The following is a 72,089-nucleotide window of genomic DNA, read 5'->3' as shown; positions in this document are numbered from 1 at the left end:
GGAAATAGGCAGATCAGGGTTTAGCTTTAAATAAAGTTCAAGGTTTACATATGAGGGATCTTAAATGGGAATGGGTCACCAAGGTCTTACCTCCCATCTATGCTGGAGTCAGGACACCTAGTTTCACCTTTATGCTATGGGGCCAGAATAACACATCCTCATGTCCACCATGTCCTTCATCACCAAAACCTCTGGACACAGAAATCTACTTAATGTTATGTTTGCTATTCCCAACTCCCTCACCATTGATCCAACCACAGACTGTCATCAGACATACAACAGACACACAATCTAGTTTGATGAGCAGGCAGCAGCATTCTTTGGTTTTGGCTTTCTAATGCATGTATGATAGGCCGTGCTTTTCATTTTGTTCACGGCATCTTTTGCAATCAATATCATTTAAATCTGATGCAGTGTTCCTTGTCAATATTTTACTTAATGGCTTTAATTTTTTTCTCTCATTTATTCTCATATTATTGTAAGGCTTTTGTTTTACCTTGAAGTTCTTACTCCAAATGCAGAGATTTGTGTAAAATAGGGATATTTTAATACTTTTATAATTCGTTAGCGAATTGAGCAAACATCATGTATCACATATCAGTTCTTTTTTCTGGTGATGTAAGAGGCCTTTGTCATCATATTTTTTATCCTCACTCACACATTTTTTTTGAAATGTTATTTTTTCTGGGGATATATATTTTTAAACCTTTGACCATATTATATTTTGTTATTCTAATAACTTTATAATACATTTGAATGTATCAAAGAACAAGTCCCCTCTCTTTGTCATTTTCAATATTATACTGAATTTATTTGCATATTTATTGTCCCTAATACATTTTAGGATGCATTTGTCACTATGCATTGAAAACTCTTGTGTGTTATTGATTGAGAACACTTTAATTTATGAGAATATTCATGGGAGAATTCACATCTTTCACTATTGAACATTCCTATCTTCAAGAAAGAAACAAAGGACTTTCTGTATGTTCTTCAATAAATTTTTAGAGACCTCTTCTTCTTCTTCTTCTTCTGTCCCTGCCAGACACAGACATTGTGTTATACCAATGTGGTTTATAGTTTTATGGCTATTGTAAATAAACCCTTATTTTTAAACCACTGAGCCACCCAGGTGCCCCAATAAATCCTTATTTTTATAAAATTTCCTCAGTAGTTAATTCTTATGAACAAGAGAAGCTATTAATTTCTGATATTAATCTATGTAGTCACTTTGGTGAAACCTATTTTAAGAGTTTGCGGTCTGTTCTTGTAGATTTTTAAGGTAAAGAATCAATTAAAACCTAAGTACACTCTATGAAAAATTTCTTTTCAAAAGTAACACTCTGCTTTACTTGTCTCATTTCATTTACTAAGACTTTTCTGTAGAATGTCGAGTAGTGTTGTGATAGTAGAAATGTTTATCTTTTACTGATTTTCATAGAAATGTTTTTAATAGGTCACCAATAAATATGTTTGCTCCAAATTTCTAGACTGTGTCTTTCATTCAGGAACGCATTTCCTTTCTAAATATTAAGAATTTTATCTTGAATTGCCATTGCGTTTTCTGGTACTTTCCTCATTTCCTGATCAGGTTTTTCCTTCCATTAATCTTTTGTATAGCCACACCATTAATAGTTTTCTTAAGTTGAATAATTGTTTCATTCCTAAGACAAAGTCCACTGTTTCAAAGTGCACTATTCTTTAAAACACCGTTACATCTGACCTGCTAAAAAGTTATTTATAATGTGTGCATGTGTCATCCTAAGTAATCAGATGACTAGCTTTCCATCTGTTTATATGTTCGAGAATAGGGCTTTTGAACCTCAGCCCTGTTAACATCCTGGGCTGGATAGTTCTTTGTCGTCTTGTGTGTTTTAGGATGTAAGCATCCCTGGCATCAACCCACTAGATGCCAGTGGCTCTGGCTCCCCAGATGTGAGAACCAAAACTGTCTCCAGGCATTGCCAAATGCTCCCTGCTGGAGGGCCAGAATTCCCTCTTTTCCACTCTACTAGAATTTGTGAAAGGTAGAAATACTCTACTTCTTTTTTCTTCATTTTTCTTCAAATTTGGCTGTGGGAGTTTTCCTCATCATTGACATTTCCTCTCTGTTGGCTTTGCTTTATTGAACTAGTTCGGTGATTGATGTTTTTCTATAAAGTTGTCCGTTTTGTATCTGTTGCCAAATATATTGTTGTACTTATGCATACCGTGCTTTTATATTCGAAGTTTTGTTTCTCCATGCTTTTGTTTTCCATTTCATTTCTCATGTAGTTAATGACACTTTTTCTAAAATTTTCTTGACTGCTCTTGAAAAAAGTTTGCATATTTTCTCTTTAAGTAATCAAGTTTGGTATCATTGTTAACTCATTCATTTGTGCTCTTAATCTTTCTTAACCGCTTCTCACATTTATTTACCTATTTTCTGAGCATCTTACATTGAAAAAAGAAACGTTTACATCCTTGTTTTCTAATAAACGTATATTCTTCAGAGTACACATGCACTCTGATATCTTGCCCTGGAGATTCTCATATTTGGTTACCTCATTTTTATTCAGTTTAAAGAATGGTTTTTCTCATTTTTATTTTTCTGGCCTAGAGAAGATGCTTAGTAAACGGATGTTGTTATTGCTTTGAAGCCCTTGTCATTATGCATTTATAATACATTATTATTTGTAGGTTAATTAATAGACGAGGTTATTCAATATGATGACTGAAAGAGATTAGTTTGTGCTTAAATAAAGAAGAGGTGGAAGAAGAAAGTCAGTAGAGTTTGAGTGGGAGAGACTTGATGATTGATTTGGAAACATGTAAATGTACAGGACAAGTCCCAGAGTTCTGATTTAGAGAATTGGTTAACTTTTATGAAAATTATAAGCTTTACTCAGAATATGTAGGAGTAAGAACACTTATAGGGGAAAATGATCAATTTGGTTTTGAAATACTGAATTTGATTTACTCAATGGAAACACATATGGCAACGTTTGGAAGGAAGTTCTAATCTTTAAAAAACTAGAAACCACAACTGCCTTCAGGTATCTATTTGAATTTTTTGATTAGGTAAGTGAAAGATGAAACTGTGAAAATGGGTGAGCTAACTATTTAAATGACTTGAGAATGGGCAAAGGGCAGATGCCTGAAGGATTCCAAAGTTAAGGTTCTTTGTGTGCAGGGTGGGAAGCCAGAGAGAGAAATTGCTGAGTGGTGGGAGACGAGAAATGGAGACTAGTGCCAATACGTGAGGAGAGAAAATTTCCAGGAAGAAAGTCTCCTCAGCATAGTATGTGAATGTGTCACAAAAATGAGTCAACCAAATCTGGCAATTCTATTTTGCTGTTATTTTCCAGAGTGGGTATAGACTCGGCACCTGATTCTCTGGCCCTCTGCACACGTAGACAATCAGTGATAAAATTCCTTGCCCCAGGAGCCTAAGGAGCTTCATGTTTACATAATTCATAGGGAATTACCCTGAAACTTAAGACTCTACTCCAGAGATGCCACGTTGACCAAAATGTGTCTCTGGAAGGCACAAATCTGAAAAATGTTTGTCAGGGACATTTTGTCAGACTGGTGTAGAGGCTCCTCCTATGTTTCTTCAGCACTACTGAATGAAGGCGTTGGAGTCATATATGCAGGTTCCGACTGCAGCTTTTCTGATCATTTGGGAAAATTACTTAATCCCTTTGGCCATCAGTTTCCTCATGAAAATATTAGGGATAACAACTTTTTGTATTTCATTGGATGATTGTGATGATTTGATGAGGTTTCGCATATGAAGATGGTTGCATCTGGCACATGGTATGCGTTCAAGAAATGATGGCGGTTATGTATGGTTCTTTGTGTTTCAGGAGCAGCCTATACCATACATCAAAAGGCAGTGCTTACTACACTACTTTAAAATAATGGCAATGTTTGCATTTCTATCTCTTTCTTCCTTCCTTTCCTCCTTTCCTCTCCTCACTGTCTCTCAATTTCTCCCCCCTCCCTTCATGCCTGCCTTCCTTCCTCTTTCCTTTCTTTCCCTCTTTCTCTCCCTCTCTCTTTTTCTCTTTCTGCGCCTTTGTGTTATATATGGTTTCTCTCAACGATTAGGTAGTGCTGTATAAAGTTAACCTTGGGCAATTCATTTTTGGGTCTGTTTTCTCATATGCAAAATATACTACTATCTACCTCTTAGAGTTGGTGTTTGGATGAAATTACAGAATGCATATAAAATGTCAATAGCACAGAGAACTTTCAACAAATGGGTGTTATAATGATTTTTCTTAGGGTGGTACTTTGGACCACCTTGCCTCCACATTTATAAACATATGTGTGTTGGGGATGTTTTTGGCATTCTTCCGAGTACCCAGGAAAAACTAATAATATCCACATCAAATGTGACTTGACTTTTCAGAGCTTTATTTCAGGATTAATAATTTATTTTTTAAAAATCGGTGAAAATCATTGTTATTATATTGTACATTGGAAACTAATACAACACTGTAGGTTGTTTATACTTCAGTAAAAAAGTACTGGAAACCAATTCTCTCATATTGTTTAAGTATTCTGCTAGGAACTTTTACATGCAGGGATGACTGAATTGTGATGTTTATGGTCACCAAAGAGAATTGCAGACCTAAGAACATCTGATGTGGCATAACTTGGGGAATCCTCTCTTTTCAGTGCATGATGAGAGGCATGGAGAGAAGCATCCAGTAGTGGAAAGCTCAGAAAAAAAACAAAATTCTTAGAGAATCAGCAGTAGTAAGTCATTGAATGTGAGAGTGCCAGGAAGATATTCTAAGTGATAGCTATGAATCTCTTACATGTTATGTTTGATTATTCAAATATTCCTGTCTTCTCAGTCCCTCAATATGTTGGCCCTCAATAATACCCATGTTCAACCTGTGACCTTCTTCCTGACGGGCATCCCAGGGCTGAGAACAGCCCAGGTTTGGATCTCCATCCCTTTTTGTCTCCTGTATGTCATCGCCCTCTCTGGGAACAGCATGATCTTATTTGTGGTCCTCCGTGAGCAAAACCTCCATGAACCCATGTATTATTTCCTCTCTATGCTTTCAGCCACAGACCTGAGCTTATCCCTGTGCACCCTTTCCACTACCCTTGGTGTCTTCTGGTTTGAAGCTCGAGAAATCACCTTAAATGCCTGCATTGCCCAGATGTTCTTTCTCCATGGATTTACTTTCATGGAGTCTGGGGTTCTGCTGGCCATGGCCTTTGATCGTTTTGTAGCCATCTGCAATCCACTGAGATACACCACTGTTCTCACCAATGCCAGGATTGCCCAGATTGGGATGAGCATACTGGTAAGAAACATTGCTGTCATGTTACCAGTGGTGCTCTTTGTTAAGAAGCTGTCCTTCTGCAGTGCTGTAGTCCTTTCACATTCTTACTGCTACCATGTTGATCTCATTCAACTCTCATGCACAGACAATAGAATCAACAGCATCCTCGGTCTATTTGCACTTTTCTCCACAACAGGGTTTGACTGCCCTTGCATCTTGCTCTCCTATGTACTGATCATCCGATCTGTTCTCAGCATTGCCTCCTCAGAGGGGCGACAAAAAGCCTTCAACACCTGCATATCCCACATCAGTGCTGTTGCTATCTTCTACATACCCCTCATCAGCTTGTCCCTTGTCCATCGCTATGGCCACTCAGCACCTCCATTTGTCCACACCATCATGGCGAATGTCTTCCTTCTCGTTCCTCCTGTGCTCAACCCTATCATCTACAGTGTGAAGACTAAACAGATTCGAAAGGCTATTACCAAGGTCTTAATTCAGAAGCAGCAACAAATCTAATCACTAGTTATCTCAGAATAGAGAGAAAGCCATTTGTAAATGAGTGCTTCCATAGAATTGGGTAATTTTCCCCATTCTGTACCTAGATATTCTTCTAACAACCTTAAGCTAAGTAACTTAGAGATTGCATGATATTTGCTTAGGTTCCTTCTCAGTAAGTCCATATTAATATCATCTAAATTATGCTTTGTTTTCAAGGTAAAGTGAGATAATGTATGTAAACAACTATTTGTATGTGCAAGTAGTATGAACCTGAATAAAGCATTCACTCAGACTGCATACAATTCAAAAATTCAAGATTTAATGTAGGAATGTTTGTTAATAAGCAGTTCTTTTCTGAATGATACCCTAAAGCACTTTAATTAAGTTTTTCTTCTTATAATTCTTGGTTAACTCTAAAAATAGTCATTCTATAGAGTGTATCTTACTAGCATATCAATGTAGTTCAACACTGGATTGTATATAGGTAGTTATTTTGCCCTTTCTTACGTGTAGGATCGTATATGATGTGCATACAAAATGCCATATCAAATGCTCAGGATCAGTCCTGCTGCTGTTAGCTGAATGTAAAATGTGGGTAATATTACTAACAAACCAGAAATGAAGATTACACAATTTTTCCTAAAATTAATCTTGATAAATGGGAATTTATACTTTTGGCTCATGTTTTATCTCTATCTCTTCCATTTTGACTCCATCTGTGAGCCCACTGGATCAGCGGTAGTTTAACAAACCTGTTGATATTTACATGTAGTTTCCTTCTATCTTATTATTGTTTCCACTCTGAGGTGGGTACAATTTTGTGGATATTAGCTGAGATACAAGGATTTTCACCCTCTGTGTCCACTTTAGTAAGTATTTTACATACATCTTCTACAGACTTCCTTATCTCTCTTCTTTTGAGTTTGCTAGTTCCATTCACTGAGCAACTAGCCAAGCCTTTAGTACAGAAGTCTATGTGTAACCACATATACCTTAGACAACCTCTCTTTCTGCACAAAGTCAACAACAACTGTCCATTATGAGAACTGTCCTTCAGCACTTTTTTTTCTCTTTATGGTCATTCATGTATGAGACTGTTGTGCCACTGTATTCTACATCTGGTACTAGCGGTTAGTATCAACTTGCCCACCAATCCATCCATAAACAAAGCCTGAATATTTTCCTTCTCTTCCAGTAACTTATCAGAACCTTCAGCGAGGCCATGAATGTGAATTAATGGAGATGCATCTATAAGACATTGAGAAATGTCATGGGATTCTGGGACAACTTTTCACAAGCTTAATTTGGCTTTACATGGACTTTGTACTTTATCTTTCCTGCCATAATGGTTTCAACTTCACAGATACACTAACATGAAAATTTTCCCAGCTCATAAGTGTGATATAACCAATTATGTACTTAGGCCTCTGCAGACTAGCCATGGGTAAAAAATCATTGTGTTCACTGTGAGATAAAATTTGTCCATAATGCCATTAATCATTGCCCCAATAATCTCATACTTTAATCAAAAAAGAACATGATGGAATATTTGGTTGCCTATTATCAGTGTGAGACGTTATCTCATATCCAATAGTCTTCAAGGAATTTGGGTATTCTCCTTTCCTCACTGAAAAAGTACATTTATAAGTGGACAAATTTACTTTTGTAAGTACATTTTAAGCCTATGATGTTCCTAAGGTTTTTATTAGTAAAGCTTGCAAAACCCGATCTGCCCTCTGGGAGTGCCAAGAATGGTGCCATGTCTCTGAGCTCTGGGTTCCAGACAAGCTAATGAGTGCTGGGCACTGCTGGAACTGGGATATAGAGATAGTGCCTTTTATACGACTGTAATATATTTCCATGTGAGGCCCAGGTGGGGTAGCTCCAGCCGGCCCTTTTGAGATAAAGGTTGGATGGCCAGTTCACTATATGGATAGCCCTGTGCTGCCCTGATTTGTATACACATACTCAAGGCTAAGGAGAAGAGGTAGGAGATGTTCCCTCAGATGGAAGCCTGCTACATAATGTCTGGGCCTCTGGTTATGTCCCTGTTGCCCCAGTGAAGAACAGAGAACATGCTCAGTGGCTATAGTGGAAGAAGCTGTGCACTGCTGGAACCGAATCCTGAAGACACACACAGTGCCAAGCAATGGAAAAATAGCGTGTTCTGTGGGAGTCTGGCCAACAAAGCACACAGAAACCAGGAAGAGAAAGCTCCTCCCTCCAGTGTTCCTCCACTGCCTTCCACTGACACATCTTAATGTTGTGTCAGCTGACAAAAGACAAGTATGTAAAGAGTCCCAACACCATCATCATAGAAGAGGCAAAAAGGAATTTGGAGCTGAGAGATGGTAAATCAATAATGAGCCAGTCACCTTTATGGGTGACTATGGACCATTCCTGCAGACTCAACTCTGAAGCCTTATCAAACAATCTCATGATAGTCCATCCAGGAAAATAAGGAGGGAACCATTAATCCATTGGATCTCATTTACCATTGGTCAGTATTTATCCTATGAGTTGTTCATTCCCCCATACTTCCTCACATGTATGAATACCAAGTGGATACCTGAGAATGTGTCATACCTCAGTGTCAGCCCTGGGGCAAGAAGCAGGAGGAGCACAGTACAGGCCTAAGGCAAGAGGTTACCATGTTCTCCCTTTGTGGAGCCAGCCAATGAGTGATGCGTCTGTTTGTTGCAACCATGACTGGACAATAAGCCCAAAAGATTTGGAGTGGTACACTTCAAATGAAGCTGATTCATGACATAACTCCAACCCTGATGTTCTCACCAGGAGAGGCTGTAGGTTGACAGAAGGCGAGTTGCCTCCAAGTAAGGTTTGGGCCATGTCTCCTGTCAAACTGAAAAGTTATCTTTGTTCTTTTCTGGTGCAAACTTTAGTTCCCCATTTAATTCCATAAATCAATTAGGGTAGCTTAATTATCAACTCTTTTTCTTCACTTTTTTTTTTAACCTCGCAGAAGAGAAATGGTTCAGAAAAGGTTTCCGTGGGCCATGTGTTTTAGAAAAGATAGAGGTAGCTCCAGGACAATGGGGAAAGTTCAATAAGCATATAAAGCACATAGACCTCAGAGAGGGCTGCTGAGAGCAACTCATTTTATAAGGAATATTTGTCATTGTGAAATTCAGAACTTTTTTTACATTAAAATTATAATATTAACAATAGATTTTAAAAAGGAATAAAATAAGGGAAGAAATTGAGGAGGAAGAGCTGAGGCAGCAATTTGACAGGAGAAAGAAAAACAGGAAGAGGATAATTCATTTTATTTAATCTTTTACCTGAATTTTCTTAGGTGAATTTGCCTTTTACCTATATTTAGCCCTTCTAGGGGAATAGTTGCCACTGCCTTGCTCCCTGTAAATACAAAACAGAACAAAACACCAGTTTTGTGTGTGTGTGTGTGTGTACGTGTGTGTGTGTGTGTGTGTGTGTGTGTGTGTGTGTAGTTCTGGTTCCTTTTCCTCCTGGTGACCTTAAAGCCATTTCTGGATCTAGAGATCAAGGAATGTTCAACTCAGAATGATGTAAATATATCTCAAGTAATGCAGGGAGGATGTAGCATAGACATAATTGAGCCATATAATTCTGTTATGATCCTGAACAGATGCTGGATTAAATACATCCAGGTTAAGAATTTTTATTTCTTTATTTAATGCTCTGAGTATAATATGTATATATACACTAGAATATGGAAAATCACTTTTCACAATCAAATTATAAGCCTCTTTTCTCCAGTCTTCTGCCTGGCCAACGCTGATGACCAGCTCTCACCTCTAGCACATCTCCTTTTATATTAACCTGAAGACCAAGTGATCATTATAGGCTTATGTAAATCGGTTCATTTATTTCTTGTTACTTTGTTTCATGCTGATGATGTTTAACTAGATCTTATTTTCTATTCTGTCTTTGAAAATCATATGTCCTCCTAAATGTACCACCAGAATTATACTTTTTATTTCCAATTTCAAAGTCGAGGACTGAATAAGAATTGGTAATTCTGACATCACACTCTAAGATACCAGAATATTGTGATTCTGGCTTGCTTTCTGTTCTATGAGATGAAATGCCTTCACTGGCCAATGAATGTGAAGGGATGAGATATAAGACCGTGAAGAAAAAAGGAGTCAATGATAAACCTGAAAGCTTGTGACCTACCTAAATCCACTCACATTTAAAAATAGATGTTGTGATGACAAAACAGAACCTATCATCTGTGGGCAGAATTCCACATAAGGTCTGTGATAGTCTTAGACTGAGACTATTAAGGCATACACTTATTGTTGGAACCATAGCTGGGTATAGTCCATCTTACCAGTGTCTGAGACAGGCTCTCCTCAAAGCCTGTACCTAATGTAGGAACAGGATCTCAAGAGTTAATTAAATCTATGACTATGAGTCAGAGCCTGCTTTCTGCATTTCTTAGGTAAGCCTGTTATTGACAGACCGTGATGACTTTAGATAGTTTTTTTTTTGTTGTTGTTGTTGTTTGGTTTGGTTTGGTTTTGTTGCCAGGGGATTAAGTGCCTGTTAATTCTCAGGAGGATATGCCTATGCTAGGAAAGAGTATGAGGGTCTATATAAGAATATGGATTCCCAACATGGTGCTGGAGCAGAGAAGTTACAGAACCTGACGACTTTGAAGCCTTTTCACCCTTGCTCTTGGTTAAAGAACCCAGGAGCCTGGTAGGTGTCTTAGAGACTCAAAGTAAATTTCCCTAAGATTATTTTGTTTCCTAGTGAAAATTCTGCAATTTATAGAGATTAACCTTATGCCTTTGAGAAAGCTAGAGGTAAAAATGCTTCATAGTTTGTACAGCCTAAGGGACCAAACTGCATTTGGGACAGCATTGAGAGCTGAAAATTTAGGGAACATATGCGGGATGGGGTCCATCTTTGTATTTGCATGATGAACACAGTTGAAAAGACAATGTTGCCAATAGTAAGTCATTCCTTTAGTACCTGAGTTAGGCTGGTAGCTTGTCAGGAAGACCTCAGACATGGAATCTTAGAAATTACCATTTTTTTAAAAAAGATTTTATTTATTTATTTGAGAGAGAGATAGTGAGAGAGAGCACAAGCAGGGTGAGTGGCAGAAGGAGAAGCAGAACATTCCTTGAAAAGGAAGCCCAACATAGGGCTTGATCCCAGGAAACTGGGATCATGACCAGAACCAAAGGCAGACAGTTAACAAGCTGAGCCACCTGGCTCCCCTGAAATGACCGTTTTGAGGAAACTTTTGAATAAGAATGGATAAAAAGTATATCATCACTTTTCTCACTGTGAATCCCACTCCCCTGACAAAGACACTGCCAGCTGCACTATTGGGGTTTTTCTGGCCTAGAGCTATTAAAAAGAGAGCTACTTAAGGTGTGAGTAATGCTGGCACCAAGAACATGAGCAGGATCAAGCCCAGATACCAGAGATAAGAACCTGAATTGGTCACCAGTCTGAAAGGCAGACATTGAGCAACCAAGAGCAATGGCAGAGGAAGGCAAGAACAGGGAAAGAAGGGCAAGAACTATGGCCATTCTGAGCTGGACCAATAGCAACTGCATAGAAACAATGTGAGTATTTAAAGCACCTACAAATCGCAACTGTGGTATGTGCTTCTCCTTAAGGAAATACTTGCCACATATGAGAGACGAGACAAAATAGACGCACGGTACTGAAATATGTTCTCCTCATTTAGCCTCATCACTTCTCCGTATGACACACCGTACATGCCACAAACTGTCATAGTCCCTATCTTGAGTCAGGTTGAGGCAAATGTCCTTCAAAATTTTGGCAGCAGAGAGTAGAGCTAGTAACTGTTCTCCCCTTCACTGCTTTCTATTTCCACCCTTCACCCTGTAATTTGTTCCTTCTGGATGCACTCCCTCTTTCTCTACCCTTGACAAGAAATACTTCTTAACTCCCCACAAAAGGATCAACGTTTGTGCCTGGCCATTTCCTTCTCACCATTTATTCTGATATACTAGCTGGCAGTTCACCACCTCCTAGTGTCAGAGGAGTCCTTCTTCAGCTCCCTGAGTTGCTTTGCTCACTCAGATTGCCGCAGGCTACAGTAATGTGATGGTGAATAGTGTTTGGTTCTGGAGATCTCACTGTGGTTTATGGTTGTGTAAGACAGTTTGGAAGGGGGAAAAATTAAAAGAATATAGAAATGTACAGAGCATTGTCCTGTGTTTTTGCAATTCTTTTGGGAATTTTGGGAAAACTTAAAATACTTGTGTATTTGCTTCATGTGTTATTGGCTTTTTTAAAAATGAAAACTAAAACTTTACTCTTAAATCTGGAGTTCTCTTTGACCATTACTCCATTCCCACCACACTCCTTCTACTGTGATTGTTTGTGTCTGTGTGCTTGTGCCTGGATGCATAATTTTCTAGCACATGGGTCAAAAAGCTTTTTCCTATAAATGACCAGAAAGTAAATATTTTAGACTTTTCAGGCCACATACCTGTCTCTGTCATATATGCTTTTTCTTCTCCTCTCTAAAAACACTTTTAAAAAATATTTTTAAAACTCTCACAGATTGTACAAAAACAGGGCATAGGTTGAATCTGACTCAACATATTAGTTTGTCAAACTCTGTGGTAGATCCATTTTATGTTTTCACACACATGTACCATGAACAATAGTATAAGAAGCCTCCTTTAACTACTACTATTATAGTATTTGTGATTTGTTTGAGTATGTGACCAATGACCACATTCAGGATGTTATAGTTTTTCCAGATCCAATGTACTCCAACTTAGTTTACTTGAGGCATAAATCTCAAAAATGGTAGTTTTAATAAAAAAAGATTATCAGAACACCTCGTTGCTTCCAAGCTATCAAGTTGTTCAGAAGTATATCAAGGAATGAAGATATAGTTGAATAGTATGAAAGTCTTGAATGAATATCATACTACATTGTTTGATACCTAAAGATGAGCTATATGTAATTTACCTGGCAACTGAACTTAATTGTGTTCAGTAAATACAACTAAGAGAATTTCTGTTTGTTGTTGATGTTATTTATCTACCAGGAGCATATAAATGAGAGACCTGTTTGTGATGTTTGCTCTCAATACCTCAGAAGTTGAAATCTCCACCTTCCTATTGATTGGGATCCCAGGTCTTGAGCATGTGCACATTTGGGTCTCCATCCCCATCTGTTTCATGTACCTCCTGGCCATCCTGGGCAACTGCACCATCCTCTTTTTCATCAAGACAGAGCCTTCCCTTCATGAGCCAATGTACTATTTCCTCTCCATGCTGGCCCTATCTGACTTGGGCTTGTCTTTCTCTTCTCTTCCCTCCATGCTGAGGATCTTCTTGTTCAATGCTATGGAGATTTCTGCTGATGCGTGTATTGCCCAGGAATTTTTCATCCATGGATTCACAGACATGGAATCTTCGGTGCTTCTGATCATGTCCTTTGATCGCTTTCTAGCCATTCGCAACCCCCTGAGGTACAGCTCCATTCTTACCAGCTCCAGAGTTTTGCATATCGGACTGATATTTGCTATCAAAAGCATTCTACTAGTTCTTCCTCTTCCTTTCACTTTAAAGAGACTCAGGTACTGTAATAAACGCCTGCTCTCACATTCCTATTGCCTCCACCAGGATGTCATGAAACTGGCCTGCTCTGACAATAGGGTTAACTTTTACTATGGTCTGTTTGTTGCACTCTGCATGATGTCAGACAGCGTGTTCATTGCGGTTTCCTATGTCTTCATCCTGAAGACCGTATTGGGTATTGCATCCCATGGGGAGCGACTTAAAGCTCTTAATACTTGCGTGTCCCACTTCTGTGCTGTGCTTATCTTCTATGTGCCCATCATCACTTTGGCTACCATGCATCGCTTTGCCAAGCATAAATCCCCCTTGGCTATGATTCTGATAGCTGATGCATTCTTGTTGGTACCGCCTTTAATGAACCCCATTGTGTATTGTGTAAAAACTCAGCAGATTAGAGTAAAAGTCTTGGAAAAACTGAGTCTAAAGTCTAAATGATGGGGCAGACATGGAAGCCCCATTTTTTCTACATTATCTTAGGAGCAGGGCAATATTTCTTTCAAAGAGGAGATATTTCCTTTTACTTCATAGTTCTAAAGTTACATTAATTAATTAGCCAATCAATCATTTAATCTCTAAAGGGGATCTAATATACTGCAGCATATCCGATTTTGAGGAAGAGGAGGCCTGCATTTCAGAGAGTGGGTAGGAATCCTTTTGTTACTGTTTGGGGATTGATGGCGTCTATATTGAGGTGTGAATGAAGAGCGGAAACAGAGAAGCTTCTAAGGAAGAATTATGATAAGCAGCCCTAAACTGTGACTGGGGTTGCTCTGCAAGCTTCTGGAGCCATTTAGCATCTTCGTATTTGCTTTCTTTATTTGATCCTTTTTTTTTTTTTGTGATTTACATTAAGCCCTTAATATATCTAAGTTGTTTTAAATATGCTCTCTTCCTTGCTACTCAAAGTGAGGTACACTACTCAGCAGCATAAGCATCGCCTGGAACATAACTAGAATTGCAGAATCTCATGCCCTCTTTCAAGCCTATTAAGTGAGAACCTGCATTTTACCATGACCTTAGATGACTGGTATGCACATTAATGTTCAGGAAAGAAAACTTGTGGGGGAGGGGCAATGTGAAAGGGGAACCTGGAGAGTGTGTTTTTGGCTGAAGCCAAATTGGGAGGAAATTGTAGGAGGAAATTACAGATGACCATTGGCATTTGGCAGCATTTCTAGTAACAGCAAGGGGCTGAGTCCTTGGGGCACAATCGATGGAGACCCAGAGGCATCTTTTGTATCATACATATGTCTCTCTCACGACTACAAAATGATTTCCAGAGAAAAGAGTTGTGAATTATTCAACTTTGAAAGTCTCCTCACAATAAAATACCTTGTTCAGAGTATGTACTTGGTAGATGAATATCAGTTTGAACTGAAAGAATAGTCTGAAGTTTTGCTGGGGTGGAGATTCAGGGGTCAACCTAGACTCAACTCACCTCTGCACTCTCTGCACCTCTTACCAGAAGCTGACATTGACAGGAAATGTGAGTGCCCTTCGTGAGAGACAGAGAATTTAGGGCAGCCCATAATACCATTAGGTACCCATAACTGTCAAGACACAGCACAGAATTTGTACCACTGTGGCCAAACAGACATCGAAACAACTTTCTTATCTGAGCCTCCCTGGACCCACCTGTCACTTCCTGACATTGTAAATGGTGCCAGATCCGAGGACTCCAAGGACACCTAACGAGAAAGTGTCAACAGAGAAGATTTAGGAGCTATGAAGATATACCATCTTTATTTAAGGGATCAGAGTCCAGGATTACTGGTAATCAATAGGATATAAAGTAGCTCCAGTTGGGGGGATTTAGAAGTCAATAAAAGAAAGAGTAAAAAGGTCCTATCAAGGATAACATTCCTCTAAACCTTTTATTTTGATAACTTAGTCCTGCCAGGGGGCTGGCCAGAGGAGTACAAAGGCTAAAGACTCAGCCAGGAAACCAGTCTTCTGGCTACGTGGTCTTGAGAAAATTTCTTAACTCCTTCCTTCCTTCCATCCTTCCTTCCTTCCCTCCCTCCTTCCTTCCTTCTTTCAGATTTTTATTTATTTATTTGTCAGAGAGAAAGAGAGAGAGAACAAGCAGTGGGGAGAGACAGAGGCAAAGGGAGAAGCAGGCTCCCTGCTGAGCAAGAAGCCTGATGCAGGACTCGATCCCAGGACCCTGGGATCATGACCTGAGCCGAAGGCAGCCACTTAACTGACTGAGCCATCCTGGTGTCCCCCCAAAATTACTTTCTCTGTGTTGTGTATTATGATAGATTTCATATATACTTTGCAATTAAAAAGTAATCCCTTCTTTCTGCATTGTATGGATTACTATGTTAATCTTTTTAAAAGCCATAAAATCCAAAAATGATCTTCAGACAAATGTGTTTAAACAAGATAGCGCTTAGATGAGTTCATATAAAAATAGAGATTTACAAGTTACCTTAAAAGTAGGAAGATTGGTAGTACGAGGTCTACATTCCCATGGGGAAACAGTAGGAACCCACTGAGAGGTCCCCACCATCACAGTCTGAGGATGGGTTTGCTCCACTTAGTGCTATTATTACCTAGTTCTTCTAGGTATTTAAGCTTATAATCCCTGTTATGAATTCTTACTTGCTTTCTCATTCTCTCTCTTGTTCTCTTTCTTACACACACACACACACACAAACACACACACATATTCTGGCTATAGGTCTGAAGTCTTTGTTTAGCTTTGTTTAGCAATGGAACCAGACCAGAGACCTGAATTTTGCAATGCTTTTCCTAGTTTTCAGTTTCCACCAACTGCCCTGTATCACTGTTACATTTTGTTTGTCATTGTAAACATTCCTGCTAATAATTTCTCTATTCCCCTGTGTAAACATTTTCCTCAAACCTGTCAGGTGATTTGCAGAAAGAACAGCATCCCCTGACTATCCAAGATTGGTACTACCAACTACTGGACACTTGAAGACTGACACGATTAAGTGGTTGTGTCCCTGAACAGGAGAGAGCGTGAAAAAGAAAAGTTCTATGTTGCCCTGCACTAGTAAACAGGTGGAGGGTGGGTTTAGTTTGTCTCCTGCTGACTTACCAAGGTCTATGCAAAAATGCTTTCAACTGATCCCAAGTTGCAGTTTTCCTTCAATAAAATTGAGGTGGTATGAGCTGAAAGAATCTTCTAGCTGTAAAATTCTTTTTTTCACACTGAGTATGCATAGGTTTAAATATGGTTATTTTTAATTTCATCCAGTCCAAACAACTACCATTTATTGAATATCTCTTATGTTCAGACACCTTGATAAAGGGACTTGATTTTGGAGTGCCTGGGTGGCTCAGTCAGTTAAGCATCGGCCTCTGGCTCAGGTCATGATCCAGGGGTCCTGGGATGGAGCTCCCAAGTCAGGCTCCCTGCTCAGTGGGGAGCCTGCTTCTTCCTCTCCTACTGCCCCTCCCCCGTTTGTGCCCACACTCTCTCTCTGTTAAATAAATTAATAATAAAATCTTTTTTTTTTTTTTTAAGGTACATGATTTCATGCAGTCCTTACTATACCTATTTTGTAAACATAAGAACAACTGCGGACAAAGTGCACAGGAAGTCATGAAGTGAGAATTCAAAACTAGGCCTGTGTGACTTCCAACCCTTTACAACACTGCACTCTCAATAAATAAATGAGAAGCTGGAGGTGGGAAGAAAGCATAACTTTGGGAAAAGCAGGGTTTCTCAGAGACCACATTCCTGTTGGCTCAAGACCAGGCTGGCATAAGTTGTATGAATAGTAGGGAAACATTACCAATCACATATTTTTACTTATATATGCTACGTACAAATACAATCCAAAAATAAAACCTATAATTCATATGCTAATTTGGTAAAGTAGACATTAAAGCAAGATCAAAATGTTATTTCTCCATCTAACATTATGTATGTAGAAATAGAAATAGTGAAATATTTTCTTTATAAGAGCAACAAAATACATTTTAAAACTATAGAAATAAATTTAACACAAATAATTTTATTGAAAAATTTTAAAAAGTTAATAAGTGAAACATCTATCATATATTCTTGGATGTGAATGTTTATCATCATAAATGTTGATTCTCTTATATTTAATCTATAAAAATAATGTAATTCTTGTTAGGATCCCAAAACTCTTGTTGTTTTATGAGAGGGAGATCACTTTATACCATATTAATTAAGTCAGACTAAGAGGCTACACTAATAGATCAACGATATATGATTATATACATGACACAGCCAAAATTTTACAGACCTTATCAAAAACCATGATAAGATCTGTAAAATAATGTATACACACATGAAGAGGGCCATCGAATATTTCTGCCTTCTCCTTTCTCTGCTGTGTAACTGTTTTAACTCCTCCAGTTTCCTCAGCTGTTGGGATATAGATGTGGTGGGGAAAATTAACAAAAACTAAACAACAACAGACACACACTTGGGTGGCTGTGACAAGATCTAGATCCTGGCCTCTCTATGCCATGGATCTGTAGTGTAACAGTAGGTAGACCACTGCCATTATCTGGAGCTTGTAAGCTTTCCTTAATATACACATGTACACTTGCAAGGACAGGCAGGGCATCCATGTACACGAGCTTATATGTGCCTGCGTGACTATTTCAGGCAGTGATCTGAGTTCTTGTCATGGAAACCTTTGTACTAGGTATCTTTGAGCCACCAAATGTGGAGGGGCACCCTCCTCATTGAGCACAAGCCACCTTCTTGGGCTGTAACCTCTTGAATATTCTCTCTCTAATCTCCTTCATCTTGACACTGTAGAGAATAGGGTTTATCAGTGGAGGAAGCAGGAAGTGGACATAGGAGAGTAGAGTATGGGCAGGCTGAGGTACTGGCACCCTGAGACGGTCAATGAGGGCCAGGAGGATCATGGGCACGTAGAAGAGGAGCACAGCAGAGAGGTGGGCTGCACAGGTTTGACCAGCCTTCCAGCGATCCTCGCTGGATCCCAAACCTTGCAACACCCTGCCAATTAGGCCATAGGAGAAGAAAATAAGCAGGGGGTCTAATCCCATGGCTGACAGAACCACAAAGAGGCTGTAGACTGCACTCCAAGCTCCTGGGCAGGCCAAATGGACTATATCTGGGTGCAAGCAGTAAGAATGGGTCAGAACCTGTGGGTGGCAGTAGGGCATGTGGGCCAGGAGGAATGGCAGGGGCAGGTGGAGACCCAGGCATCGGAAAGCGATAGCCAGGCCAATCTTGCTAACGACATCATTGGTGAGGAGTGTTGGATAGTGGAGAGGGCGGCAGATGGCTAGTGCTCGATCTAAGGCCATGGCAAGCAAAACAGAGGACTCCATGACAGAAAAGACATGGACAAAGAACATCTGTAGGAGGCAAGCTGATGCAGGGACAGCATGGACACCAGAAAAGGCAAGACCCAGCAGGGTGGGCATCAGGGCTGTGGCCAAGCCAACGTCAGACACACTCAGCAGGAAGAGAAAGAAGTACATTGGGCGGTGCAAGGTGGGATCCAGGGCAATGACCCAGAGGATAGTACCATTGCCCAGGGCAGAGAGAAGGTAGATGGTGATGAGTGGTATCGTCCACCAGGAGGGTATAGCTGACAGACCTGGCATGCCCACCAACAAGAAGGTGGGGGCCATTGAAGTGTTATTAGGGGCTGCCTTGTTGGGGAATGTTGACATAGTTCTGGATCCACTTTGAACTCTGGAATCTGGAAAGTGATTGGAAAGATTTACTTAATATTTTGACACATTTGCATGATACTGTCTAAAACAGTCTGCTTCCTCCTTCCCCAGGCCCCAGCACACACATGCTTTCATGTTCCCTCCCTTCCCTGCATACACATTCATTCTAATATCTATACCATTCTCATCTCTTATCTTGGCAGTTTTTCTAAAGCTGTCCTTAAATCTGTTTCTATCAGTAGATTGATTCCCAACTTTCTTCTAACCCTGCCTTTTCTTGTAGCTTTCCCCTAACTCATGTTCTGTCATCAATGGCAAACACCTGCAAGGGGGTCTGTACTCCTATAAATACCTTTTTGGCTCCCCTCAACTCTAGACATTTTGACTTCTGTGCTGCCTTAACACACTCACATTTCAGTGGACTTTTGTGCTCTCATTAAAGTCATCTTTAATGTTGGGAGCCATGAGGCCTGGTCGAGGGAATTAAGTTAAGTTTTGAACTGTTGAAGGCCTAATCCTGCTGAGGACAGGATAGCCCCACAGATAAGTGTGGTCTGATAGTCTCTTGCCTTTTTCTCTGATCCCGTTTCTCTCTCAAATTAAGAGCCCCTTGCTTATCTGCTGCAAACATCTCTCAATCTTGTGGGCCAGAGCAACTTCAAGGAGGTAAATTATTCTGTACCTAGGACTACGGAGAACTTTAAATGTGTACCGCAATAGACGGTTTCCTCCCTAGGTTGTTATTTGTCCAATGCTTTCACAGCTGAGCCATTGATACATATCCTGCCTCCTGCAAATGTAACGCTTTCTCATTCCTACTTCTCTTCTATATACTTAGTTTCTCCAGATAGCTTCTCATTTTCTATTAACCTGTATCCTGTTTTCCTTCAGTTCCTTACTGTCTAGTTCATCCATATGGCTTCTGTTTTCTATTAACCTATCTACCGTTTTCCTGCAGACCCCAGAATAAGTTACCAAAAAACACATATCTGTGCTACCTCCCATGGCTTTCTGAGGGACATGATTACTCAAGAAGCAAGACCCTGTCCCCCAACCCTGGAGCCAGTCTGTACCCATCATAGCTTAACTAGAATAACATGTGCTGAAAAAAGAGAAATTGTCTGATGAGTTCTTGAGTCCTTTGATGTCCTTTGCATGAATGTAACCCCCTACCCCAAGTAAACTGCCTATACAAGAAGCTCTAAAATCAGAATAAAATGTAGATACCTGACTACTGACCAGAACTCGCTGTGTGGCTTTCTCATTCCTCTCACCGACACCACCCTTCCTTCAGGGACACCTGGACCTGCCGAGGCTGGACACCGGCACTTTAATTACTCCTTTAGTACTAAATCAAGGGGCACTCATATTTCCTAAACTAATGTATTTCTCAATGAGCTCTGGCTGTTATAAATCCAGTTTCTCCTTTTTTTTTTTTTTAATTCTACCTCTCAGAAGTTAACTGCTCAGTTCGCCTTGCTGTGTCTTATCCAAGGTATATCTTGGCATTTTTGAGGGATCTTTATTTGGGTCTCTTCTTTTTCTTCAGTGGTCTTTTCTACACTCATGACTTTAACTGAACTCTGTAGGCTGATGAATCACAAATATATCCCCTTAGATCATTCTATATTCTCCTCACTCTGAAAATCTCTACCCTTATGTCCCATTTATTTCTATTTTATTTTATTTTATTTTATTTTAGAGAGAGAGCAGATCTGGGGAGGGAGAGAGGAAGGGGGAAGGACAGAGGGAGAGGGAGAAGCAGACGCCCTGCTGAGCAGAGAGCCCTAAGTGGGGTTCTATCCCAGGACCCTGGGGATCATGATCTGAGCCAAAGGAAGATGCTTAACCAGCTGAGCCACTCAGGTGCCCCTGTCGCATTTATTTTAAACTCAGATAACCCAAAACAGAGCTTCACAAATGAATCTTAAAACCTCTTCCAGTTTCCACAGGAGACAGTGGTAAGGAAATTGCAACAAAGACAAAAGAAAAAAGGGAACATATCTTGATATTTTAAGTCAGTTGGTGATATTGCCACTCACCAATTTCCCAAAATAAAAGCCCCACAATTAACCTCACTTCACATATAATGTCCAAATATTTTTTCTAATTTCAACAAGAGGGACTGAGCACACAGTTATAGTCTTACCTTCTTCTCAGTCAAATGCCCAAAAAAGTTAGAACTGAAATTCCAGACAAAGGACCACAAAATTATGATGTGGGAAAAAGAAAAAAAAAACATGCTAAGTTATGTTCCTTGGGGAATAATATGAATTAAATTAATATAATGTATAATTATAATAATTATAATTATAATACATAATCATAATTATAATTAATTAAATTAATAATCAAATAAAATTTATAAATCAATTCTAATCACCTTAACATTTTGCTATTAATTTAATATTTAATTTAATTAATATTAATAGTGGTTTGATTGATATTAATTTAATCCAATAATTTAACATTTAATAATTAATTTAATATTAATAATATCTTAATATTAAATATTTAAAATAATTTTAATAAATTGATTGATTAAAATTAACAAATTAATGATATATAAATTGAATTCTATAAATTATATGAATTATGTGAATTATATATTTTATATATTTATATAAATATACATAATTATATAGATATAAATAATTTATAATAATATATTATATATTTAACATATATTATATATTATATATTATATAAATAGCAGTGAACAATCTGAAAATAAAATTAAGAAAATTTTATTCACAGTAACATCAAAAATTTTAAAATAGGAATAAATTTAACAAATATATACTATTATACCCTGAAAACTATGAAACAATGCTGAGAGAATTTAAAGAACCTCCAAAATGGAAAGACATTCTGTATTTATGGATTGGATATAGTCAATATAGTTATAGTCAATGGATCGATATCATCAATATATATGGATAGATACAGTCAATATAGTTAAAATATTTATAAATATGGAATATTTTAGGTATCTCTCAATTATCTCCCAAATTACCTATAGTTTCAACAATACCCCTAACAAAGGGCCAGAGGTTTTTTGTAAAAACTGATAAGCTTATATTAAAATTTATATGGAAATGGTATGGACTTAGAGGAGCCAAAATTATTTGGGAAGAGAAAAAACAAAGTCGGGAAAGTTACACGACCTAACTTCAAAACTTATAGTCAAAAGAGGACATAAGGACAAACATACAGACCTATGGAATAGAATAGAGAGCCTGAAAGTGAGCTCATGTATATATGTCTACTGATCTTCAATGAAGATGTCAAGAATATACAATGGAGAGGAAGATCTCCTTAAAAATTGGTGTTGGCAGAACTGATATCGATATGTAAAATAATTAAATTGTGCTTGTATCATATACCATACATAAAAATCAATTAAAAATGGCTTAAAGATTTAAGCATAACTGTGGAAGAAAATATAAGGGAAAAGCTTTATGACATTGGAATTGGCAGGAATTTCTTTTTATTTTTTAAGATTTGTTTGCTTATTTTAGAGAGAGAGTGCATGAGCAGGGGGAGAGGCGGAGGGAGAAGAAGTGCAAGAGAGAGAAGGGTAGCAGACTCCATGCTGAGTGGGAGGCCCACTGTGGGACTGGGTCTCAGGACTCTAAGATCATAACCTGAGCAGAAACCAAGACTCTTATTTAATAACCGAGCCACCCAGGCACCCCTTGCAGTAATTTCTTCTATATGACACCAAAAGCACAAATAACAAAAGTAAAATTAGACAAATGAAACTACATCAAGCTTAAAACTTCTGCACAGCAAAAGAAACAGTCAACAGAGTGAGAAGTCAGCCTAAATAATAGGAGAAAATGTTTGCAGACTGTATCTGATAAGGGTTTAATATATAAAATACATAAGAAACTCCTACAACTTAATTACAAAAACAAATCAATTTTTAAAAGACAAAAGAACTGAACAAGCATTTTTCTAAAGAATACTTGCAAATGGCAAACAGGTACATAGAAAGATGCTTATCATCACTAATCATCAGGGAAATGCAAATTAAAACCACAATTAGAGATCACTTCACAACTGTTAGGATGGCTGTTAGAAAAAAAAAATGATGAGTTGGTCACAGTACAGTAATTGGAACCCTTAGAACTTGGTATGCCTAGTTATGTAAAACGGTGCAGCCAGTATAGAAAACGGTATGGTCCTTCCTCAAAAAAATTAAAAATAGGATTATCATATGATCCAGCCCTCCTGCTTTTGGTTGTATATTCAAAAGAATTGAAATCAGAATCTTAAAGAATACCTGCTCTCCCATCTGCACTGCAGCATTCTTCACAATAGCTAATCTATGGAAATGACCTAAATGTCCTTCAGTGGATGGATGAATGAATAAAGAAAAAGTGGTGTATACATACAATGGAATGTTGTTCCGCTTTAAAAATGCAGGAAATCCTGCCATATGCTGCAGTGCGGATGGATCTGGAGGACTTTATGCTGAGTGAAATAAGCCTTGTTACAGAAGGACCAATCCTGCATGATTCACTTGTATGAAGTATAGTCAAACTTACAGAAAGAGAGAAGAAAATGGTGGCTTCCAGAATCTGAGGTGGAGGGAGACCAGGAATGAATGTTCAAGGAGTATAAAGTTTCAGTTATGTAAGATGAATAAATTCTAGAGATTTTCTATACAACATTGTGTCTATAGTTAACAACTTAAAATTTTGTCAAGAGATTAGATCTCATGTTAAGTGTTCTAGCAACAACAAAAAGAATCACAACAACAACAAAATCTCATAACAACGGTACCATATAGGGGTTGACTAATAAGGGAAAGAATGGGACACAGTGTCCCAGAATGGGACAACATTTGCCACTTATATTACTGAAAAGTTTAAATTTGGAATATTTAAGGAACTATAAATAAGACAGAGATGGGCAATCAGATGTAAAAATCTAGCAAAATATGAGATATTATTTTACATAAGAATGTATATTGGGGTGCTTGTGTGGCTTGAGTCTGCCTTCAGCTCAAGTCATGATTCCAGTGGCTCTCTGCACAGTGGGGTTCCTCTTCTCCCTCTCCCTTTGTTCCTCCCCCTGCTTGTGCTCTCCTTGTGCACTCTCTCTCTCAAATAAATAAAAAAAAAAAATCTTACAAAAAAATAGGATATATTTAAATACTAAAGAAATGTATAATTCTCTTAGTGGTTACTAAGAGAATACATATTTACAAAACAATGAAACATTTTTTACCTGTCGTGTGGGATAAAATCATAAAATTTGATAAAATTATATGCTAGAAAAGATATTAAAAGACTGCTCTTAACCAAGGCTGTCAACTATAAAATTTTATAGCTCTTTTGGGAGCAATTTGGTACATTTCATCAAAATAAAAAATTTACTTAACCGGTAATTCTAGTTCTTGATCTGTCAGAGAGAAAGACCCATATGCATGAAGAGACAAAGTATTTTTTGTTTGTAAGAGGAAAACGTAAGTAGAATAGAGTTCTTCATAATTCTTATATTAATTCTTATAACTAATTAATCAGAGAAATGGTCATGGTGCATAGTAGTTTTAATGGTTAAGAGTGAAAATATATTGTTGAGTTAAAACATATGCATAGTGATTTATCCATTATGGTATCATCAGTGTTTTAAAAGGCCCCTAATGCTATCCCCCAGATAGCTACATTTGTATATAAGTGCCTAGAAGTCCTGGACAGATTTGCATTACTTGATCTGATTAAAGAAGTAATGGGGGGAGCAAGGGGATTAATACTTAATTGAAGATAGAATTCAAAGATGACTTTGGCCTTAACCCCAACACTTTATTTTTTCTGAGAAAGGTATATTCTCATACCAAATGAGTAACTATAAATTACTTAGTATAACTCCATTGTCTCATCTTAAACTTTTCTTCTGTAACCACTTCTACTCATAAACAGTGTTTTGGGTTTTGCTAAGGTTTCCTGCTGCTAGTTCTTCTGCCTTCCAAACCTTCCTCCACAAAGATGTCACAGTGTTACTTCTAATTTGCAATCTGGTAATGTGGCTGTGTCATCTTTCCTTTAAGCCCTCTGATTTTGCACTGCTTTAAAATAAAGACCACACCTTTTTCTGTCATAGAACCCTCTTCACCATCTGGCCCCAAACAACCTTTACTGCTTAACTCTTTTCTACTTCTACACATGCATTTTAGCCTTCCAGGGCTATTGTGATTCTTCAGATATACCATTAATTTTCACAGGTACAAAAAAATACATTTTGTAAGTGGAATGTCCTCCTCTCTCATATATATCTAGTTCCAACTCAGACATTGTCCCTCTCTTCCCTGAACCCTGCTGACCACCTTTTCTCAAACAGACTCTGGGCTAGATTATTTACCCTCTCTTATCACAGGGTAGCACATTCTCTAATATAGTCCTTAATTATTCTCAATTACTAATATTTCTTTCTATGCCTTCTTCAGTGGAACAAGTAAAGATATGGTTCTTTATTTCATTCATTGCTGTGAATCCAGTTCTTGGTTTATATTAAACTGCACATAAATATGCTTCATAAACCTTTTATACTTCCATGTTACACATTTGCAATTCTTTTTCTCTAAAGTTTCTCCTGGATTTGATCCCTCTTTCAGAAATGCCCACTTAGTTTTATAATTCTATAAACTGTCAACTTTCTCAAAATCTTCCCATCCACCCCTCATGTATGTACACCTCATATTAGTTTCTCCAAAATATTATTCTTTTCTTCAGTGGTGTCCTTTCTTCTCAATGTGCTTCTACTCCCCACCCTCTTGGCGTCTCTACCTCTATCTCTCCCTAGATGGAGCCGCTTCTGAGTGGCTGGGCTTGCAATGCGGAGCACAGAGGTGGCTCCTCAATCCTACCCATTTTACAGAATATTCCTGCTAACAAGAAACAAGCTAGGTAGTGGATAGACTTGATAGAAGGCAAAGCAGAAAGAAGTTTGTCACAGATGCATTTTGGAAAAAAACCTCTGAGGCTTTTATGGGAATATTTAAAGCTCCGCGTGGAACCTTCGTATTTGACAGGTTTACTGCTTCCCAGAATTTTGAAAGTGCTCTCATATACACCTAACGAGCATACAATAAGCACCTGTGCTTTCTGTCATCTACACTATGCAAACACAAAAAGGTGCTCACATTTGGTAGTCATGTGTATTCCCACACATAACACAGACATACACACACACACATGCACACTCACACAAACACACACTTATTCACTTTGATACCAGAAACACTCATGTAAAGAAGGTTTATATTCACTGACAGAAATATTTTCGAGGCCAGTGCATATCAAACTAACAGGTATTCAAACAAAAATGTAACTTACACATATATTCAAGGGGGCAGAAATGTGTACATGCTCATTCCCTGAGATAGAAGCACTTCTGAATACCTCATGACAGAAACGCGTGCCTCAGGGAAAAGGCGTGTGGAAGCAGAAGTGCCTGTAGGTGCGTGTATGTTGTCATCTGTGCACTTATCTCCACAAACTGTGGATGCCAAATGCTCTTCATCAATCTTTTGCCACCACACCCAATCAAAGACAGGTAAATTTAAAGATTCAGTCATTCTGGGGCACCTGGGTGGCTCAGTGGGTTAAAGCCTCTGCTTTCGGCTTGGGTCATGATCCCAGGGTCCTGGGATGGAGCCCTGCATCGGGCTCTCTGCTCAGCAGGAGGCCTGCTTCTCTTCCTCTCTTTCTGCCTACTTGTGATCTCTGTCTGTCAAATAAATAAATAAAATCTTAAAAAAAAAAAAGATTCAGTCATTCTCCAAAACACACATATGCATCAAATGAGTAACCTTTCTCTCCTCACAGACACACATATTCACCAGAAGTTCACTAACGTCCCTTCAATATGCAGCCACATGCCTCCATCATGCATATATATATATATATATATATATATATATATATATGGTGTGTGTGTGTATATATATACATCTATATGTATCAGAAATATATATCATATATTTCATATATATGTGATATATATATAAAATATACATCTCTATATATCAGAAATGCAGAGAATCATAAACATAAATCTTGAGTCCCATCTCACATCACTCAATTAGGCAACTTTATTTTACTTCAAATATCTGATATATTGCTAAAAAGATAAGTAAGCTCCCTTTTTCTCAAATGGAAATCTTGCTCTCTATAGATTTAATTCTATGACTCAAACCTTAAAGTGTGGGCATTGTCACTAAAACATGTGTATAAATACCAAATGCTGTTTTTGGAGAGAGAAGAAAGGTTTTATTCATTACCAGATTCATTCCCTTCCATCTGAAAGACAGAAGGAAATAGGATATTTGGTTATAGGGCAGATTTCATGCTGGTGTCATGGAGAGATATGAGAAGCCACATAGAGATAACAGAGTATTATGGGCAAATTTGCTCACTTTACATATGTGTCCTACATCTAGTCCTGGCAGTTGGGGCCCTCACCATAATTCTCCCTGCTATTTACCAGCATTGAAGACTGTATGTCAGATAGAGTCTGCGGTTGCTGATGAATGCTGCAGTATTCGGATGGCTTCAAGAAGTGGCCAATGTGTGAGATTTAGAGCATCGGCTCTCTAGCAGTTGGCCCCTAGAGGAGAAAATAGAGTAGGAAGAAATGGCTAAGAGAGTGGATTTGTCTCCAAGGCAATAATTGCCCCTCCATATCCTGAGAGGCCCCATGGGGGCCTCTGGACTGTACTGAAGGAGATCTCTTCAGTGCTGAGCACCAAGCAATCCACGGGAAACTGGTGGTATATCCCATGGATAACCACTTAACAAAGTATGAGATCAAATTGGGTACATTATCTAATATTGATATGATAAGAGACCTATGCACATCAGGAGCACAAGGAAAACAAACATAGATGTGGGAGGAAGAAATAAGACAATCTAGGGAAGAGGAATGATTAGACAAGTTGTCCTAAATTTAGAAAATAACCTCCGAAGTTCTTAGTCTCAAATCTTGGTGGATAGTTGGAATTTAAGGCAATGATCAGTTCTCCTGATCCCTATAGCCAGATGATTGCTCTTTCCGTGATCTATTTGGTCAGCAACATCTGTTCCATATGACCTCCTCCTTCTAAAGTATGATATTAAATATTCAGTCCCAATTCCAAATAGATTGCATGCTTGGTCATGTCCTTGACTTTGCACCAACAGTTACCGGTCCCTTCTCTTCAGTTTTCCATCTCAGGAAACAACTTTTCCTTAGTAGAACTCAGATGCTACCAGCTCCCACAGGCCTTCTATTGTATTGCTCCCTCCCAGTGAATCGCTCTCTCTTCTACTACTCTGTGCACCCCTCTCACATAAGCAAGTGCACTATTGGAACTCTTCCCATGCCTTCCTACTGCTCTGTGAGCTAACTGAAGACAAGTACTATCTTTTGCATTTTCATCCCTGTAATAACATCTTTCCATTAGACATGAAATCAGTTTGTTGAATTTCATGAATGTTTTAAAGAGTCGTCTTAGATAAAAATGTGTTTCATTACCCAGATTCTGAGCCCCATAGTTCCCTCCATTCTACAGAGGGCACCATGATTTTCTGATCTCTCCACCTGTTCCATCCCAATCCTTTAGCCCCAGTCTACCTTCCAGTTCTTCAAAAATTGAAGAAACTTTCTGAGAATGATCAAATTCTTTGCCCTATTTCCTTTCTATCCTTTCAGGCTCAGAAACAGAAACTGCCACACCTATTTCTCTCTCCTCTTTCCTTTCTTTCTTATTTCACCTCCACTCACTGTGTACTCCTCATTTGTTTTATCACTCTCACCCTGAGTCTTATTGTCCCTCCCCAAACCTGCTTCTCCCTTTTTGCAGTTCACTCACCACACTTGGTTCTCCCAGTGACCCTCACACACTTTAGTGTTCTAGTAGACTGACTCAGGTGTACTCTTTATGCAACTCTTGTTGTACCCCATCTGGGCGAGTGGGTGGGGTATGGGTTACAAGAAAGGTGAGCACAGGTGTCCAACCTCTTATTGCCTGAACCCCATGGGGACCCTCAATGAGAATGCTGTGGTTAGTTAAGGGCCAGTTGTTCTGCCCAGAGGAAGTACCATGATGACCTTTGAACTGCAGCAGGAATGGAAGAGTCCCACTGTCCCTAACATCCAGTCCTCTCCTCATAGCCTGTGAAGATGTTCCCCTCTACACCATACTAATCCTGAGCATCTCATCCTGATAGGTCCTGGTGTTGTGTCTCACTCTGGCCTGTCTGCTCTTTGACCATTACCACAACCTCTCCCCAGCCTTTTTTTCAGAGAGCAGATAATGAGCCCCAGAGAGTGCCCCAGGTTCAGTCCACAGGGACACCTTCTGGTTTTGTTGCTTGTTTCTGTTTTGACTAATTGCCCTTAGCTCAGTGGGGTACCACATGGTGCTAATGGCTCTAAGGTCACAGGTTCTATCTCTGCAGAGCTCATTTAGTCATTTTGCTTTGTATCCTTAGGCTAAGCCCTAAATCAATTCAAAGACTACCAGGGGTAGAGAATGGTCTCTTATCTTTGTTATAGTTTCATCCCCATCCCTGGCCACATGCATACTGCTATGCATAAAGTCAACTCTCTTTGAAATTCAACAGCTAACTGACTGGGCCCCCTCACTCCTCTGGCCCAGTCATTTTGGCTCACCTTCTTTCTCTCTCTTTCCTTCTCTCTTTCTTTTCTGTACTTTGCACTTTCTCATTCTTCCTGCTGTTTCTTTTTCTTTATAGATGCCCTGTTTTCTGATAGATCAGATATCACCAGGCAACCTGCTCCCCAAGCCAGCTTGTAGCTTTTCCTTCATACCCTGGACATAATCAGCCCCAATCTCCACAAATGCTCATTGTGTGCCATGCTGTCCACTGCTCCTCCCCTCCTGGAGAACTTGCAGGGTGCTTTTGTTCCTGTAATCCCTGCAGCAGACCTGGGTAACCAGATCCCAGCTCATGGGTTTACCCAGCGCATCCCTGTTACTTCTACTCCCTTTCAGGAGATGCTGCCTTAATCTCTCTATCCCCAGAGGACAGCTACACTTCTCCTGGACTCAGGTTACCCTCCTCAGAACTCCTTCCAGCAATTCCAGCAGGTGTGACCTGTTGGACCTAAAGCTGCCCTCAAACTCTGAAGCTGAAGTTTAACCCCATGGTGAATGGAGCTGAGAACACGGACAAAGTTAGTTTTAGCACCTCAAACACCTGCAATTCCATAACCAGGTCCTGTCTCAGGCTCCCTGATTGGTTTGGTGAATGATTTTATATCCTTCTGTTATCCTGGGATCCAGGGCTGCCTCTTCTCTGACCTCTAAATCACAGGAAGAGCCTCATATCTATCTGTACTCTGGTTTCCTGGATCTTCAGGATAGCCATTCATTCATGTGATAAATGAACAGATGGCTTACTAGGCTGGAGGAAGGGACAGAATTAAACCATCCTTGGGTCCCTCCTTTTCTCAGATCAACATGTGTGTCATTCTATTTTATGTTTTAGGAGCCTCTGTATGGTGCTGTGTCTTTCAGATTTAGACCATCTAGGTAAAAATCCTCACTTTGCCACTTTCTAGCTGTAAGGTTGTGGACAAGCTACTTCACACATCTCTGGGCTTCCGTTTCCTTATCAAGAAAAAGAATTGGGATGAAATGTGAGTGAGGTGTCCAGTTAAAGATAGCTGGGATTAAAAAAAAAAAAGATAGCTGGGATATAGTGGGAGATAAGTGGGAGATAGTGGGAGAGAGCTTAAACAAATGATGGAGATTAAGGAGTGCACTTGCTCTGATGAACACTGGGTGTTGTTTGTAAATGTTGAATCACTATATTGTACACTTGAAACTAATATTACACTGTGTGTTAACTAACTGGAATTTAAATAAAAACCTGAAGAAAAGATTCAGCAAATACCATTTTTGCTCACTGTCAATGTTGCCACAGAAATGTAGCAATTAGAACAATAATCCATGCTAAATTTCATGACAAATTCTCAGATTTAATATCCACCAGTACAAGCTCACTACACGGCAACTATTTAACATTTGCTGGGAGGGAAAGAGTAAGCAAATGTGCTATGCTAGTGGTTGTAGGGGCCAACATCAGGCTGCCAAAATGTACCACAATGGCATCCTGGTTATTTTGAAGTGAAACTACCTGGGTAACAGCCAGTGCGGGGACACTCAGACTTTTCTGTCACTCCTGAAAGCAGGAAATAAATTTCCCATATGAAGAATGCCCTCCCTGTACTAAGTAACAGGACATTCCTATCACCAAAGATAGAAACTTTAAAGCTGAGAAAGCCTCAAAAATAAACCTTGTTACTTTTTTACTATTAATACATAAAGTAAATTTCACTTACTGAAAATTTCACTTCCTTAAACTCCAAAATGTCTGTTTTGTTTATCCTGCCAACTTCTCACACATTTATTTTCTCTTTGTCTGAAATGTATAAAAACTGCCTGCCCTGATCATTTGTTTGCATCTCAATTTCATTATTAGGCCTATGTGCTCTTAATAAAACATAGGGTTTTTCTTCTGTCAATCTGTTTCATGTAAATTTAATTCTTAGTCTAGCAAGAAGAACCTTGGACAAAGGAAAATTTGTTCCTCCCCTTCATAATCTAGGTAACCTCATTGCTCCCAAATAAGCTAGTATTCCCAAAAATATATGTGACAATGGAATTCAACATTTCTGCTAGGAAAAGAACATATCTACAGCCCAAGTGAGTGGCCTAATAGAAAAAACAAACCAGACTCAGTCTGTAGGCTCTCTAACTCATTGGCTGTTGACTGGCTGTCGCTTTCCTATCTTAGAAGCTGCTCTTATGTATGTGGTCTACTCCTCTTTCAAAGCCCATAATGGCATGTTGAATCCAACACATTTTCATGGCCAAAACTCTCAGCAAATTGGAAATACAAGGGGAATTTCCATACTTTCATAAAGGACATTTATAACTAACATTATAATTAATGATGAAGGACTTAATATTTTCTCCCCAAGATTGGGGGGAAAGGCAAGAGCATATACTATCATTATTCTTGTACAATATTTTGCTGGAAGTCCTATTCAGTACAATGAAGGTATATAGAATGCATACAGAGATATAGATTGGAAGGGATAAATACATAACTGTGTATTCACAGATAGCGTGACAGTCTAAATTTTAAAAAACCCCAAGAAATCTGTGAGAAGGTCCTAGAAACTTAAAGGCAAGTTTAGCAAGATGGCAGGATATAAGGTCAATATAAATAAATCAGTGATATTTCTACATGCTAGCAATGAGTAATGAAAAGTAGATTTTGTTAAAGTACCATTTATAATAGCACCAAAACGACACACCAGGGTATGCAGCTAATGAAATTTGTGCAGGATTATTATGCTGAAAACTATAAAACATTGCTATAAAAAACAACAACAACCATGAGATGACTTAAATAAATGGTGAAAATGAATTGTAGGACTCAACACTTTTTAAGGTATCATTTCTATCCAGATTGTTCTAAAGATTTAATATAATGCCAATCAAAATCCCAGCCATGTTTTTGTGGACCTATGTAAGCTGATTCTAATATGTATATGCAGGGCACCTGGGTGGCTCTTGATTTCTGCTTAAGGCATGACTTCAGGGTTGTGGGATAGAGCCCCATGCTCCACACTCAGTACAGAGTCTATTGGAGATTCTCTCTCTCTTCTTCTCCTTGTCCCTCCCCCTGCTCACACACACTCTCTCTAAATAAATAAATAATCTTATAAATAAATAATAAATGTATATACAAAGTCAAAGGAACTAATATAGACAAAACAATTTTGAAAAAGATGAGAAAGTTTGAAGACTCTCAATACCTGATTTCTAGACTTCCTGTAAAGCTACAATAATTGGAAGGATTTGGTTTTGGCAAAGGGATAGACACATAAATCAGTGAAACAGTATAGAGAATATACAACAAGAAGTACAGAAATAAATCTTTTGAACAAAAGAATCATAAACCTAAGTGTAAATCATAATACTATAAAACTTCTAGAAGAGGAAGTATGAGAAAGTCTTTGAGACTTTTTGGTATGCCAATAATTCTTAAATTAGACACAAAAAGCACAACTCAAAGCAAAAAATATATATATATTTCATCAAAATATTTTTATAAGATATCTTTTTATAAAAATGCTTCATGAAAGACACTGCTAAGAGAATTAAAAAACAAGAAAGACTAGGGAGATAAGTCATGAATCACATAAACAACAAAGTTTGTTTAATCAAATTATATATTTTTAAAAAACTATAAATTCAAAAAAATAGTAACCCAATCAGAAATAATAGGCCAGGGCGCCTGGGTGGCTCAGTGGTTTAAGCCGCTGCCTTCAGCTCAGGTCATGATCTCAGGGTCCTAGGATCGAGTCCCACATCGGGCTCTCTGCTCGGCAGGGAGCCTGCTTCCCTCTCACTCTCTCTGCCTGCCTCTCTGCCTACTTGTGATCTCTCTCTGTCAAATAAATAAATAAAATCTTTAAAAAAAAATAATAGGCCAAATATTTGAACAGATATTTCACCAAAGAAGATATATATATGGCGATAAACACATAAAAAGAGGTTCAACATTATTAGTCATTAAGAAAATATAAATTAAAACCACCATAATGAGGTGTCAATATATACCTGTAAGAATGACAAAAAAATTGATAATTAAAGGTGCTGGTTGGAACAAAAGCAGCTAGGATTTTCATACACTGGTGATGGGAATACAAAATGGTACAACCACTTTGAAAAGCAATATGGTAATTTTTACAAAGCTAGAAACATACTTAAGATATGCCTGGGATATCGTATTGCATGGAGGACTGGGGGAGTTATATGCAAACAGTGAATCTTGGAACACTACATCAAAGACTAATGATGTACTGTATGGTGATTAACATAATTAAAAATAATAAAAATAAAAAACACCTGTAAAAAAAGAGATATGCCTGGGATATTCACTTCTGGGTATTTCAACAAGAGAAATAAAAACTTACATACATATAAAAACCTATGTGTGAATGCTTAGAAAAGCTTTATTTATAAATAAACATCCTTCAACCACCAAGTAGATAAACAGAATATCACCTATATCCATTCAAAGAAACACTGTTTAGCAATAACATGGATAAATCTCAACGCTTATGTTAAATGGAAAAAGTCAGGATTGAAAGACTATATACCATTTAATGAACCAAAGTTATAGGGTCAGACAACAGATTAGTAGTTGTCAAGGGCTTGTGGTATCAACGGTAAGGGATCAAATATAAGGTGTAACATAAGGGTTTGTTTTGGGTTGATGGAGCTTTTCTGTATTTGCATTAAAGAGGTGGTTACATGACTCTATGCATTTGCCAAAATTAATAGAATTGCACAAGAAGAAGTAAATTTCATTGGATACAAATTTTAAAACCATTGAAAAATGGAAACTCTCATAAGAACAGTTGTCAGTTTCTTTAAAATTTACCTTTCAAGGCTCATCCATCTTTTTTATGTCCTCCCTCTTTCTCTCCCATTTTCTCATTATATTATCTTCCCTTGGTTTCCTGGGTTTTTTTCCCTTTCTTCCTTTCTAAACTTTCTAAACTTCCATTTCTTTAATAAAACAAATATGTTTTTTGAAAGCTTTTACTTATTTATTTGACAGAGAAAGAGAGAGATCGAGAGATCACAAGTAGGCAGAGAGGGAGGTGGCAGGGGTGTGGGAAAGCAGGCTTCCTGCTGAGCAGAGAGCCCGATGTGGAGCTCCATCCCAGGACACTGGGATCATGACCTGAGCCAAAGGCAGAGGCTTAATCCACTGAGCCACCCAGGTGCCCCCAACAAATATGTTTTGATCACCTTTGCCGTACAATAGATAGCCATGGATCGTGAACTGAAGCATTTGCTTCTGACAAATTCTAATAATTCAGTTTTTTAAATGCTTCAGAAATGTATTAAGAATGAGTCAATAAGAAAGAATATGTTTTGGAGAAAATTTAGACTTGCATAAATGTTAAAAATTATCTTGATGTTATGAAAACTGCTTAAGGAAAAACAAGATACATAGACTTACAAATTATTTGTAAATGCATTTTCAGCTTCTCATGATTTTTTCATAAGAATTTCATAAAAAATCAAATTTATGTGGCAATGAAATAATTTAACTACATGTAATAAGACATCTGTCCAGTTCGAATTTGGTTAGTGCCAAGTATTATTAGAATAATATTTTCTAAAGAAATTGACAATAAGAGAAACCTCATTTCCTCACACATAACTAAAAGAAATAAGGATCAGGGAAGAACAAGAATAAGCAAAGCAATTTATTTTTATGTGAATAAAAAAAAAACCAACTTAGAATGTAATTGAAGAAGTCCGTGTGGGAGAAATAGAGGGTGTGGAATTGTAAAACATTGTTCAATATAGAAAGAAAGGAAAAATACTAGAAACATTTAAGATATTTAATATTTATATTTAATATATAAGTGTCAGGACTCACTATTTATTGGATGACTTATAGTTTTGTATTTACATGACTAGATGGATTGAACTATCGACTGAGATAAAAAAGTAAAGAGATAGGGGTTCCTGAGTGGTTCAGTTGGTTGAGTGTTTGCCTTCAGCTCAGGTCATGATCCCAGGATTCTGGGATTGAACCCCTCATCGGGCTCCCTGCTCAGTGGGGAAACTGCTTCTCCCACTCCCTCTCCCCCTGCTGGTGCTCTCTCTCTGTCAAATAAATTAATAAAATCTTAAAAAAAAAAGTAAATAAATAGCCAGTTAAAGTATGGAGGAGAAAGCATAAAGTTGCTTTTTAAAATTATGGATTTCAGGGAGTCAAGATGGAGGAGAAGTAGGAGGAGGCACCATTTCAACCAGAACACTAAAGTGAGCTGATTACCTACCAAAGAACTCCGATCACCTATGAAATCATCCTGAGATCAGAATTATACATGTCTGGATCTCTACAGGAGCAGAAGATGCCAGTGGGCAGGTAAAGCAGAGGGGGAACGTCGGACTGATATCCGAAGATAAACAAAAGGAGGGGAGAGTCCCCAGAGGCGACTGATTGGAAAGTAATATCCTAATACAAGAGTGACCTGCGTCTGGGACCAGCATTAGCTTGGAGTCTGGTTGAAAGCACTCAAAAAAGAGCAAAGGATAGAGGGGGGAAATTGTGGGAATCTGGGTTGTTAGGGACAGGGGCTTAAGTCCCCGGACCCCAGGACAGCCTCCCCTGGCGCTGAGCCAGAGAGAGTGTGGCGGAGAAACCAGGTCTTGGTCCCTGAGCTGCCAGTACGCCTGAGCTGCCAGCGTGCCCTAGAATGCGTGGGGTCCGGCTCCCGTGAAGGGCTGGGAACCATGCCAGACAGCATTCCTGAGAAACACACACCCCACACCCTCCTTGAGAGAGGAGTGGGCAGGCATTAGCCTGGCGCTCTTAGACCCGCACCGAGGGATCAGAGCCTGAGACGCGTGTGCCCCACACCCTCCCCTGGGAGAGGTGCTCACAGGCGCTAGCCCGGAGCTCTCAGACCCAGAAAACCCAGACACTCCCAGCCGGGGCCAGCAGGAAAATCTCAGTGTGCGATCCCTGCTTGGAACCTCTCTGGCGGTCTGGAGCTGCCCAGACAGCTGCTGCTGCCATGGTTTTGGGTACAAGGAGGAGATCCTGCATCCCCAGGGACCATGACTCGGAACCTACTCTGCCAGTAGCTCTGCAGAGCATTCTGAGGTTTCTCTCTGAGAGGGAGGTCTGGGTGCAGTTTGCTCTCCTCTAAACCTCCAAAAACCATCAAAAGCTGTTAAGGCGAGAGAAAACAGATGAACAAACATAAAAACCTCCAGAGAACAAAAGCCTGAAAAAACTGGTTTCCTCAGAGCCCACCCCGTTGAGACCCCAGGAGGACTTAACTCAGGGAACATCATTGACTGAAAACCCACGTGGCAGGCCCCTCCCCCAGAAAACCAACCAGGAAGGAAGAAAAGAAAAAAAAAAAGATGACAAGAGAACAATCACCACTACTTCATAGATACAACTTTTATTTTTAACTCGTTAACACTATTCTGGTTCATTTTTTTTTATACATATAGATAACTTTTTAACCTATTTACCATCACAGTGAGTTGTCCAGTACATCAAATTCCTTAATAACTTTATAACCTTAACTTTTTGAGACATATACCTGTGTTTTTCTTTTGCTTTTCTATTTTCTTAATTTTTTTAAATTTTAGTTTAGTTTAGTCTAGTTTATTCTTTTTTAATTTTTATTTTCTAATATACATATGGAGTTAAACTTCAAGGTAATCCCCTTTCCCCAATCAATGCTACCCCTATAGGTAAACCAATTTTTAATCCCCCTTTATCTTAGGAAAGTTAAGTCCTTTAACAAAGACATCAAGACACATCCAGGAAGAATCAAAATAAACTTCTTCACCCATACTGAGAATTTATAACCACTCTCCCAACTTTTCCTTCTGCCAGTGTTTCTGTGTATTTATGTTTGTCCTGATAGTATATAAATCTTATACTTGGGGTTCTTTTTGATGAGGTTCTTCCTTTTTTTGCTTTTATATATATATATATATTTTTCTCTTCTCATATACTTTTATCCGTCTTTTTGTTTGTCTGTTTTTGTTTGTATACTTCATAAATCTTACCTTGGAGCCCATTTGGGCTGAGCCTTCTCTTTTATCTTCCCATTTTTTCCTGTCTCTCTCTCTCTTTTTTTCTTTTTCTTTTTCTTTTCTTTTTTCTCTCCTTTGGGTGGGGAATCCTGATTGCACAGAAACATTCCATGGTGTACCTTGACTGCACCACAGTCGATACATCCAGCTACATCCATTCAGTCATCTCTCATCAAAATGGCTAGGAGGAGGAATGCCCAACAGAAGAAAAATACAGAGGATGGACCTTCTGCAACAGAGCTAATGACTATCGACATAGACATTATGTTGGAAAAGGAATTCAGGCTAACAATTATCTAGGCAATAGCTAGGTTGGAGAAAGTCATGGGTGACCAAATGGAATTGATTAGGGCAAAACTGAAAGCCACCAGGGATGATGTTCACAATGTTAGAGCAGAACTAAAGCCACCAGCGATGATGTTCAAAATGCTCACAATGATCTCCAGTCTAATCTAAATTCTCTAAAAACTAGGGTAACTGAGACAGAAGATAGAATTAGTGATCTGGAGGAAATACAGATAGAGAGAAAGGATCAGGAGGAAGCCTGGAACAAACAGCTCAGAAGCCACAAAAACAGAATCAGGGAAATAAATGATGCCATGAAACGTTCCAACATCAGAATTATTGGAATCCCTGAAGGGGAGGAGAAAGAAAGAAGTCTAGAAGATATAGTGGAACAAGTTGTCTATGAAAATTTTCCCAATCTCACAAATGGAAACTAGAGGCAGAACAGTTTCCCCCCAAGATTTCAGATTCTCGAAAGTCCTCGCAACACCTGATAGTTAGAATGAAGAATTATAATTGTAGGCAGACCTTCCTGAAAGCAGCTTGGACAAAGAAGCTCCTTACATACAGAGGAAACCCCATTAGAATAATGTCAGACCTATCCACAGAGACCTGGCAAGCCAGGAAGGGCTGGCAAAATATATTTAGGACACTAAATGAGAAAAACATGCAGCCAAGAATACTTTATCCAGCAAGACTGACATTCAAAATGGATAGAGAGATAAAGAGTTTCCAGGACCAGCAAAGCTTAAAAGACTATACAACCACCAAGCCAACACTGCAGGAAATATTAAGGGGGGTTCTATAAAAGAGAAAAAATTCCTAAGAATATAATTGAACAGAAATATGGAGACAACGTACAGACAGAAAGACTTCAAAGGTAACACGATGTCAATAAAAACGTATCTATCAATAATCACTCTAAATGTGAATGGCCTAAATGCGCCCATAAAATGACACAGGGTTGCAGATTGTATAAAACGACAGGACTCATCCATATGTTGTCTACAAGAGACCCATTTTGAACCTAAGGATACACCCAGACTGAAAGTGAAGGGATGGAGAAGCATCTTTCATGCCAATGGGCCTCAAAAGAAGGCCAGAGTAGCGATTCTCATATCAGATAAATTAGATTTTAAACTAAAGACTGTAGTCAGAGATACAGAAGGACACTACATAATTCTTAAAGGGACTATCCACCAAGATGATATAACAATTGTAAATATCTATGCCCCCAATATGGGAGCGCCAATTACATAAGAAAACTATTAATCAAGGTAAAGAGTCATATTGATATGAATACATTAATAGTAGGAGATCTTAACATGCCTATCTCAGTAATAGACAGATCATCGAAGCAGAAAATGAATAAAGAAATAAGAGCATTGAATGAAACATTGGACCAGATGGACCTCATAGACATATACAGAACATTCCACCCTAAAACAACAGAATACTCATTCTTCCCAAGTGCACATGGAACCTTCTCCAGAATAGACCACATAATCGGCCACAAAGCAAGACTCAACTGATACCAAAAGACTGACATTATTCCCTGCATATTCTCAGATCACAATGCTTTGAAACTGGAGCTCAATCACAAGGAAAAGTTCAGAAGGAACTCAAACACCTGGAAGCTAAAGACCGCCTTGCTTAAGAATGCTTGGATCAACCAGGAGATCAAAGAAGAACTTAAACAATTCATGCAAACCAATGAGAATGAAGACACTTCAGTCCAAAACCTATGGAATACAGCAAAGGCAGTTCTAAGGGGGAAATACGTAGCCATCCTAGCCTCCCTCAAAAAAATGGAAAAATCCAGAATACACCAGCTGCCTCTACACCTTAAAGAACTGGAGAATCAACAACAAATCAAACCAAATCCACACACAAGAAGGAAAATAATCAAGATTAGAGCAGAGATCAATGAGGTAGAAACCAGAGATACAGTAGAATGTATCAATGAAACTAGACGCTGGTTTATTGAAAGAATCAATAAGGTCGATAAACCATTGGCCACACTAATCCAAAAGAAAAGAGAGAAAGCCCAAATTAATAAAATTATGAATGAAAAGGGAGAGATCACAACTAACACCAAGGAAATAGAAACAATCATCAGAAATTATTACCAACAGTTATATACCAATAAGCTAAGCAACTTAGATGAAATGGATGCATTCCTGGAAAACCTTAAACTCCCAAAATTGAACCAGGAAGAAATTGACAACCTGAATAGACCGATATCTAGTAACGAGGTTGAAGCAGTGATCAAAAACCTCCCAAAAAACAGGAGCCCAGGACCTGATGGATTCCCTGGGCAATTCTACCAAACTTTCAAAGAAGAAATTCTTTGAATTTCCAATTCTCCTGAAGCTGTTCCAAAAAATTGAAGCAGAAGGAAAACTTCCAGACTCTTTTTATGAAGCCAGCATTACCCTGATCCCCAAACCAGGCAAAAATCCTACCAGAAAGGAGAATTTCAGACCAATATCATTGATGAATATGGATGCTAAGATTCTCAACAAGATCCTAGCAAATAGGATCCAGCAGCACATTAAAAAGATTATCCACCATGACCAAGTGGGATTCATCCCGGGGTTACAAGGATGGTTCAACATTCACAAATCAATCAATGTGATAGAACAAATCAATAAGAGAAGAGAGAAGAAGCACATGGTCCTCTCAATTGATGCAGAAAAAGCATTTGACAAAATCCAGCATCCGTTCCTGATTAAAATGCTTCAAAGTATAGGGATAGAGGGAACATTCCTGAACTTCATCAAATCTATCTATGAAAGACCCACAGCAAATACCATCCTCAGTGGGAAAAAGCTTGCAGCCTTCCCGTTGAGATCAGGAACACGACAAGGATGCCCACTCTCACCACTCTTGTTCAACATAGTATTAGAAGTCCCAGCAATGGCAATCAGACAACAAAGAGAAATAAAAGGTATCCAAATTGGCAAGGAAGAAGTCAAACTCTCTCTCTTCGCAGATGACATGATTCTTTATATGGAAAACCCCAAAGACTCCACCCCCAAACCACTAGAACTCATACAGCAATTCAGTAACATGGCAGGATACAAAGTCAATGTACAGAAATCAGTGGCTTTCTTATACACTAACAATGAAAATACAGAAAGGGAAATTAGAGAATTGATTCCATTTACTATAGCACCAAGAACCATAAGATACCTGGGAATAAACCTAACCAAAGAGGTAAAGGACCTGTACTCGAGGAACTACTGAACACTCATGAAAGAAACTGAAGAAGACACAAAAAGATGGAAGACTGTTCCATGCTCTTGGATTAGAAGAATAAACATTGTTAAAATGTCTATACTGCCTAGAGCAATCTATACTTTTAATGCCATTCCGATCAAAATTCCACCGGTATTTTTCAAAGAGCTGGAGCAAATAATCCTAAAATTTGTATGGAATCAGAAGAGACCCCGAATTGCTAAGGAAATGTTGAAAAAACAAAAACAAAACTGGCGGCATCACGTTACCTGATTTCAAGCTTTACTACAGAGCTGTGATCACCAAGACAGCATGGTACTGGCATAAAAACAGACACATAGACCAGTGGAACAGAGTAGAGAGCCCAGATATGGACCCTCAACTCTATGGTGAGATAATCTTCGACAAAACAAGAAAAAATATACAGTGGAAAAAAGACAGCCTCTTCATTAAATGGTGCTGGGAAAACTGGACAGCTATATGTAGAAAAATGAAACTGGACCATTCTCTTACACTGTACACAAAGATAAACTCGAGATGTATAAAAGACCTCAACGTGAGACAGGAATCCATCAGAATCCTAGAGGAGAACATAGGCAGTAACCTCTTCGATATCAGCCACAGCAACTTCTTTCAAGATATATCTCCAAAGGCAAAGGAAACAAAAGCGAAAATGAACTTTTGGGACTTCATCAAGATCAAAACTTCTGCACGCAAAGGAAACAGTCAGCAAAACAAAAAGGCAACCCACGGAATGGGAGAAGATATTTGCAAATGACAGTACAGACAAAAGGTTGATATCCAGGATCTATAAAGAACTTCTCAAACTCAACACACACAAAACCGATAATCATATCAAAAAATGGGCAGAAGATATGAACAGACACTTCTCCAATGAAGATATACAAATGGCTATCAGACACATGAAAAAATGCTCATCATCACTAGCCAGCAGGGGGATTCAAATTAAAACCACATTGAAATATCACCTTACACCAGTTAGAATGGCCAAAATTAGCAAGACAGGAAACAACATGTGTTGGAGAGGATGTGGAGAAAGAGGAATCCTCTTACACTGTTGGTGGGAATGCAAGTTGGTGCAGCCACTTTGGAGAACAGTGTGGAGATTCCTGAAGAAATTAAGAATAGAGCTTCCCTATGACCCTGCAATTGCACTACTGGTTATTTACCCCAAGGCAACAGATGCAGTGAAAAGAAGAGCCATCTGTACCCCAATGTTTATTGCAGCAATGGCCATGGTCGCCAAACTGTGGAAAGAACCAAGATGCCCTTCAATGGAGGAATGGATAAGGAAGATGTGGTCCATATACACGATGGAGTTTTATGCCTCCATCAGAAAGGATGAATACCCAACTTTTGTTGGGTTTCATGGACGTGATTGGAAGAGATTATGCTGAGGAAATAAGTCAAGCAGGGAGAGTCAAGTATCATATGGTTTCACTTATTTGTGGAGCATACCAAATAACATGGAGGACATGAGGTGATGGAGAGGAGAAGGGAGCTGAGGGAAATCAGAAGGCGAGATGAACCATGAGAAACTGGGGACTCTGCAAAACAACCTGAGGGTTTTGAAGGGGTGGGGGGCGGGAGGTTGGGGAACCAGGTGGTGGGTAATAGGGAGGGCACGTATTGCATGGAGCACTGGGTGTGGTGCAAAAATAATGAATACTGTTATGCTGAAAAAAATTTTTAAAATGTGAAAAAAATTATGGATTTCTACAGTTACATCATTATGTATAGGAAAGCAACTGATTTCTGTGCATTGATTTTATATCCTGCCACATTACTGAATTGCTATATGAGTTCTAATAATTTAAGGGGGAGTCTTTGGGTTTTCCTCATAAAGTATCATGTCATCTGTGAAGAGAGAAACTTGGAATATTACTCAAACATCAGAAAGGATGAATACTCAACTTCTGCATCAGCATGGACCGAACTGGAGGGGATTATGCTAAGTGAAATAAGTCAAGAAGAGAAAGTCAATTATCATATGGTTTCACTTATTTGTGGAACATAAGGAATAGCATGGAAGACATTAGGATAAGGAAGGGAAAAAATGAAGAGGGGGAAATCAGAGGGGGAGACAAACAATGAGAGACTATGGACTCTGGGAAACAAACTGAGGGGTTGGGGGGGTCAGTCAGCATGGTGATGAGTAGTAAGGAGTGTGCATATTGCATGGAGCACTGGGTGTTATACACAAACAATGAACCATGGAACACTACATCAGAAACTAATGATGTATTGTATGGTGACTAACATAACATAATAAAAAATAGTTTTGGATTTGTTCATTTTGATGAATATGTGTGATGTAGAGGTAAAGATGATGACCTTTAGACAGATACATGTAAGTGTCTGAAACTCAACACAAAGATGAGGATCAGAGATATAGATTTGGAAGGAATCTGCTTATACATACAATTGAACAAGAAAAGCAAGAATTAAAGTAGGAAATGGAGTCAAAGACTCTAGGACTGTGGTAGGGTTAATATTGAACCTGGAAAGAGGAAATTTACTTGAACTCTGGGAAGGAAAGAATGGGTGTGGATATATTTCAAGAAGTAGCTAAGAGAGGTAAGGTACTGAGAAAGACTAGATCAAATCATCACAATTCTTTTGGATGAGTAGGGGAACGGTTTTGCTATAGAATGTGCTGAGAGAAAGTCTGAGTCAGAGGGGGCTTGGAAATGTGAATATTTGAAACTGCTTTTGATAGGAATGGTATTAATATCCAATTAAAGAGAATTAAAATAATTAATGGGAGATAGATTCTCTAAATCTATAAGACCATATAGTCTGACCTATTACATAGTCAGTGTCCTCTATCCATTTTCATCTTTGACGAGGTTGAAATTTAAAAGGAGAGATAGTAATTGTTTAGTTTTATTTTTTTTCTTCTTTTTTTTCTTCACTTTTTTAAAAATTTCTTTTCAGCAAAACAGTATTCATTGTTTTTGCACCACACCTAGTGCTCCATGCAATATGTGCCCTCCCTATTACCCACCACCTGGTTCCCCAACCTCCCACCCCCCACCCCTTCAAAACCCTCAGGTTGTTTTTCAGAGTCCATAGTCTCTCATGGTTCATCTCCTCTTCCAATTTCCCTCAGATCCCTTCTCTTTATATTTGTTCTTACGAATAGACAGAAAGTGAAAAGAAATCAGAGTCCAGGGATGCCTGGGTGGCTCAGTTGGTTAATTGTCTAATTGATCTTGGCTCAGGTCATGAGATTGAGCCCTGTGTAAGGCTCCGCACTGAGAGTAGAGCCTGGTTGGGATTCTCTTAAAACATTTTGGTTGAGACATTGGAATAAAAGTATAGTTATTACACAAAACTCCTATTTGTCAGTATAGATGAAAAATAGGAGTAAGAGTGGATTAAGTTGCAAAATGTCACCTTTGTAATGAGCAGTGGAATATAGAGGTTAAATTATTTCAAGCAGAGCAATTCCACAGCTTAATTCCTCCAAACAGTATTAAAAGAATGATCATATTATGTAGAAATGGATTTTATTTTATTAAGGAACTGAACACTTTGAGAGTCTGTGGTATTGAAGAGTAATCTGTATTAATGTTAAATTACTGTGGGACTATTGTATAGATAATGGCAATTGATTAAGAAAGCTTAGTCTATGAAGCTCTTTCTACATGAACATTTCTTCCTTACCTAGTCAGGTTTTGCACAGTGCATAGCTAGACTTATTAGGTTGATATTGAAAACTGAAAAATGCGGATAAAACATCAGGAAAAATTCATTAACTCGGGGAGTCATTTTGACTGTAGATTTCATGGGAAAATAGAATAAGAAAATCTTGGAGTCACTTTTCTTAGCGATATTTTTGTTATTTTTGCTATGTTTTGAGAAAAATAAAGACAACTACCATCATTTTAGAGTGTCGAAAGAGCAAGGTGGCTAAGATGGCCTTGAGAGACCATGACTGCGCAATAAGCAGCCTCTGAAACTGAACCCCTCCACACACATACACAAAAACAAATACCTTATTCTACTAGACTCCTCAATACTATCTCATATCCCAGACATGAATATGTAGGAGGTAATTTTATAGCCCTGGGGAGACCTCCTCAGTCTCAGAAGCTCCAGGGAATAACACTGCTCATTGACCCATGAAACTCTCCATGGTGTAGTAGGAGGGGGACTTTTGGAGCAGTGAAAGAAATAAAAGTCCTCACTTAGATGGTAGTAATGGTTTTGCCAGGCGAGTCTTAGGCTGCTCAAGATCCTCTTCCAGTTAGGGATACTCTCAGCAACTAGGTAAGTTTTAGAGAAAAATCAGAGGATAAAGTTAGCCTATCAACAGACTATTTTAAGATACCATCACTGAAGTTTCTAATTGTTTCCCAACCTCTTCTCTCCTGTCCCTTTATCTTTCCTTTGTCCTCTTTTCTCCATTCCAAGCACTCCATAACCTATGTTCTGGCCCTCTTTCTCATTCACACCTTTAAGGGAAAGATGTGAAGATAATTTCTTTAACCTCATTGTAATGGGTCACCTTTTTCTATGAGGTGGATAGATAGCTGATTCTCTGATAAATGCTTTGCCTTAAAGTGTAGGGAACTCCCAGTGGATGGAACTAATGTAGGTAGAAGATACGTGTCACCTGTAGAATACTGGTAACTGTTTCTATATTGGTTAGACACTGGACTTTTAAAATTACTTCCATTTAGAACCCTAGAATGATTGCAGTTTGGGAATTTCCCCCTTGATAACAGAGTTTGAGGCTCTACTGTCAAGTGAGTTGTGCTTATAATTAATCTCTACATCAGGAGGGTTTTTCTGTTTCCCTGTTTCCTCAGATTCTCTGTAGCTATCATTCATCCTGGTATAATGAAGAGTCAGTCTTTCCTTTGAAGGCCAGTCCTAATCTCATTCGATCATCTGCAACTATCCTAGATTGCCTAGATAACTTGGAAGTTTCCCTAGACCGTTGGAAGTGTGTTTTTTTGTTTCTTTGCTATTACTCACATAAGAGAGAATTTTTTATTTTTATTTTATTGTTCACCTGCTCCTACAATTTAGGATCTATAACAAGGCCATTAGCTTATGGTAGCCTGGGGGCCGATACAGAACACTTAGTCTGTTTTCCCATATATGTGGCAGTATGAACAGTGGAGGGTCAGGGCTAGATTAACATTCAAAGGAAGAACTTGGGATCTAAAAGCCTAATCTTTAGGAGATAAGCTTGAACTCCTCCTGTTTTCTAGATCTTGGGCAACACAGATAAAGAACAAAATCTAAGGACCAATATTAGGGAGTAAGTACCTTGGCCAAGAGATCTAACATTTACTTGGTCTTCCCTACTTGAACGCTCAAATTCCCATGGCACTTAACTGTAATATTCTTCAACAAGGCTGTCCCTTTCCCTCTCTCTTCTCTGCTTTGCTACTAACTAGGTATTTGACTGAGGGTAAGTTGTTTCTTTATCTAGGCTTCAGTTTTTTTATTAGTAAAATGTGAAATAGATAAACTTTTACTTCTGATGCTCTTTGGATCTCTGTTTTCTCTATTTATTCTTTTTGTCTTCTCTCCTTCCCTCCCTGTACCTTATTTTATTTTCCCCTCTATTTTTCTACCTCTTAAACGTTTCTCTCCTTTCCACTTTTTGTTCCAGTTATTTGAGAAATATAACATTTTATTTCTCAAAAATCATGAAAACAGACAAAAACTAAAATAATAGTTTTTGGAAAGAAATGTATACTGGCAATCTAATGGGCCAGATATTTGAACCAACAGCTAGCCCTTTTTCATAAGAATAGTGTGAAGAAATGGATGTTCAACAGAAAGAGAGAAAATGTCCTGGCTAAGGCTGGGGAAATATGGATCAGAAATCTTTCAAAGAGGATCTTGTAGGAGACTTCAAAAGCAGTTACAATGTGATTTTTGATTCATCATGAGCATGGGTCAGCCAGACATAAAAACAACCTGGAGATAAAATATTCAAGAATTAAGGAGCAGAAGGCAAATTATTCGGAGATTATAAGAGATGCAAAAGTAAATGTGAATGTGACTTATTTGTAGTTGGGTGAGTCTTTTTCCTCTCAGCCAGTAGAATCTTCCTCAACAGGATACACCATGGAATAGTAATTTTGGGGTTCAGTCCTCTCTTATACCCTCCCGACCCATGTAAAATAAAATTGTTTCACTCCCAGGAGTCAGATTCTAACATATTGCTGTATCACTGTATTTTTAGGAAGTCATCCATCAGGATCCCACAAGCACCCTCCTCATGCCTGTGTCACACTGGCTTCATGGCAGATAATAACCACTCTTACTTCCAACACCCTCACTTTGTTTTAACTGGAATTCCAGGGCTTGAACAAAAGTATTACTGGATGGCATTCCCATTGGGTGCTATATATGTCATTGCTCTCTTTGGCAATGGTGTCATCATCTCTACCATCAAGTCTGAATCATCCCTGCATATCCCCATGTACTATTTTCTGTGCATGCTGGCATTGGCAGACATGGGGCTTGCCCTTTGTACTTTGCCTTCTATGCTAGGCATATTCTGGTTTAACCATAAATCCATTGCCTTTGATGCCTGCCTTGTTCAGATGTACTTCATTCACACCTTCTCCGCCATTGAATCTGGCGTGCTGGTGGCCATGGCCCTTGATCGGGTGGTAGCCATCTGGAACCCGCTCAGATATGGTACCATCCTAACCAATGGTGTGGTCTGCAGAACAGGGGCAGTCATCTTGACAAGGGCAGTGTGTGTGGTCTTTCCTGTGCCTTTCCTCATCAAACGACTTCCCTTCTACCACTCCAATATTCTCTCCCACTCCTTCTGCCTCCACCAAGACATCATGCACCTTGCCTGTGCCAGCACCCAGGTCAACAGTCTCTATGGCCTCATTGCTGTCATCTTCACCAAGGGTTCTGACTCCCTCTCCATCCTCCTCTCCTATGTGTTCATACTCCGAACAGTAATGGCCATTACCTCAGGGGAGGGCCGGCTAAAGGCACTCAACACCTGTGTTTCACACATCTGTGCTGTACTCATCTTCTATGTTCCACTTATTGGGGTGTCTGTCATTCATCGTTTTGGAAAGCACCTTTCACCACTGACTCATGCCCTCATGGCTAATGCCTACCTTCTTGTACCCCCTGTGCTGAACCCTATAGTCTATACTGTGAAGACCAAGGAGATACGAAAGAAAATCATCCAAATATTTGTTCAAAGCAAGATTACTGCAGAGGGTTAAGTTCTACCAGTTTGAGAGAGAAGGAAATCTATTCTGTAAAGGTTCAATTATGACTATGAGAAATAAAGGTTTATATTTTTCATGTTTTCTGGGTGATTTGAATTGGACAAAAAGAGATTTCTCTGCTGGAGCACCTGGGAGGCTCAGTGGGTTAAGCCTCTGCCTTTGGCTCAGGTCATGATCTCAGGTTCCTGAGATAGAGCCCTGCGTTGGACTTTTTGCTCAGGGGGGAGGCTGCTTTCCCCACCCCTGCCTACTTGTGATCTCTCTCTCTCTCTGTCAAATAAATAAATAAAATCTGAAAAAAAGAGAGAGATTTCCCTGCTCTCAGAGCATGCTTTCCTTTTCCTGTGCCAAATTGCTCTTTGCTTAGTATAGGAATAATGACATTTATAGGAACTGTTCAGTGTACTGTCCTATAGCCTGCATTTTTGGCATGTAACAGCTGAAAGCAGGGAACATTGTTAATTCAATTTTTAAATAACTCTTCTGAGGGCATGAGTTCAATACCTTTTAAATTAAAGCTCACCAAATTAATTTAACATTCTCACTCAAGAATTAGGAATGATCTCCATTCGCTTAAAAGGGGAGAAATGAACTATAATCATTAAATAACAAGAGAACATCTGGGGATAATACATTATTAAAAAACATGGTCAGAAAAATGGTCAAATTTTAGGATTAAGAATACAAATGTGTACAATGGAACAGGGGCCAACTATGTTGTATAACTTGAGATCAAAAGATTAAGGGTAAAGTTTAGCTTTTCCATGTGTGACACTGGGTATTCTCTTACCTGGGAATCCAATGTTGTTATGAAATTAAGTTTAACCATATGAGTACAAATATTGGTAAACATGAGGTCCTGTGCAATTATAAGGAGGGCCTAGAATATTGAAGATAAGGGAATAAGAGAACTTGTATTTGTAGACTGCCCACTAAGCAAAAAGACACAGTGCCAGAGCCTTTTACATGTTATTTTATTTGGTATTACAGCATCCCTTTGAGGAAAGTGTCATGCCCTGTCTGTTACCTGTCTGTGATGAGGCAAGTAAGGAAAGGGAGAAAATTTGAAAATTTTTATAACAATTTGACTTTGCAGTGCCACCAAAGCACATGGTTTTGTATACAATACAATAAAATTGTATGGGTGCAATTTCTTTTTCCTGGTCTGAGTGGGTAGAATGTGGGGTTTCCCAGGAAGGCAAACAGGGTGTATTTAGAGTGTGATTGTGGCTTCTGGTGTGAAGAGGGGAGGAGGAGCACGTCCAGTTGGAGGGGCAGGGAGAGAATGGGCTGGGTTGAAGTGAATTAAGAAAAAAAAGCTCAAAATTAATTTACCACATACAATTTGCAAAATACTGATTTAGTAGAAAAATATAAGATTCATCTTTTATTCTTAAGTAGAATATCTATCCTATGTGTTTGAATTAGACAGATGGCTACATAATAATTCAAATTAAAATTTCCTATGACAGCTTATTTTAAGATGTAGTTAAACATGTAGTTTGACATATTGTCTCCTGTGTTGTTTTCTTCCTCCTTAGAAAGTTTCTCTTCTCATTCTACTCCATAATCCGACCAAAAAACTGTATCCTACTTTTGCAAGAGGACCAAACCAGATTGATTATTACAGGCGTTGATGACACATGCAAATCAAAGAAAGAATCAAGAACTGAGTTTCTGAATATGTGTCAGTATTTTTTGAATGTAGTATAAATGGAGCACATTTATACCTTTAAAGAAAGAACTAGAACGTGACTACTGTGGGAAAGGGCAAGACTTAAAGATTCTACAGTAATTGAGGTGTATAAAAAAACTCCTCAAGAGTGGGGACACCTGGATGGTTCAGTTGGTTAAGCGTCCGACTCTTGATTTCAGGTCAGGTCATGATCTCAGGTTGTGAGATGGAGCCCTACACGGAGATCCATGCTCTGCTTGAGATCTCTTTCTCCTTCTGCCCCTCCCCCTCCATGTGCACACGCTCTCTCTCGCTCGCTCACTTGCTCTTGCTCTCAAATAAATAAATAAATCTTTAAAAAAGGACTCCACATAGAGATTATGCAAGGGCAATTAAGAATGAACAATTAGATCACGAGGGAGAGAGAGGTCCATTGGGTTGTATTTTAAAGCCATTAGCGTGAACGTCATCTTAGCAGAAGAGATTTACTGAGGTAGTAGAGTGACATGGGGGAAACTGAGAAATACCCACATCCTGTGGGAGATGAAGAAGTGAAAGCAGGTGAAGAAACAGGAGGTAGCAGTAGGAGATGTGAGATGTCATGAAATCAGCGAAGAGATTAAAAAGCAGGGGATGGTAAATATTTGTAATTTGCCCAAATAATTTACACTGAGGGAGGATTGAGGTGGAAAATGTTTGATTTGTTAAAAAGAGATCAGAACCATGGAACAACATACCTTTCATATATTAATGGGCACAAAAGCCAGACTGTAGGAGCCAGAGATGGGATTGCACAGTGAATATGTGGAGTATGTGAGTCGATTGCCGGTAAAGAATTTAGACTTTTGATCCTGCTACTTCATGGCCCCACCAGAGAATCAAAGACTAATGGTATTCAAAGGACACTTTCAGCTAATTCCTTCTTTTATCACAGTATGTGAACTTTGTAAAGATCTCTCATGGTAGTTCTCTTGTATCCTTAGTCTAGAGTGGTAGTTTTCAAGTTTTTGGTTGTATATCTGTATAAGGAAAAGAAAAAAAGGATACTCCCTAATATATTTATATTTTATATTTATTTATTGAATAATTGTATATGGTAACACATTAAGAGAAATAAACATTTTTGAAGACTGAGAGAAATTTAAATACAAATCAAAGTTATATATATTTTTCTCCTTGTAGGCTAACTGATTATGAAGTGTCCTTTATGGGGTTCATGTTTTCCATTTAGATAGTATTGATATTGAGGCCTTGGCTGATATTTGCATTCTATACCAACCAACCATTTTCAAGTAATTCCCACTGTTTACTTCCATCTTGGCAAGATGAACTTCTTCCATAAGGTTTTGGCAGTATTGATTACTAGTTTATCTCTCATGCAGCTGTGTCTTAGAATCACTGCTTCATTCCCTCCTCATGGAATTTGCTTGCAAGACTAGGAAACCCTGAGACATGGATTAAGTTTCACTTTACAGGCTTTAGAATCAACAAATCCAAATTTAAATCTAGTTCTGACACTTAGAAACTGTTTAACTTGAGCAAGTTACTTAACTACTCTAAATCTTACTTCCCCATGCATAAAATGTTGCTAACACCTAGTCTCAAACATTGTTGCAAGGTTATTAAGATATATAAAGGCAGGGGCACCTAGGTAGCTCAGTTAGCTCAGCGTCCAGCTCTTGATTTCGGCTCAGGTCACGATCTCAGTGTTGAGAACTTGAGCCTTGTGTGGGGCTCCTCAGTATGGAGTCTTGCTTGGGATTCTTTCTCTCTCTCTTTCCCTCTGCTCCATCCCCCTGCTTGCTCTCTCGTTCTCTTAATAAATAAAATCTTTTTAAAGAAAGGTATTTAAAGGCAGATAGCATTATTCATTACTATTAATAAATGTGATATTGAAGTGTAATACCTACTTGACTTGTATATGTATTTCTTTTCAGAGAACTGTGTCAAGGATTAAGCAGTAAATTGATACATTTTTCTCTGTATTTCCAGGTCTAGCATCATGACTGGCATTTCATTAGGGTTAAATGCATATTCATTGAAGGAACAAGTAATCCTCCCAGTAAATCATTGTTTCATGATTAATAAAATACTTAAAACAGGCACCAGCATCAATGCAAAGACACATTGCATTTGACATACTCATCCTCAACACGTGTGCTTACTGCTTTCTTTTTTTAATATTTTTATTTAAATTCAATTTAATTAACATAGAGTGTACTATTAGTTTCAAGGGCAGAATGTACATATTCATCAGTAGCATAAAACACCCAGTGCTCATTACAACCAGTACCCTCCTTAATGTCCATCACCCAGTTACCCCATCTCCCTACCCACCACCCTCACTGCTTTCTTAAACTTTTTCCCAGTGCTGAAAGTTTTTACTTGTCCTCATAAAATGCCCAGGAGTAATTTTACTTGGTCAAGTTTTGTTGGATCCTCTAGTACACAGTAAAATACACTTTACTCATACTGGGTCAAAAGAGTAAAGGCAAAACACCCATTATTCTACTAAGCATGTGGCAGAAAACTAGGACTACTACAAATCTGTAAAGAAGTGATATTCCTTAAAAGAAAAGGATAAGTAACCACAGATGTGTCTGTTTTAATTTTGTCATTGATACTCTTTATAAATACCAAAACATAAATGCTATTTGATTTTGTAACAGTTTCCTTTGCTCTATTTTAAAGAAAAAAACAAAACAATATCTCAGAGACCCAACCCTTCAGTAGTGCTATTGGTCTTCCAGAATCCTTCTCTATGTAATTATTATTTAACTGATAATTAAAGAAAGAATATTACTTCATGTTATATGGGTAAATACACATAAATGTTATCTAGATAAGCAGGTGATAATTTATCATTACTGATGCTCACCTCTAGTTTCAAAGAAGAAAATTATAGTTTAATTAAATTAGTTTTTGTATGTGATACCAGATATCGAAATGTGTACATTTCAAAATGGAGTATATACAGAACAAGAACGACCAGTGTTGTATTGTCACCCACAAGTCTTGCCCACCCTTGCATTCTACTAGATGTACATAATTTGGCTGCATTGAAACTGCTGAAACTGCTGCACCTTATACTTGACTCCATTTCCCTAGGTCCTGTTCATTTTCCTCTGGAACATGTTTATGATCCGCCTTCGTATCTGCTTGGTCTTCACACTATAGACAATGGGATTGAGTACAGGGGGCAGTAACAGATAGATATTGGCCATGAGTGTATGTACTACTGGTGACAAATGTTTTCCAAATCTGTGGATCATGGTGACACCAATGAGAGGAATATAGAACAGGAGCACAGCACAGATGTGAGAGAGGCAGGTGTTGAGGGCTTTGAGCCTTTCTTCTCTGGAAGCAATGGCCAGCACAGTCTTCAGGATGAGCACATAAGAAAAGAGAATGATGAGGGCATCCAGTCCCAATGTGAAGATGACTATGATGAGTCCATAGAGACTGTTGATGCGGGTGCTGGCACAGGCTAGCCTCATTGCATCTTGGTGGAGACAGTATGAATGAGACAAGACATTGGAATGGCAAAAAGGTAGACGCTTTATAAGGAAGGGAACAGGAAAGACCACACAGACTGCCCGGGTGAGGACAGCTATTCCAATCTTTCCAATGATGCCATGGGTGAGGACAGAAGCATAGTGTAATGGGTCTCGGATGGCCATAAATCTGTCGAAGGCCATGGACACTAATACTCCTGATTCTACCACTCCAAATCCATGGATGAAAAACATCTGTGTAATGCACGCATCAAATGGAATCTCAGGGGCATTAAACCAGAAGATGCTGACCATGGAGGGCAAGGTGGACATGGAGAGACTAACATCAGTGAGAGCCAAGATGGAGAGGAAGTAGTACATAGGCTCATGGAGACTCTCATCTACCTTGATGACAACCAAGATGGTACCATTTCCCAGGAGAGTTAGTGTGTAGAGAAATCCCAGGGGAAAGGCCATCCATGCATTTTTATCTGGCATCCCAGGGATACCTGTTAAAATGAAACTGTGATGGTTGGCCTGTGATGCATTTGAGTTCATTGTCATGTTGTCACTGTTCGGGGAAGCTGGACTCTCCCACTTGGCTTGTAGCTCCTAAATTGAAAATATATTTTCATAGAAGATAGGTAAATGGTTTTATGAATATAGAAGAGAAACAGCGGGGGGGGGGGGAGGAGTTATGTTGAAAACAGAGTCTAGGAGGTTTTTGTTTCACTTTGTCCCTTTGCTTCCTAGATAATCACATGAGATGAAGCAGCAGCACCCATGGGCTTAATAGTGTAAAGCATTTTGCTAAATAATCAAAAAAACCACTAAACTCACACCACTACTACCACACAAATACCTACTCACAATTCCACTGCCATCACAAGCCCATATTCATACAAATCTATATGTGTGTGTTCACACACATATAGTCTTATATGCTCACGTATATATAGTATACATATATGTGTGTATATTTTTCCACATGCCTTTGCATCTATGTCACTGTATTTATAATGGCCAACATTTGTAAATAACACATTAGTGATAAAACTCTTCAAATTAATATTTAATCTTCATAAATTTTAACAATTTATAATTTTCCATAACCTAATTTTATTTTTTTAATTTTTTAAAATTTTATTTTTTCAGTGTTCCAAGATTCATTGCATAACTTCATTTTAAAGTAGCAAGGAACCCGTAATAAAGGTGGCCCAGAAAGAACCACACATAGGATTTGAGAGTAGCCACTTATAGGATTTTTAATTTGAGAGTCACCTAATGTACCGGAAACTTGAGGTCATTCTTAAAACCTCTTCCTTCATCAAACCAACATTTACACTTGCCTCCAAAACATATGAAATAAGTATCCCCTCTCTGACTTTTGTACAGTCAATACATAGTATAACCCGTTTCTCCCAGGCTCCCTGATTATCCTCCATCTTGTAGTGCCCATGCCAGTAATTCTTCATTCTGAAACATTCTGAATAAACTTTTTGGATTTGGAGTATGATTTATTCATCACAAGCAAAAGCTCCTTTAAGAGCTTATATTGTACCTAGAACAGAGTCTCAAATCCTTACCTTAGCCCTCAAAATGATAGCACAATTCAGCTCCTACTCCTGTCTACTGTTCCTGCACCAACTCACATCGTATCTCTCCCCTTTGGTCCCTTCAGTCCAGCCAGACTTGCAGTGTTTAAGTGCCTGGATCCCACTGAGATACTTTCTGATACAGGATTTCCACATATATATATTTTTTAAAGATTTTATTTATTTATTTGACAGAGATCGCAAGTAGGCAGAGAGGCAGGCAGAGAGAGAGAGGAGGAAGCAGGCTCCCCACTGAGCAGACAGCCCGATGTGGGGCTTGATCCCAGAAAGCTGGGATCATGACCGGAGCCGAAGGTAGAGGCTTTAACCCACTGAGCCACCCAGGCGCCCCATCCACATATTTTTTTTTACACCTTTCTTCACCTCTCAAACTTTTCCTCTTTGCCTGTCAAAGTCTTTCTGTCCTTCCCAAGAAGAGTCCTTAAGTCATAACTATGTTGTTTTCACATTCTGGGCTTTTCCTTCTCCTAAGTGGAAATAGTTAGTTAAATATTGCATGAGTATTTGTTTAATACCCCCCTTGCCTGCTAGAAGTTAAACTCCCGAAAGAAAGGACTAGTTGTACGCTCATCATTTAATAGACCACATATTAGACATATATTAGTATCTGCTTTAATGAAGGAATAAAATAATAGGTGTTGTGTTAATGTGTTAAATGAAGGAATAAAAAATAAATTAATTAATGCGGGTGATTGAATACCATTTTTTTTTTCAGAAGTGTTATAAATCCTCAAACTCCTCCCTGATCATGTGGGTTGGGGATCATTAACCAAGAGAAAAATCTCTTTTTCTTAAATAGCACAGATTAAAAAAAAAAAAAAAAAACCTTAAATGAGGAGCCTTCGCAAGATATCATGGTGTCTTTGTTCTCTCCTGGGTGCCTCTTATGAGAAAGAAGAAAGAAAAATCTCAAGAACTTGCCATATGCACATGACCAGGTAGGCTTCTCTGCTCCTTCCTCCTGTGTTGCTGTGAGTTGGGGAATTGCTGTTTGGGAGACAGCACTATGAAAAAGTTTTCTTGTTTTGTTTTGTTTTGTTTTGTTTTGGCAGATTCTGATCTCTTGGACATCAAGGAATCCTTGAGAGAGAATGTGGTCCACTTACGAAGGTTGTGTTATGTGCTGCAAACAAACTCCAGGTCTCTCTCACAATATATTAGAATGCTCAGATCTAAACAAAGCACTTTGCATCTTCTGTCTAACCCTTTAGCTGCTCCTTGAGGAAGGGGCTTTTTCAATTTTTTCCATGTTAAAGGAGAGTCCTTCACATGTTTGGGTCTGCTGATCTCTCATCTCAGGCAATTCTGATGGTTTTCACTTGGGAAGAATCAGTTCACTCATTCCATATGGATGTTTTCCTGGGAAAGACTTGAAAAATCTTTGATATTATTGAAGTCCCCAGGGCCCGTAGAAGCACAGTTGTTCTATGGAAATAATGATTCTTGTTTTCCCGATTCTTGTTTACAGTGCTTTTGACTGTTTTTCTTTATCCAAATGTGTTTTACCTCATCTTCTTTTTTCCTCATTCCTATCTCTATCTCTTTTTCATTGTCTCTAATGTTCAGCATCCTCTTTTTCTAGCTCCTAGTTCCTGTACGTCCATCTGAACTTCTTTTCGTTCTTTCTGTGCACTAGGTTCTCCCCTACGGTATATGTCTTCTTCTGTCCCTAATAACAACATGTATACTTACTTTTTCCACCTTTTCTTACCTAGACTCTTGTCATCTGCGCTTATCATTTCCCTCAGTAGAATTTCTATGATGATCTAATGAAATAATGTACATAAATAATTCCACATAGTGCTTGCCATGTAGAAGGCATGTAAAAATATTTTAAGATTAATTTATTACCTGTATTAACCTCTGTGCTTCAGTTCAGAATTAATCTGGCTTCCTTTCTTTCCTGAGGTTAGCAAACAGAGCACTTATGAAGACTTCTCAAACCTCTGGGGGTGTCTGGAACTATCACAACTCTATAGCAATTTCACAACTCCTCTGAAAACATCTCCCAGGGGTGTTGTTAGCCTCTGGGCTAGTCTGTCACGATTTCCTTAAGGAGTCCAAACCCTTTATCTGTCAAACTGTCCTTTCTTTTGCCAACAAATCTCAAAAATTTTTTTCATTTTATTTGCACTCTGCCAGCCAAGTTTGAAGAAGAAACTTCTTCTCCCTTACACACACATGTACACATATTATATAAAAAAATACTTGTATATGTAATAAATACATATTAAATATGTAAATAAATATAAATATATATAAAACAATTTGTCTCATGTTGAACCACTAAATAAGTTCTAGGATTCCAGTCAGATGTTGATCCAGGTCTTCTAACTCCAAAACCAGTCTCAGTTTCAATGATGACATAGTGTTGTGATTTACCCTGAAATAGGGTTGGAGTCTACTGTTGCTCTGGAATGGAGAGAAGGGTTGCCTGACTCTCCATCAGAAACATAGAGAACAAAGTTCTCTGAATTTGTTGTACTCTTTGATTTCCTGTTATTTAAATCTATTAAATATAATTTATTTCATTTGTTTTAATGAATTTTCCTGTAATGATACCTTTTCATTTTTGAGGTAATTCTCAAAATTATAGAAACAGCTAGTTATTCCATCAATGTGTGCTTTTGTGTGTTGAGTCCTTAAATTATCCACAGACCCTATCCATCATCTCTTCATGCCCCTTTTGATCTCATTTATTTTCCTTCATAGGCATATTTACATATAATAGCAGAAAACAAAAGCCAGATATAAATAATTCTTATGATCATGCTTTTTTCCCAGGCACATTAGAGAATATATTGTAGAAGTTTGTTTTATTGTATTTTTTTTATTGTATTTTTGATTTCTAAACCCATTTCTTTCCCAGTGTGCTTTACAACCTTAGGAGACCACCTATTCAAAAAACATTAAGAACCAGTGCTTTATGATAAGTGTTTCTGTATATTATTACATAAGAGTTAGTGACTATGTTTAGAAATCTATGACTGTCTGTCTATTTATTAGTTTTACATGATCCTACATGTAATATGTGTGCATGTATAATTTCTATAGATGAGTTTTTATTCTTTTTAAACTATCTTTAAGCATCCCAAGCCATTAAGGGTAAGGAGTTAAAAGATAAAGTAAGTCTCTGCCCTGAAGGATTTTTGAGTTTGTAAGAGTGCTAATGCTTTCCAATCTCTTACAAGTACTTTTATAAACAGAAATACACACACACAAAGTGCTTGTTGCAAACTTTCTGAGTCTTTTAACTGGTGACTTAACTCCTCTGAGGACATTATGATTTGCCTCATTCATATCTATAGAAACTGATGCTGCTTGTAGCCTAACCTCTTCCAGATGGGCTTTCAGATTATCCTAACAATCAGAATTTCCTATTATCTGGAACTCTACATTATCAAGGATCTGTCTTTTCAGATACAAAATGGCAAAGTTTAGCAGAAAGAGTAGAGTCTTTGAAGTCTGATATACCTTGCTTAAAATCAGGTTTAATTTTCAGCTGTTTGATCTTAGAGAAAGTCATGAAACCTACTATTCATTCAACATTTCCTTGTCATCTGTTATAAAGGACTTCTGGCTAAGTCCAGCTAGTCCCTCATGTCACCATCTGAATTTACACAGCCCAGTGTGCTAGAGGAAATCACGCAACCATGTTGACTTATACCAAATAGCTCACATAACTCCTTCTGTGCTTTAGATTATACTTAATGACTCTTCTCCTACTCCCTTACATTTTACCCAAATCCTTATTCTTTGTTGCTGACTTCACTTCTTACTTCATTAAGAAAATTGAAACAATCAGAAAACAATATCCAGTGCCCTAAATTACATTTACTCACCTAACCAGGAGAGTCAAATGTATGCTAATTTCTCTGTTACCTTATATAAGTTAGATGAAATATTCATGCTTTTTCCTAAAGCCAATTCTTCCAATTTTGCTATATTTTTCCTGTGTCTCCTCAAGAACAGCATTGCAACAATTTTTTTAATCACTCTTCCTTACCATAAAGTTTTTACCCTCTACTTGGCTATTTATATCAGCATCAAACATAATGTCATGTTTTCCATCAGAAAAAGGTGTTTCTGCCATAGCTGTAGGTAAGGACACCATTCTCTCACCCTTGACTTTTTTTTTTTTTTTTTTTTTTTTCTCTGAGTAGTTTCACCAGGTTGGAGTCTGCTAAAAACCACAGCTGTACTGCCACGGTGCAGCCTCAACTTGAGGTGGAGAGAAAAGGCAAAAAAGGAGCCTTTGTTAGCTAAGACAGGCAAACTTCTTAGGAAATAAACACAACTTTGGTAGTTTCAGTTTACAGTTAGGGCTCCAGAGAGAAACTGAACAATGAGAACTTGGAAATTGTTGTCATGGAAGAGCTCAATAGCTTTGTATACACCACTAGCTTTCTAAGAAACTACAAACATGTTGGTGAAACCTAAGAAAACCTGCTAGAAAGTAAAAGTAGTTGGTATTTGAAAATTAATTGAATAAGCATGCTCCCCAAATAACATGCAGATCAATCACGAAAGTTTCTGGTTTAAGGTTTATTGGCATGTCACCAAGATGTGCAGACACATAGCCAACTCCTAGAAGTCAGGCTGATAAATGAAATAAAAGTAATCTGAGAAGACATATCAGTGGCTATACTTAGCAAGAGAGATTTCTTGTGGGAATGTGAATGCCACAGTTTAAATTGACAAGTTACTAAAAGTTAACAAAAAGAAAAGAGTAACAAAAGCACAGCAACCCTTTAAAAAACAATTAAGAACCTAGGGTGGCTATGCTATAGTATTTAAGACATTTAACTTTCCAAAAAAAAAAAAAACCCAAAAACAAAAAACCTCTGAGTCTTTCAAAGAAATAGGAAAGCTTGAACCAAAATAAAGAAAAACAGTAATTAATAGAATCTGACTCCTAAAGGACCCCTATGTTGATTTTAGCAGACAAATGATTCAAATGATTCAAAAAATTCAAATGCCTTCAAAGAATTAAAGAAAATTGTGTTCAAGTAATTAAAGAAAATTCAAATGGTAAATTATTGAATGAATAAGGAAACTTCATATATGAAAGGAAACCATACGAAAGAAAGAAAAGAATTTTAAAAATTATAATAAACTGAAGTTAAAAAAAATCAATACATGGATTCAGCAGAGTTGAGGAAGGGGAAGGAAGAATCTGTGAACTTGAAGACAAATAGAGAAGTCTCAAGGTCAAATAATATAGAGAAAAAACATTGAAGAAAAACAGAGTCTCAGATATTTGTGGGGCAACATTGACAATCCAACCTATGTATATTGGTAGGTCCAGAAAAAGAGAGCAAAGTAACAGAATCAATATTTGAAGATACACAATGTTAAAAACTTTATATATTTAACAACAACTAAAAATTCACATGTCCAAGAAGCTCAAGAAACCTTAATTAGAATAAATATAAAGATATTAACACATAGAAACATCATAATCTAACTGCCAAAAACCCAAGACTGATAATGGCAGAAGAAAATGACTAATCAAGTTACAGGCTAAAATCTTGAAATAATTCCTGATTTTTTAACAGGAAAAAAAAAAGGAGGCTGGAAAGCAGTCAAATGACATATTCAAAGTTCTAGGGAGAAAAAAAGGCAGTCAACCCTTAAAACAGTATAATAAAAATCTTTAACATGATATAAGACAATAAAGAGAAAAGAACCAAAAAAGACTGAATCATATAAAAAACAAATACGATATGACAGATGTAAATCTAACCAAATCAACAGCTACATTAAACTGGAATCCTAATGCATTGGCGATGTGAGTATAAAATGGTTCAGCCACAAACAGCTGGGCATTTTCTTCCAAATTAGAGAAACACCTATCATACTACACAGTAATTCCTTTTCTAGGTATCTGCCCAAACATGTCCATACAAGGACTATGCTAATGTTTGTAACAACATTTTTCATAATAGTCAAAAGTGGTAAACAACCCGAATGTATTTCAACTACTAAATGAGTGAATAAATATATTTTATTTATACAATGATATACTACTCAGGAAGGAAAAGGAACAAGCTATGAATATATTTAGCAACGTGTAAAACTCAAAACATTATGTTAACTGGGAGAAGCCAGACACAAAAGACATTATATTTTATGATTCTACTTATATGAAATTTCTAGTAAAGGCAAACTATAAAAATAGAGAGCATATCTCTGATTTCTTGGAGCTGGAGACAGACCCAGGGCTAACCTCCAATCACCATCAAGGAGTCTTTTTATGTAATGGAAGTTTTAAGACTGTTTTGGGATAATAGTTTCACAATTATATAAATTTACTAAAACTCATCAAATTGTACCCTTAAAATGGATTAACTCTATGATTTATAAATCATACCATAACAAAGTAAAACAAATAAAAGAGCAAATTTTAAAAAATCATAAGGAGACTATTGCTCTATTCTACGAGAGTTCATGGTAAACTTGCTGGCATGATAGAAGTGAAGATAAAGGGAATTTGAAGCATGTGAAGTATATTTTGGTCTGAACTCAATAGTCCTTGGTAAGGGATTAAATATAAAGGAGAAGGTAAGAAAAGATCTGGAATTTTTGTTGGGGCAACTGGGTGGATTGTGATATGGTTAGTGTGATTTATTAAAATTAACTATAAGCACATAGAAAGAAGTTTTGTTTTTGTTTTACAGTATTCACTATGCTGAATACTTAAAAGGAAAGTATTTTCTTTTCCTTCCTTAAAAGGAAATTTTAAGTTTCCTATTTGATATCCACATGAAATGATCAAGTAGGAATTGGTCTGGAGCTCAAGACAGAATTCAGGCCTGAAGATATGCTTTTGAGGGTAATCTATATAGAGAGATATTAAGTCAATAGGATTTGACAATATCATTCAGTGAGAGTGGGATTAAAGCATAGGGCAAAAAAACAAATAAGAGTAGGGTGAGGAACATTCTTTGGGTTTAGCAATAAGCAGGCCGTTGATGACACCTGCAAAGATGCTTTCAGTGGTATGGGGAAAAACTCTCACTAGAGTGAACTGCAAATAGAATGAGAAGTACATGGAAACAGAGACCACAGACCACAGCACTGAAGGGCTTTACTGGGAAGCTGAGGAAGGAATGAGAGAATCCCATCTAGAAGGCATGTGTATTCATGAATGAGCTTTTCTTTTACATTTTATCTTTTTTTCTTTCTTGCTGGCTTTCTTTCTTTCTTTTTTTTTTTCTTTGTTCCTTCCTTCCTCTCTTCTGCTTTTTCTCTCTTTTAGAGAGAATTTTAATGATTAGTCACTAAAGTATATTTGCATTTTGGTATAGCTAGTGAGGTACCACCATTCACACAGGACTGAGGCGAAGTCTGTATTTGAATGGTTGCCATCCCAGGTTTGAATTAGTAAGGAAAACTAGGTCCTCTGAAATCAAAACAAAGAAGATCAAAACACCCAGAAACCTTAATCATTATAGCTGTTGGCCCTGGAGACATCTCCAGGAACGGATTCTTTGCCTCTAGAGGATCACTTCAGAGGGAATTCTGGATTAGGATGCTGCTGGTTTTAAATCTCTGGCTGTACTGCTTATGGGGGCCAGCATCAGAAACGACTCTCATCTCCCAGACTAGGCTTTGGGTGAGTTGGGAGACAGACTGAGACCCAGGTAGTGCTTTCTCTGAGGACACTTTCACAGAATAGAGGAAACTGTAGTTATGGAGAAATATCTTTTATCTTTATCTTCATAGAGAAATATTTAGAGGTTAGGACAGAATGGTGGGTGTGGAGGAGGTCGGGTCTGTTAAGCCCAGTGTACTACTTGGTCCAGGCTTTGAATTTGATGACAGAAGTTGTCCCTGTGGCTAAAAGCTTATCATCTCCTATAGGACTAAATAGAACCTCATAGGATAATGTTTGGAGCACCTGGATTTAAGTTTTATTTTGGGGATTTTAGTCAAGTTAATTAACTTCTCTGACTCTTGTTTTACTCATGCATACTGGCAACAGTTCTTTTCTCATAAGAAATTTTTTTTTTTAGTTATTAGAAGAGATAGTATATGTAAGGAGCTAAAAACAGAGGCTGGAGCATAAATAAGCATTTAATAAATATTGGATTTTTTATTATTAAAGGAGTAAGATAATTTAAAACACTTGCCTATTACCTTTTGCATTCTCTACATCATCATATAAAGTGATTGCTCATGATTTCTATATATCTATAAAAAGCCTAGAATCCTCAGTTGCAGAAAGAATTTTTTCAGCAAGAATTATTTTTCCATTTCCTTTACATTTTTTCATTAAAATAGAAATAATAATTTGAACTGTACATATGAAAAATTCATTGGTGAGTTTGTTATTCTACCAAAGGCTAATTAGAGAAACAAAAGCCTGCAAATTGTTGTCCTTTCCTCAGTCCTAGCTCAAGGCAAATAGCAAGTATATTCCTTCCCCAAGTGAAAGACAAGGAGACAAGTGCATGTCTCTTACAGAGGACAAATCCAAGGGGCAGAACTGTGCTTCAGCCTGCAGCTCAGACACTTTAATAAAGAGTATATTATGCTCGTCCTGTCCTTCAGAAAATAGCTCTTCCACTTGGCTGCCTGGGTGGAAAAGAGCATTGAACTGTAGTTCCACAGTGACAGAAAAGAAAGATTTCTGTTGCTTATCTTCTTCTCCACCTCCAGCCTCACATATGCTTCATGAGCTGCAGAAGCTCCTGACCTTTTGCTGTGAGGAAAGTTTAGGTTTGACTCTGTCCCTGGCCTGTCACTGGTATTGACAGAGACAGAGTTAGGTTGAGTCCAGCTGGGGATACAAGCTGGACATAGTGACACTTCTGGCACATATTCCACTCCTGTTTCTGCCCTCGTTTTTCATGTGTTCTTTGCTAAGGAAAGAAGTTGCTCCTTTGGTCCTCTGATTACCATGGCGTGCCTAGTATGTAATAGGCATTTGACAAATATGAAGCCATTAATCAATACATTAATTAAACATGAAAAGCTCTTTTTGAGTTCTTTAGATGTTAAGGACTCAAGAGCCTAGGTTGGGGGTGCTTGGGTAGTTCATTTGGTTAAAGGTCTGAGGCTTGATTTCAGTTCAGATCATGATCTCAGGGTTGTGAGATCAAGCCTCACGTGGGGCTTCGTTCTTGGTGTGGAACCTATCTAAGATTCTTTCTCTCTCTCTGACTCTCCCTCTCCATTCCCTTCTCTCTCATTAAAAAAAAAAAAAAAAAGAATAAATAAAACAGCCTAGTTTGGAATACTCCTCTTGAATTCTGGAAGGGCTGTGCTGGTCTTTGGGATTGAGCTCCTCAGATGGTCAGTGTGGTGTTGCTTTTGGGGTTCTAGTGCCTCAGAATCAATTATCCTTATTATTTTCTTCCTCTTACTGATAGTCACTACTCATAACTCCTACTAGCATATAATTCTTTCATTTCTGGTTTATCTAGCACCTGATTCCAAAATCCTTTATAGTAAGCATTCACAGTTAAGTGCAGAATCATTGAGCACAGATCCATAGAATTTCCCATCTTGAGCACTGCAACAGTCACTATCTGCAAGCCACAGATTTTCAGTGTTGGGCTAAACTGGCTGAAGGATGGAGAGATTTAGGTAATATAGAATTTGATCAAAATATGTAAGTAATATAAGTAGGTAGATAAACTTAACAGCATATTAATAGATTCCATGGGCTTATAAACATCTTGAGGGATAGTTTTCACAGTTAACCAAACATTACAAAATTTATAGATAGCAGATGAACACTGATTATAGCTACCCTTTACTGAGTGTTGATTCTCTGCCTGGTGCTCATCTAAATGCCCTATTGATCTTTTCAGTGATCTTTAACTATCCCATGGTAGATACTATTATTTTCATTTTAATTTTAAAGAGGTAAGGAATAAAGCAGAGATTATTAAGTAACTTTTCAAGGTCACAGAGTCATGATTTAAACCTAGGTGATCCATCTCCAGAGTCTTTAATTTTAAAGCTATTTTCTTCTTCAAGTTTCCAAAAAAGAGCAAAGACAGAGAAAAGTATGTAAAGAGACACATGTTATGCAGTATTTAGGTAAGAGGCCCAAAAATCCAACGGGATTTAAGATTTGTCAAGAGGTCAGCTGGAATGTTGGTATTCTTTAAATCTATAGTCTGCAGGAACAATTTTTCAAATTTCAGTAGAACTTTCTACAATGATAGAAACTTTCCATGTTTGTACTACACAATTCAAGAGTCAGTAACCATATTAAGTTACTGAACACCTGAAAAGTGGCTAGTGCAACTAAGGTACTGATGTTAATTTAATTTAATTTAAATGTAAATAGGCACAAATATCTAGTGGTTACAATATTGGACAGTGTAGAACTAGACCACTGACTTACGAGAAACTTGGAGTAACTCTGCCTGGTCTCTATTCATGCCCAAGCATGCAGAGCTCTCTGCCCCTTGCGTTTTGTCCAGTGACTTTTCTCCTTGTTGTGACCCAGGGTCCCATTCCATTTTTTCTAACATGGGTCCTGAGATGCTTTTCAATAATATACAAATTCACTTAATTTTTATGCAGAACTTTGCTTGTGTGTGTGTGTGTGTGAATATTCTTATTCAGAAGACTCTCCATCAGATTCTCCTAAGAGTCATAACTCAAACAATGTTAAGAGCCATGATAGTCCTATTCTTTTCCTTTAATCCTGACCCCTTATCAATTGTGCCTAGACAGGCCCAAAAAGTGATTACCTCAGGTGCATATTTGGATATATCTTCTTGAAGATAATAGCAAATAATTGAAATACAAGAGATCTGTGTGGCACCAAGATTTTAATATTGATCTTTGTCACTGCAAGTGTTAGGTGTTAATGTCTAGAATGGCCCACAAGTCTAGCTAAGCTTTACTCAGAGTAGGAAATGCAGATTCTGTTGACTCAAGATGTAGTCTACTAGAACAGCCTCACAGAAGTATGGAATGCAGAGAAGGAGAAGTCTCTATGGAGGGACAGGGAAACCACCTGCTGTAAGTTCAGGTCCTTTTAGTATCCACACACTCCCAGGAATGCAGAAGGTTAGAACTTTACAGTCCTTAAAGAGTATCTTTTTTCCTCTGTCCCACCTCATGCAGGTGGAAAAATTGAGTCCTACTGAGCATAATGTCTAAATCACCACAATTTAAGATCACAGCCAAGTTACAGACACATACACAGATCTGCCTATCTGTGTTTATGAACAACCCTTAGGTCACATTTGTGCTTGCTAACATTTCCTTTCTGGTTATTGGCATCAGTGTTAATTACCCACATAAATGTACAATATAAAATTCTTCCTTAGCAAGGAAGCAAGTCAGCTAACTCCTTGATGTTTCTGGATGAATTATATCCCTATTGGGTGCAGGTGTTGATTGAAGTTTTCTTTTTCTTTTTTGTTTCTCATAAGTATATTTTAGCATATGGTAGTCACTGATTTATTGCCTCATGGGGTAGGAAATCAGTTTTTATATCAGATTGTGAACATAAAGGTATTAGAATAATATTGAAGTCACTCCTTCTTATGGCTACTGTCTCAAAACATACTGTCACTGATTCTAACTGCAGCTGTTTGACTTAACAAATTCTTCTCTTTCTGCCCAGTCAGACTTTTATTCCACTATGTCACCGTTCAACCAAACTACTGATAACCACCAGACCTTCACCTTGACTGGCATTCCGGGAATGCCAGAGAAAGACTTCTGGATGGCCTTGCCCCTCTGCCTTCTTTACAGTACCACATTCTTAGGTAACGTCATCATCCTTGTCATCATCAAGGTGGAGCAAAGTCTCCATGAACCTATGTATTATTTTCTAGCTATGCTAGCTGCCACTGACCTCAGCCTTTCACTATCTTCCATGCCTACCATGATTAGTGTTCACTGGTTCAACTGGCGCTCAATAACCCTTGATGCCTGCGTCACTCAGATGTTCTTTATCCATACCTTTGGGGGAGTGGAATCAGGTGTTCTGGTTGCCATGGCCTTTGATTGCTTTGTGGCTATCTGCTTCCCTTTGCACTATGCTACCATTCTCACTCAAGGAGTCATCAGCAAGATTGGAGCAATAGTCCTGCTACGAAGTATGGGTGCAGTGCTCCCTGTGCCTTTTCTCATCAAAAGGCTCCCTTTCTGCCACTCCAATATCCTTTCCCATGCATACTGCCTCCATCAGGATGCCATGAGGCTTGCCTGTGCTGACACCCGTGTCAATAGCATCTATGGCCTGCTGGCTGTGATCTTCATCATTGTACTAGATGCCTTGATCCTTTTGATTTCTTACTTTCTAATTCTCCAGGCAATACTGGGCATTGCTTCCCAAGAAGAGAGGCTCAAGGCTCTCAACACCTGCTTCTCTCATATCTGTGCAGTGTTGCTCTTCTACGTGCCTCTCACTGGCATGACTCTGATTCACCGTTTTGGAAAGCATTTGTCACCAATAGTGCACACTCTCATGGCCAATGTCTATCTGCTGCTCCCTCCCGTGCTCAATCCTGTTGTATACAGTGTTAGGACCAAGCAGATCCGGCAGCGGATTGTCCGGGTGTTCTGTGGGGACAGGACTGGTCCTGAACGGCATCTATGAGTTCCGTGTGGATGAAATCAAGTCAGGGAAGTGTATCAAATGTAGCACTGTCCAATAGAGTTTCCTGCAGTGAAGGTAATATTCTAAATCACTGTTGTTTAATGTGGTAACCACTAGCCACACATAACTATTGAACACTTTAAACTTTGACAGTACAACCAAGGAACTGAACATTTAAATTTTACTTTATTTCAATTAATTGAAATATAAATTTAAATAGTCACATGTAGCTAGAAGCCACTGTATTGAATATTATAAATCTAATGGGTTCTAACATGCCTTTGCATAATGGTTTTGATGAAAGCAATAATTTATCTTAGGTAGCTTGATAGATATGAATTCTCCTTAAAATGGTATACAACAGCTTATCAACATTTTTTTAAATTTTATTTCTTTAAGTAATCTCTACTCCCTTGTGGGGCTTAAACTCATGACCCCAAGATCAAGAGTCACACGCACTTGCAACTGAGCCAGCTAGGGGCCCCACAGCTTATCAACATTTATATACAATAAAATTCACTGTTTTTGGTATATGGCTCTAATCAACTTTTAACAAATGCATAAAACCAGGTAACCACCAGTGACATCAAAATATAGAAAAACTACATCAAAATTCCTTCTTGTTACCCCTTTGTATCCATACCCAGTCCCTGGCAAGTCCCCTCGTTTGTTCTCCATGTCTATAATTCTCTTTTTTGAGTGTCGTGGACCCTGCAGTATGCATTTTTTTTAAATGATACTTTATATTGAAAGAAGACACTTATTGAATATTATTATTTTATTTCAAGTCTAATTTTAGTTCCAGAGAAGGCAGTGCTGTCTTAAAGGTTTGGATAAGATTTTCTTTTTCTCTTACTCCAGGAAGATCACTTAACAACAAATACTTGAGGTTTCTTAAGTGATATAAAGCAATGATTCCTTTGTCTGTGATATTCCCACATGAAATTATTTCCATTTCCAGTATGATTTTTTGTAAATTTTCCAGTTTACCAAGTCTCTCCAAACAGTCATCCTCAATATAATGACACTTGCATAGTCTTATTTTTTCAAAGTGCTGTAGGCCCTCCAAATGATCAAATCCAATTCTCATGATACAGGACTCGGTGGCATCAATTGCCTGGATCTTGTGTTTGTCCAGAGGTCCTGTTGGGAGGTGGTTGTAGTCCTTCTGCCACCTCTCCTGGCCATGGTAGCGCACCATGGCTCAACAGCGTAGCAGTCACTCGGATGCTGCCCTATCGGGTCCCACGTCCTTGATGCGTTCATAATCTACTTTATTAAACACTGCATTCAACCAGTCCCAAAAGTTTCTGCAGTCACATGACCATGGGGGTTTCTTTAAGCCACACAACTGCTGGGAAATTCTTCCAAACAGCATCACTTGATAGCGCCGGAAGAAGGGAGGGATTTTTTTTTTTTTTTTTTTGGTTTATTACTTTAATAGCAGTAATAATAGGCTAAGAAGCCATATCTGGCTTCTTAGTATAATGCATGTGAGATTCATTCGTGTTGTGGTATGTATTGGTAGTTTATTCCTTTTTACTACTGAGCAATATTCCATTGTATATCACTAACAGTTTTTTTCCAAGAAAATCCGCAGATTGTTTTTGCTCCATTATAGTCACTCTGGGATTCAATGCTGAACATAGGACATTTCTGTTCTTTTGCCTTTTGTGTTTATTTATATGTTCTTTGAGTGTTTTTTAATAAAAATAAAGTGTGTATGTGCAATAGGCTAGAAGAAAGAGAGAAAGAAAAAGAAAATGGCAGGTAAATTATGAGAGCCCGGTGAACTTAATGAGCTGGAATAGGAATGCCTATATATATGTTAGATTTTAATTTCAACTTCATTTTTGTCCAGAAAGCTTTTCTGACATGCCTTTCTTTACTTATGTTACAGTCTCTCATACTGTACTGATGAAGTTCTAGAACCTAGGTGAGGTTCGGTGGGCTGAGGTCCGGAGCCGATGACCAAGAAAGAATTCTTGAGACATCTTTGGTGCAAAATGGTGGTTTATTAAAGCATGGGGACAGGACCCATGGGCAGAAAGAGCTGCTGCCCCTGGTTGTGAGGGATGGCAGGTTACATACCCTGCCATTGGGGGAAGGTGAGGGGAAGGGAGGTTTCAACAGAGTTTTCATATGCTAAAGAGGGCCTACAAGTGCCAGAAGTATCTGGGAGGTCTTCGGAGGTCTTTGGGCTTGATCAATGTTGTCTTTTGGCAAGCTATTAACATCAAGATAGTTGGGAGATTCCTGGTGGAATGTCACATTTCTGCTATCAAGCGTATTTGTTAGTGAGATTTAGGTTCAGAAGAGATTTAACTATTTTACATTTCCTTCTACCTCAGCCTCCTTCAGTTTTGGGTATGGAGGGGAGGACGACCTTAGGGCTTGAGGAACTGAGTTATTTGCATCTGGAATTTATCAATAGCACAAGGTAACTTCTTTGTTTGTAGATCTCTAGGACATTTGTAAACCAAGGGGAACTATTTGTTTCTCATTTATGGTGGTCAGGGGTGCCTGAGGAATGTTACACATATTACCAAGGGGAGTGGATGGAGAGGGAGTGCAAGGTGCCAGCTTTTGCTCTGTCCTCAGCCAGCCTCCTGCTCCCTCATCAGTACCATAATTTACCAATAGTATATCTCCCCTGCTAGTCTATATACTTTATAAGAACAGAGATCCTTTTAACTTATTTTAGTCTTTCCCAAGTACTTAATGTAGTTCAGAACATATGATGGATGTTCAATATATAATTTTTTGAATTCATGAATGATTGAAAACTGTACTTTATCAAGATTGATTTCATGTTTCCCAACTTCTTTGTTTCATTTAATATTAGTAAGTCTCATTTGAAATTACCAGCGTCATTAATTTTTGCCGGTGGGAACTGTAAGGACCTATTTAGAAACTGTCCCTGCTCCCTTTCCCCCAGGGGATTTACTTGGAGACAATTCCCTGAAACCAACTCCAGGTAACAGCCCAGATACAAGGGTGAGTCAGGCCAGGTGGAGACATCGGATCAGTGGGGGGGTTGCATACAGTCTCCCTGTTACCAAGGAGTAGGGACCACCCCCCCCCCCCCCCCGAGCCTTTTTGGCGCCAATCCTAATCAAGGTGTAATAGGCTGGTTCTAATGTCTACTAGGGTAAATTGTAATTCAATTGGTCACCTACCATCACTGTAGAGTTTCCTGTGTTGTGTTACAATTTCATTGGTCACCTGTGTGTGGCCAGGCCCGACCGCATGGCCTTTGCCCTTAAAAGCTAGTCTGTGAAACAGAGAAGGGTCGCCCTGTCTTGTAAGAGGTGTGGCCCAGAATGTTCGGTTAGATTCTTGATGCTTGGCGTGAAATAAAGCTTTGCTTGACCTTCACTTTATATCAGTCTCGCTCCTTTACTCACGGACCCATTATTTGGGCATAACAGGAACCAGTGGAAAGGGTTGGTATTTACATATAAATATGAACATTACTTACTGTGTAACTTTATGGAATTAATTAATCTCTCCAGATACTTGTTGGGATAAATACCTTCACGAGTGTGCCCAATAAAGTATGAGTATGGACCAGAAAATGTTTCAAGGAGGATTAAAAAGTCAGGGATTATTATATATGGTCAGAATTATTAATTCACAGCCTACTATGCAGAGGTGAATTCTGGTCAGAATGAGGCTTAAACCAGATGTAGACATGCAGCTGGGAAGCAAGCAATCTGTAGAATGGATAGATTGAGGACCATGTATTACAACTATATTTTTTAAAGATACAGTGAAGCAGTTGACTATAGGAGGCAGTATAGCATAGAGTAAGAGCTTAAGAGCAAGCTAGACAGAGACTTGAATGACAACTCTTAACTTGCTAACTTTTAGTTGGGTAATATTCAAAAGCTCTCTGAGTTTCAATTTCCTCATCTGTGAAACAATGGAGAATACTTAACCTGTAAACTTGGTAATGAATAAAAACAACAATGCACTTGAAGGGTAGAGTGTACTTTTTAGCATATACTGTGACTTCATCAAGTGCTAGTTTAATTATGCTTAAAAGGGTGGGTGGGCTGCGAATGTGACTCAGTGACTAGGTTGGCTTCTTAGGAGAGGCTGCTGGGTTAAGAGGAAAGACATGGGAATGGCCAGGGTACAGTGAGGCCTATTGGAAAGAGTACGTATTGGAGCAGAGAACAGAGGGAGAACTTATCTGCACTCTTGGGATCCTGCTCTGACA

The 72,089-nt window shown here is 38.3% G+C and overlaps 7 protein-coding genes across 7 annotated transcripts; 4 read left to right on the top strand and 3 right to left on the bottom strand.

The window, feature by feature from the left end:
• The first annotated feature begins 4,856 nt into the window (after positions 1-4,856).
• On the top strand, positions 4,857-5,807 carry LOC123949478 (olfactory receptor 51F2). The gene has a single exon (XM_046016966.1). It carries the CDS (start codon positions 4,857-4,859, stop codon positions 5,805-5,807), a length of 951 nt encoding a protein of 316 aa, XP_045872922.1.
• A 7,064-nt stretch (positions 5,808-12,871) lies between these two features.
• LOC123949892 (olfactory receptor 51A7-like) lies at positions 12,872-13,813 on the top strand. Its single transcript, XM_046017609.1, has one exon. The coding sequence runs from the start codon at positions 12,872-12,874 to the stop codon at positions 13,811-13,813; it is 942 nt and encodes a 313-aa protein (XP_045873565.1).
• Positions 13,814-18,070: 4,257 nt separating this feature from the next.
• LOC123947960 (olfactory receptor 51S1) lies at positions 18,071-19,039 on the bottom strand. The gene has a single exon (XM_046014312.1). It carries the CDS (start codon positions 19,037-19,039, stop codon positions 18,071-18,073), a length of 969 nt encoding a protein of 322 aa, XP_045870268.1.
• Positions 19,040-47,536: 28,497 nt separating this feature from the next.
• On the top strand, positions 47,537-48,493 carry LOC123949811 (olfactory receptor 51H1-like). Its single transcript, XM_046017459.1, has one exon. It carries the CDS (start codon positions 47,537-47,539, stop codon positions 48,491-48,493), a length of 957 nt encoding a protein of 318 aa, XP_045873415.1.
• A 4,785-nt stretch (positions 48,494-53,278) lies between these two features.
• LOC123949491 (olfactory receptor 51H1-like) lies at positions 53,279-54,232 on the bottom strand. Its single transcript, XM_046016996.1, has one exon. The coding sequence runs from the start codon at positions 54,230-54,232 to the stop codon at positions 53,279-53,281; it is 954 nt and encodes a 317-aa protein (XP_045872952.1).
• Positions 54,233-66,901: 12,669 nt separating this feature from the next.
• LOC123948768 (olfactory receptor 51H1-like) lies at positions 66,902-67,864 on the top strand. The gene has a single exon (XM_046015922.1). It carries the CDS (start codon positions 66,902-66,904, stop codon positions 67,862-67,864), a length of 963 nt encoding a protein of 320 aa, XP_045871878.1.
• A 778-nt stretch (positions 67,865-68,642) lies between these two features.
• Positions 68,643-69,265, bottom strand: LOC123949660 (ATP synthase subunit s, mitochondrial-like). The gene is given in 1 exon segment (XM_046017227.1): positions 68,643-69,265. A coding segment is annotated over 1 exon segment (600 nt). The 5' UTR covers positions 69,243-69,265.
• Between the last annotated feature and the right edge of the window lie 2,824 nt (positions 69,266-72,089).

The sequence above is a fragment of the Meles meles genome, chromosome 8 (genome assembly GCF_922984935.1).
Source record: "Meles meles chromosome 8, mMelMel3.1 paternal haplotype, whole genome shotgun sequence".
Taxonomy (NCBI): domain Eukaryota; kingdom Metazoa; phylum Chordata; class Mammalia; order Carnivora; family Mustelidae; genus Meles; species Meles meles.
This window is presented reverse-complemented; position numbering and strand designations above follow the sequence as displayed.

What these genes read in the sequence shown, in the direction of transcription:
- LOC123949491 (XM_046016996.1), bottom strand. Translation starts at nt 54,232, where the DNA reads ATGACAATGAACTCAAATGCATCACAGGCCAACCATCACAGTTTCATT.
- LOC123949811 (XM_046017459.1), top strand. Translation starts at nt 47,537, where the DNA reads ATGGCAGATAATAACCACTCTTACTTCCAACACCCTCACTTTGTTTTA.
- LOC123949892 (XM_046017609.1), top strand. Translation starts at nt 12,872, where the DNA reads ATGTTTGCTCTCAATACCTCAGAAGTTGAAATCTCCACCTTCCTATTG.
- LOC123949478 (XM_046016966.1), top strand. Translation starts at nt 4,857, where the DNA reads ATGTTGGCCCTCAATAATACCCATGTTCAACCTGTGACCTTCTTCCTG.
- LOC123948768 (XM_046015922.1), top strand. Translation starts at nt 66,902, where the DNA reads ATGTCACCGTTCAACCAAACTACTGATAACCACCAGACCTTCACCTTG.
- LOC123947960 (XM_046014312.1), bottom strand. Translation starts at nt 19,039, where the DNA reads ATGTCAACATTCCCCAACAAGGCAGCCCCTAATAACACTTCAATGGCC.